At 35.3% G+C, this 63,105-nt stretch overlaps 2 protein-coding genes across 2 annotated transcripts; both read right to left on the bottom strand.

Moving 5' to 3' along the window:
* Positions 1–3,210: 3,210 nt before the first annotated feature.
* PGGT1B (protein geranylgeranyltransferase type I subunit beta) lies at positions 3,211–26,298 on the bottom strand. The gene is made up of 9 exons (XM_070935721.1): positions 26,097–26,298; positions 23,096–23,214; positions 17,605–17,672; positions 15,630–15,781; positions 14,199–14,331; positions 10,455–10,500; positions 9,784–9,968; positions 9,353–9,461; positions 3,211–3,847 (listed from the first exon to the last, which is right to left on the bottom strand). The coding sequence occupies exons 1-9, from the start codon at positions 26,237–26,239 to the stop codon at positions 3,666–3,668; spliced, it is 1,137 nt and encodes a 378-aa protein (XP_070791822.1). The 5' UTR covers positions 26,240–26,298; the 3' UTR covers positions 3,211–3,665.
* A 2,385-nt stretch (positions 26,299–28,683) lies between these two features.
* Positions 28,684–43,096, bottom strand: CCDC112 (coiled-coil domain containing 112). Its single transcript, XM_070935720.1, has 10 exons — positions 43,020–43,096; positions 41,179–41,294; positions 38,121–38,242; positions 37,338–37,427; positions 35,847–35,922; positions 33,893–34,274; positions 31,947–32,360; positions 30,618–30,713; positions 28,859–28,977; positions 28,684–28,726 (listed from the first exon to the last, which is right to left on the bottom strand). Exons 1-10 carry the CDS (start codon positions 43,068–43,070, stop codon positions 28,696–28,698), a joined length of 1,497 nt encoding a protein of 498 aa, XP_070791821.1. The 5' UTR covers positions 43,071–43,096; the 3' UTR covers positions 28,684–28,695.
* Between the last annotated feature and the right edge of the window lie 20,009 nt (positions 43,097–63,105).

Below are 63,105 nucleotides of genomic sequence, written 5' to 3'. Positions count from 1 at the left end.
GCAGGGCTATTAACATAACGTTTTAAATTGGGGTATTTTAAATTTCTGGGATTTTAATTGGAGCCTAATTATTTAATGATTTTAAATTTTAAATTGTTGTCGTGTTTTTTGTGTTTTTAAATAGGCTGTACACCGCCCTGAGTCCTTCGGGAGAAGGGCGGTATAGAAATAAAATTATTATTATTATTATTATTATTAATTGTTCCGTCAGGAAATTTCTCCTTAGTTTTAGGTTGGTTCCCATCTTGATTAGTTTTCATCAATTGCTTCTTAACCTGCCTTATGGTGTTTGAAGAATAGGCTGATTCCCTATTTTATATGGCAACCCCGTAGATATTGGAACACTATCATGTCATGCCTAGCCCTTCTTTTCATTAAATTAGACAAACCCAATTCCTACAACTATTCTTTGTATGTTTTAGCCTCCAGTCCCCAGTGAACCACAAAAAATAAGGAAACCAGAAAGTTCATTTTAAAATGGCTTAACTAGTTTAACCTAGTTAAATACACTGCTCAAAAAAAAAAAGGGAACACAAGCAGAAGACATCCGAGATCTGAATGAATGAAATAACCTTATTAAATACTTTGTTCGTTACATGCAGTAGTTTTGTGTTCCCTTTAGTTGTTTGAGCACTGTATAAACTACTGTATGTAAAGAACAAAGTATTTAATAAGGCTATTTCATTCATTCAGATCTCGGATGTCTTCTGCTTGTGTTCCCTTTATTTTTTTGAGCAGTATATACTTCTGTTGAAAAATCAGTGAATTACAATAAAGTTGAAAGCGCACTTCAGATCAAAGAAAATGGCTAAAGGATACAAGAATCCCCAATTTGCCATTTATCAGCCCCGAGAACAAAACAAAAAAAAATATTTTTCTTCTCCTTCATGCTTGGAAGAAATTACATTTCTGATATCGAGGACCTCTTGATAGGAGCCAGAATTAACAGTTGTCCAGCTGCCACAGAACACTCTCTGGCTTTTCCTTTTCCCTTCTGTATTGTGTAAAATGTACATTTTCACACTGATATAATCTAACAAAGGTAACAACATTAATCACAACACTGGGGAAAAAAGCAAACAAACCTGTATCTACTATAAATGGTTGTGTGTTAAATTGGCATGTTCTGATTATAATAACTTGTCAGATTAGATCAAAACTATAATGATATCACTGTGATTTTTCAATTTTAATTTAAAGGTCTTAGTTCAGAACTGGTGGAAAATAAATTGGTCTGCAAATATTCACAATCACAACCATTCACAATGGACTTGCGAATTTCATTAACCCATGATTTGTTTTACAGTACAGTACATCATTAAATAGGCCATAGATCAATAAACCATAAACTATGATTTATCAATCACTCAATTTAGTTTTCATTTGTTACCACTGTAAAAATGGGATTTCCTAGAAGCAGCTTTTTGAGAAATACAGTCCAAATTTCCCCTATTCAGGCTTTCCACACAGTATCAGTCAGTTTGTGACTGTAGGGTACACTGTTTTATCAGTTTGGCATAGTGGTTAAGGATCTGGGATAGAAACCAAATTTATGAATTCTAGTCCCATCTTAATCACGTAAAATAGCTGGATGATCTTGGGTCAGTCAGTCACTTTCTCAACTAACTAACCGTCTGGGTTGTTATACAGAAAATATGAGAAGAAAGAAATATTAGGTGTTTGCTGCCTTGAGTTATTTATAAAATATAAATAAAAGCTTATGGTTTGCCAGGCAATCCAAGCAAATTGTGAATTGTATCTGTTGTTTAGATACTAATCAAGGTACAAAAGGTAAAAGAGGATGACTTTTCACCCAGTTGCTTTTAAGATAAGTTATCTGTTATTTTATATACCTCATCTTTTCCTTCAGGGACAGAAAAATAATGTGGACTTCACTGTTGTACAATTATGAAGTATAAGTTTACAAAAGCAGGAAGTGGAATGCACTAAGTGAGAAACTGCTAAATGTAATGTAGGTTGGGCCATCTGTGCAACTATCTGGAGCAAGTCACAATATTTGGTGTATTAGAAGGATCCTGAGAATAACGGCATTTTATTTTTTTTTATCAGATTAGCACAACATACCTTAACTATTAAACCTCAATTAAAACTGTAGAACTTCTGTCATCTAAAATTCAACTTGTAAAAGCAAATGTATAAAGAATGAGGCCAAATATGAACTCACAATGGAGTTCAATGATATAGTTTATTGTAAAGGGAGAATCTTTAATGAATCTACCGTTTAAATCAAGGGATTGGTATGAGTGGTACCTTAAGAAGTGAAAATGAACTGAGAGGGCCTGTAAAGGACCTGCAACTGTTACTAATGTGTATGGCATGGTTGCTTCTCTGCCTGAAGATAGTTTAGAAGATTGTAGCAGAAACGTGAAGAAAAAGAGGATTAGAGTAGTGAGCGGACCCATTCTAGTTCATAAGAGATAATGGTTTATGAAATTAAAGAAACAGCAGGAGGAGCTGCCAGAGGAAGCACTATTCCAACAGGAAGAGAGTCAAGCAAAAAAGCAAGCTCAGCAGACAAGAGTGACAAGCAAAGACAAAATTCATAAGTATAATTTGAACTGCTGAAATTAAACGAAGAACTTCATGGAAGAAACTAGTGCTGAACACCTTGAGAATTACAGGATTAGAGACCTGGAGTGAAAATAACAAGCACAGGTAGTCCTTGACTTACGTCCTTGATTTATGGAGCCCAAAATTTCCACTGTTAAATGAGACATTTGCTAAGTGAGTTTTACAAGCTTTTTTGCCAGTTGTTAAGAGAATCACTGCAATTGATACATTAGTAAAGTGGTTGTTAAGTGAATCTCGTTTCTCCATTGACTTTGCTTGTCAGAAGGTCATAAAAGGTGATCACTGAAGCAGCTGAATTTTGGTCACATGATTATGGGGATGCTGCAGTGGTTGTAACTGTGAAAAACAGTAATAAGTCACTTTTTTCAGTGCTGTTGTAACTTTGACCAATCACTAAATGAACTGTTGCAAGTCGAGGACTACTTGTAATTCAACAAAGACGAAGTGATACATTTGGGAAACAAAAATCAAACACATAAATACTGTCTAAGGAAGGGGAAACATGGATAGTTTAATTTAGGCTGCTGTACTTAATGTGTGACTGGAATTGAGAGCCCAAATAACCTCTTCAAACTGTATAATTCTAAATTAATGTGATCCCCAAATAAATACAGTACATGATGAATAAAATAATTTTATTTTTTTTACAAAGATTATATAATTGTTGTCTACCTTAAAGAACACCTTTTAGCAATTAAGACTTAATTTATAAGATACCATATGAAGTCCTTATTACATAAGTATCACTAATTTCAAGATATTTAGTATGAAAATATGTAAGGTCATTTTGAAGTTTCTTTATATCATAGTTGCCATTGCACTGTTTAAAATAATAAAGTAGAATTCATTAACTCATCTCGCTTTGAAGATCTTTTTCTGAAACCAATCTTCTATCTTTGCATTTGTAAAGGCAAGCATTTTTTTTAAAAAAAAGTCCAATCCAGAAGCTGTCAAGTTGATGCCAATATATGAATTTGATTCTATGATACCAGTACTTTAAAAGAGCACATCGGTTATACATGGCTTTGAATCTTGGGCTACAATTATGCTACCAAGCTCAAATGGAGTCTCAGTCATGTGGCACTGTGCATTTCCTCTGAAGACTGTTTAGTGTCCTGGGTTGCCCAGATCTGATGAAGGTGTTGAAGGCGTTCTGAAGTTCTTGTGCTTACATTCAGGGCAGGATGAACTTTTCGAATGCCAGACTCGCCCATTAAAGACAGGCCACAAATCCCAAAATAGGCATGAAGAGCATCTAGAAAGGCAAATCAGAAATGAGTGTGTATGTGTGAGAGATACATATACTATTCACATATAGGCACACACAATACAATAACCTATTATTTTCTAAATGAAGATCTTTTCACTGAAAGTAAGTAACAAAGAAAGCTTCATTCTGACACACAACTACATATTTTGAAAAAAAAAAATTAATAGGTCAAACTTAGAGAACATTGCATGAAGGCTTTTTTGTTTATATTCCACCTTTTGTTCAGCTCAAGATAGCATATATAGGATTCTCTCCTTCCATTTTTCTTATAAAAACCAAGCATATGAGGTAGGTTGGGCTGACTGACAGTGAATGGCCCAAAATCACTCAGTGGTTTTAGAAGAAAAGAGAACTCTAATAGGCTGAGAAATTCAATGCTAGGTATTATATCTCTCAAATGCCAACATGTAGATCCCATTATTAAAAGTTTGCAGAATGTCACAGAAAAATAGTTTCTGTTTGACTACTGTTTTGGCTTCACTACTGCAACATATGCTCTACTGTTCTTGAAGATACCTGGAAGCTTCAGTTGGTCAGAATGCACCTGCACAGGTAGTCATAGGTATGTCTCGGTATGCCTGTGTAGTATCTGCTTCATGAGCTGCACTGTTGCTGTCTTGCTTCCAGCTGCAATTCAAGGTGTTTGTCATTCCTATAAAGCCCTACAAAGTACAGGGCCTAGTATTTGAGGGATAACCTGTCTCTCATAACATCTGTTGGGCCTATTTAATCTGTCAGAATTGGCTTGCTTTGGATTCCTTTGATTAAACAATGCCATCTATCAGGACCCAGGAAGTTCACCTTTTAAGTACTAGTAGTGTTGGTGAACCTTTTCGGCACTAAGTGCCGAAACAGGAGCGTGCGCACGCATGCCGGAAATTCAGCAGAGCAGCCACCTGGTGCACATTTGCGGGCCGGGAAGATGATCTTCCGGTTTCTGATGAACACATGCACACTGGCCACCTGGTCTCCCGGTTTCTGGCACGTATGAGCAAGCGAAGACCAGCTGGCCGGTGCGCATGCACGCACTGGAAACCGGAAGATCATCTTCCTGGTGCGTGCATGCGCACCGGGTGGCTGCTCTTCCAATTTCCAGTGCTCCTGAGTGTGTGAAGACTAGCTGGCTGGCGCACCGGAACCCGGAAGAGCAACAGGCGACAGCTCTGCATGCCACTTCCAGCACGCGTGCCATAGGTTCGCCATCACGGTACTAGCATCTGCCCTCCAGAATTAAGTTCCCGCTGAGATTCTGATAGTAGCCATGCTGGTGTTTGAAAGGGCCTTGAAGACCTGACTTTTCACCAAGGCTTCAGCAAGAATCAAAAATCAAGGTGAAATGTCTAATAATTGCAAGAAGCAAAGTTTATATTGATAATAAAAGCTGAATTCAGCATAATGAGTGCCAGCATATGAATCCAATTAGAAATCTTCATGAAAGGAACGTCTGATCTTCCTAATAAGATCCCTGTACAGCTTAAATATTTATTCATGCATCTATCAATGGTATGGTTAACTCACACAATCTTGCAGAAGAACTTGTAAATATACTTTCAAACTTTCTAAGAAATAAAAAAGCAGAGAGACAATTGTCCAAGATAGTCAACATTTAACATTCTAAGGTTGATTCTCAACTATATGGACAAATGTCAAACAATTTGATTTAAAGCCTCAAAACAATATTAAATCATCGAAAGGTTTAGCAAACATTTTAGCATGGGTTTTTTTCCAGATTCTGCTCATAGTTCCATAGTTTTTCTTCAAAGCCAGGATGCAAAATGACATGATTCCAAGCAAATTCTATATCTGTACAGATACACCATGTCTTCCAAGCCAAGTTTGATTTCTGGTGACTTTATGAATATATCCCTTTAGTTTTCTTGGCAACAATATAGAAGTGGTTTACCACTGCTTTCTTCTAGGATGTTAATTTTAACTTTCCAGTCTAGCCTAACTAGGTCCAACCCTGCTTAGCTTTCTAAGATTAGCCAATACATCACAGATCTTTACAGAGCCTTCAGTTAGTACTAGAAAACTGCTGAATGCTGGCATAGAGAATCAAAGAAGGTATGAGTTGGAAGGGATCTTGTAGACCTTTTCCTGTTTCCTGTGGAAAACTATTAACCTTTCCAGAATATTGGCCATAGAACTGCCATTTGAAAATTTCTAACAAGACCAGACTTCTATTGCTTAACAGCCCTTATGGGAAATTTCTGTTAATATGTACTCTAAATTTCATTTATTTTAATTTAGTTAATTGATCTGTCATACTCTGAGTTTCAACACAAAATATCTCTGATGTTTCTTGCATGTGACAACCTTTAAGATGAAGGTAGTCCTTGATTTATGATGAGTTTAGTGCCCATTCAAAGTTACAACAGCATTGAAAAAAGTGACTTACAATTGGTTCTTGCAGTTAAAACTGTCATAGCATCCTCACAGTCACATAATTAAAATTTGGAAAATTTGCAAAACTGGCATGTATTTATGATAGTTGCAGCTATCCCAGGGTCATTTGATTGCCACGTAACCCTCCCAGCCAAGCTTTTGACAAGCAAAGTCAATGGGAGAAGCTGGATTCGTGTAATGGCCTGCATGATTCACTTAACAATTGCAATGATTTGCTTAACAAATGTGGCAAAAAGGTCTTAAAATCAGATGTGACTCAGTTACTAACTGCCTTGCTTAGCAACAGAAACTCTGGTCCCAATTGTGGTCGTAAGTCGAAGATTGCCTATACCTGTAGACTGCGATCATATCTCCATTTCATTTTTTTTTCTGTTACAAGTTAAACATACCCAGCTCATTAAGATATTCCTTAGAGGCACTGGTTTCTGTAGCTCTTCCCTGAACCTGTTCCAGCTGCTCCATGTCCCTTTTGAAATGCATTGGACAAAGTAGTTCAACTGCAGCTTGATCAGTGCAGATTAATCCTACATTGCATGGGGGCCGGTTGTTACACTGCTGCCTCATTTTTAACTAGTAGGTGTACTAGTACTTTTACATCCTTCTTACATCCACTGCCATCACACAAAGTCTCTGCATTTCTATACTTATAAGCTGATTTATTTTTACCCTCAAGAGGAAAACCTTTTATTTGTCCCAACTGAACAGCTCCCCCCAAAAATCTCCAAAGAGGACACAACAACAAAAGCTCCATTTGTTATTTGATTCACAGGATGTGGAATTCAAAGCTTCAGTACCTTGGATTTCATAATATAAAAGCACTTTAAACTTTAAATTTTGGAAAGGTCATCCAATCTTTTTTCTTGCATCTTGTTCCAGATAAATGTTAACATTTGTTTGCACATTCATTTCTAATTAATCGGCCAGTACTGTACTGTAATCTCATCTGGGAAAAAGCTAACTTACTCTAAAATCTATTGAGAATGAAATTATAATATTACAATAGTTTTTTCCCCCCTGGATGAGATTTCAGATATTCAGAAGTTGAGGACAGAAGTCTAAAAATTCAGGCTTTAAGGACCGCGTGAAACTCAGAAATATCTGAGTTTGTTATCAAACATTATTACCACAGGAGAAGCGGGAAATTATTGAATACATGAGAATGTAATTCCCTATACTTAAATTTAATTAAATATAAATGGAATCATATCACATTTGGTCTTTGTCCTAGCACTGCTTATTACAAGTAGTCCTTGATTTACAACAATTCATTTTGTGACTGTTCTAAGTTTTATCAATGGCACTGATAAAAAGTGACTTTCTGTCACTCACGTGTCACCTCACAGTTAGATTATTGCAACACGCTCTACATGGGGCTACCCTTGAAAAGTGTTTGGAGACTACAGCTGGTCCAGAACGCAGCCGCACGAGCTGTCGTGGGTGCACCTAGGTACACCCACATTACACCAATTCTCTGCGAGCTGCACTGGCTCCCTATTGGTCTCCGGTCAAAATTCAAGGTGTTGGTTATTACGTTTAAAGCCCTACATGGCTCAGGGCCAGGTTATCTTCAAGACTGCCTTCTGCCACATAGCTCCCAGTGACCGGTAAAATCCCACAGAGTTGGTGTCCTCCAGGTCCCGTCAGCTAAACAATGTCGGCTGGCAGGCCCGCGGGGGAGGGCCTTCTCTGTAGCTGCCCCAGCTCTCTGGAACCAGTTACCTCCTGAGGTCCGGACCATCCCCACCCTATTGGCCTTCCGAAAAGTGGTGAAGACCTGGCTTTTCCGGCAGGCCTGGGGCCGTTGATCTTGCTCTTGTGATCTGGCGAGATCCGGCCATGAATGGTGTGAATGAGTTTTTAATGTTTTTAATGTTTTTTAATTTTTCAATGTCTTTTTATAATGATTTTTTAAATGTATTGTGAGCCGCCCTAAGTCTTCGGAGAGGGGCGGCATATAAATTAAATTAAATTAAATTAAACTTATGACCATTTTTCACACTTATGACTGTTGCAGCATCCCTATACTCACGAGATTTACATTCAGATGCTTGACAACTGACCTACATTTATGACGGTTGCAGTACCAGAGTGTGACCTTCTGACAAGCAAAGTCAATAGGGAAGCCAGATTAACAACCGTGTTACTAATTTAACAACAGCAGTAATACACTTAACAAATGTGTTAAGAAAAGTTGTAAAATAGGGCAAACACACTTAACAAATTTCTCACTTAGCAACATAATTTTTGAGCTCAATTGTGGTCATAAGTTGAGGACTACCTGTAGTTTCAGAGTATGGTTCTTACTGTAGATAATTCAAGGTCTGGTAATACCAATATTGTAGAATGTTCTGATATTTTTGAGATGAAGTGATTAGATTGGAAAATCGTATGGTATTCTAAATGCTACCACACAATAACAGGTTTTAAAACTTTAATAGTTCTATCTTTATTCTACTATCCAAAACCCCAAACAAGAACCTTGTGTTTTTTGGTACACTACAAAATGTCCTAAGCCTTAGCACAAATGTGTATCTTTCCTAAATAATACCTACCAGTGCATATATTCTTTTCTTCTGCCACCATATATATCATTTTGCATTTTCTAAATTAACTCATTTGCTCTTTTATTCAATTTTCAAAGACTTTGAAAAAACAAAGTCCATTTGAGGACTTTTGAGGACTCCATTTGAGTTTCCTTAGTCATCTGGAACTGCTTCTTAATTTGACTATATCATTGATGATCCAATTCCAGATTATCCTGTATTGTACAAATACCTGAGACTTATTTCCTTCCATTTTGACAATTATTCATTTATTCTTACACTACTTTCCCTTTTATAATTGACTATTAATCCATATGATAAGCACTTATTCTATGAATACATATGCAGAATCTTGCCTGAGAGATTCTACAAAATATTTTATTAGATTACTTTTATCTGTAGATCTGTTTTATCTTTTGAAAAATTGGAGACAAAAATTTATTTCATTCCAGAAAACATTCCTATTTCCTTTTGTTTTGTTTTAAGACAATCTTTTCTTTGTCATAAATGATCACGTACGTAAGCAAAAAACTGAAAATACCTGGATGACTATCTGGCCACTTAGCAAATCCACCAACAAGGCGATCTTGGGTTGATAAAATGTAATTTCTATTTTTTTCATAGTTTGTGTACTGAAATATTTTCAGAAGCTGAAAGAAAAAATTATGATGTTCAAAACACCTCAGAAACATCACAATAAAGCAATTTCTCATGAGGAACATTCAAAGCTAGATGATGATGCAATGTTTATATTAAACGCTAAATTGACAGCCTCAAAGTAATATATATTACTCAAAAATCAACTACAAGTTTTCTCCTTTCTTCCTGCTCATTCATACATTTTAATCAGAAATTTTAGCCGTCCAGCTTGATGAAAAAGTCAGAAGCTTGTATGCTGTTGGCACAGTAAAACTACTAATATAGAATAAGCAGACTATAGATTCTAAAGCCTTATTTATACTTTCAAATTACCTTAAGGGTTGCTCCTACCCAAAATGAATAACAGGTATCTACAGGCTTGTTGGGTCTTCCTTGATAACCATTCTGTTGCCTCATAATACACCATCTCCTTATTCTCTTCAGTTCCTTTTCAGAGAAGACTTCCTCAAGTTTACCCATCAGGCACAATGATGCAATACCACAAAAAGTAGAGCCACCTATAACATGGGGGACAGTCTCTTCAATATGTTTACAGGCTTTATGGAATTACTAATAAGATTTATTACATGAACTATCAACTACTATTAATGTTCTCAAGCAACTACTGACACCCATAGCTTTTTCCTCCATGAATTCATTTAATCTTTTAAAGTAACCTCTTACGTGGTGTACCTATTAATAGCCTCCAGCTGAGTTTAATTGGTTCTAATTTATCCAACTTTGAAAACATACTGTAGTTGTTATTTCACAGTGCATGTGGGAGCAAAAACTGAACATAGTTGTAGCAAGCATGACACTTAAAGAAACAGCAATCCCAATAAGGGAGGAGCTAGCTTTTGTCAATAAAAAATTAGAGGATTTTTTCCCTTTTCTCACAAGAATTCTCAAAATAGAATTCACAGCGTTCACATTTTGCCAGCACTGGGGTAGAAGTGAAACTCAATCAGATTTCCACAACCATTTAGACCAAAAAATTACCTTACCATGTGATTCAAGTTCTGCTCCTTGGGCAAGACCATTATCATAGGACTGAAAAACAAAAATAAATTGACAATGTAATATTTTTAACAGACAGATTTTTTTTAACGTTGCCTAAGGTGAATTGAACTTGGTCAGGACCATGATCAGTATGTTAGAAAGTAGAACAAAAAGTAGAACGAAAAACTAGAATCACCTCCCTCAATTGCATTCGTCTAACTGGAAATCAGAGCGCCATTAAATGGTAGCACTTTTAATTCTAAATGAAAAACAAAGATCTAACTTTTCAATCACTAAAGGAGCAATAGAAATATTAACTTTCACAGATTGGATTTTGTTTTAAAATCTAGGAGTTAAAATAACTCTTCTGCTTGGATTTAAATATCTGCAAGCATAACTCAAAGAAAAATGCTTTCTTGCCCCATCTTCCCAATGTATTCATATAGTTATCTGAGGGTTCAGGATTCCTCCAATGGAATCCTCCACTCTGGCGCAGGTACAGGAGCAGCAGTAGTAGCATACTAGCATGTGAGTGTATACTAGAATGCACTGAGTAAATGCAGAAACCTGAAGGAAAGAGATTCCACACAAGTAGAATCACACAATATATGACTTTCTTTTGTAAGTCAATAAAAATATTACCTTAAAATAACATTTGTCTGGTCAAAATAACAATTGATTTCCCAGCTCTATGAATTTCAGCAGCAGGCCAATTTGTATTGCCTACACAAGTTGATATTAAATACTAACAGCCTTATTCTTTTGCACAGTAACATAAGATATGGTAAAACAAACAAACATCTTTGTGTAGTAGTTCTCTAACAATGACATCTATTTTGCCTTGTATAAAGAGCCATTATTCAAATAAATAAAGAGTCAGTGTGGGTGGTTAAAGTGCCAGACTAGAAACCAGGAGATCATGAATACTAGTCCTCCCTTAGAGAGCCTGCTCACTCTCAGCCAATACAAATCTCAGGGTTATTTTTGTGGAGAATAAGAGGAGGGGACATTATGTACATCAAATAAAGATGCAATATAAGTTTGATAAATACAGTATCCATAACCTAGAAATCAACATCAGTGATAGTAATTTGCATCAGTGATATATTTGGTTTACAATATAATAAATACATACAAACTATATGTTATATCTTATGCCTTTTTATACTCTATAAATCTTAAAATCCAAATTGGGATTCAAATAGAGCTTGTATGGAAAGACAAATATTTTAAATTCAAACTAAGATCAATATCTTCATTTAATAAGAACTTCATATTAAATTGAAGTAAATAATTTCAAGCATTTATTTCTGCCTATCAGTTAAAATGCTGCCTCCTTTATCCTGTGTCTTAATCTTAATTCAGAAAAAACAGAGAAATCCTATGGTATCAGATTTGTTGTTCAACATCATTATTTTGAAGCATACTTCATTTTCCAAGTACAAAATCAAATGTACAATTTTTTCATTCTCTGGGCTCAATCTACTAATATTTTAGTCATTCCAAGTTTTCCCCACATCAGATCAGAATTAAAAATAAGCAAGTAATCACTTTGTGAAGAATACATTATCTCTTTTCTTAAAGGAATTCATGAAAAAACTAGAGTTGGCAACTTGAGAAGTAAGGAGCCTGGGATCGAATCATTAGATAAACACAGTACCAATGCTATCAATTACCCCAATCTGAGAAAAAGACTGCATACAATCTATTACAACAAAAGGACAGAAAATAGAAGAAAAAGAATTTAAACTTGAAGTGACACATATACAGTGAGATTTTTGTAAACTCTGTATCTTCATTATTATAGCTATTTTGTATCTGCAATAAATCTTACTTATGTATCAGAGTCCTGTCCTTCCGTGAAAGCTCCTGAGTGCAGACTGAAACATCTAGAGAGATTAATTACAATGATGTGGATATAAGACTGAACATTCGTGGCATTATTACAATCCAAGGGCTATTGAGCTCTAAAAGCAGCCAGTCTGATGCAGTGGTTAAGGTATCAGGTAGAAATTGGGAGACATGAGTTCAAGTCCCATATTAAAGAAAAAAAAAACAGCTGGGTGACTTTGGGCCAGTCACAGTCTCTCAGCCCTAGGAAGGGGGCAATGGCAAATCACTTCTGAAAAACCTTGCCAAGAAAACTGCAGGGAACTGTCTAGTCAGTCTCTGAGAATCAGACATAACTGAATGGAAATAAAAAGGGGAAAAAAAACAGCTTAGAGAATGTCTAAGAAATGGCAAGTTGACATGCTTGGGATCATGCAATTTCAACTCTTGAAGGTTCCAGACTTTCATAGAAATTGAATATTTGCAGTAATCAGATAAGGAGGAGAAAGAAATTTATGTAATTCAGAATTTTGCTCATTTACCACCACCTCACTTTAGAAGCTTGTAACAGGAAATTGTGTATTTTGTTCATATTGGAATTCTTTGTTTCTTAGCAATGATTTAAGACAATGGTATTAAGTGTAGACTAGACAATTATAACTTAAGGCAACACTCTGATTTTTAAATTAAAATTTAACCTACATTTTTACATCTAATGCAGTTATACTGAAGTAACCAACACATTCCTATTTTCACTGTATTAGGGAGTAGAATTTATCACTGTAATCACACTTAAATGGTATGCATTAGCTTAAATTTGAGCTGATAGTCTTGGTATTCCTTATTTTGTAAACCAGACATTTAAAAATATTACAACCTCAATTTCCACAAAAGCTAAACATCACAAGCTTAGCATAGTACACAATAGTATCTATGCCATGAATATGGAATACACTACCCAAAACAGAATTTAAATTTTTGAATTTAAAAACCACTTCAGTTAATCAGGCTTCAAATACCAGATGCTATTTTTTAACATCTTCATTTTTTCTAAAAACATTTTTCATCTTAAACAAGAAAAAAAATAAATATACAACTAAAAAGGAAAACTATCAGTAGTTATTAAAGATCAGATGCTAGTTTGTCCAACAGAAGTTAATATGGTTTGAGATAAAAAGGATAGGAAGTCTGTATATTTAGCTAATACTCTAAGAACACACATTTTAGCATCCCTATGAATCCTATATCACCATATATAGTTGTTGGGTGATATATATATTATCATTACGGTTGGTCGCAAAGTCAGCCAGATGTTTAGTCTTGGATTTGGCATTTTTGTCCACCTATTAAGTCTTTCTCAAAGATTTGGGATAGGCACATGTTGTTTAATAATATTAAAAGTATTGTTGCAGATTGTAAACTGCCTTTTGCAATTGACTGATAGTGATTTTGTCAATGCCAATGGTATTCAAGTGGTGCTCCAGGTGTTTTGGAATTGTACCCAAGACACTTTTTAACTATTGGTAGTATCTTTGCTGTCTTTTGCTACAATCATTTTACTTCTATTTGCAGGTTTTATATTTTGTGATTTTTCTCCTTTTCTTTCTCTTCTATTTTGCTATCTTCAGATATTTTAATGTCCACATCCAGATTTTTTTGCCTTTCTTATCAACAATTATTAAGTGTGGGATGTTGTGTGGCAGTTGCTATCTTTGTTATTTATGGTTAAACTAAAGACTACTTATTCAACTCAAGAAATAGCTAAATATTATCTCTATGACATAACTTGTCAGCAAAGTTGGAAAAAAAGGCATTATCCCAATCTCATGAGCAGGAATGCTCATGAGAAGGAATATAATGGCTTTCTAAGTACACGAAACAAAAAACATTTTAATCAAGAGACACTTGGCAAAACTTACCATGCTTCTTCTAATATAGTCAATGGCTTTCTTTGTATCCATCCCTGACCAACTATTGAGCATGTAGCATATACAAGCAGCACAGTATATAAATCTCATGTCATTTTCACTTCCTTCAAGGACTGCACAAAAACTAGAAAAAACATTTCAGTTATGTAACAGTTATTACATTATTTAACTCTGTATTTTTGTTTCCAAGGTAAAACACAATGGTATGGTTTTCTTCAATGATCACGTTTGTTAATAATATCAAGTATCAATCAATCAATCTATCTATCTATCTATCTATCTATCTATCTATCTATCTATCTATCTATCTATCATCTTGAAATTTTCTTTGAGTCAAGGTCAATTATAAATCCAATTTAAGCAGATTAAGGTCTTCAGAAAATAGAGAATATTTCTTGTTATGGAAATACAATAATTCAAGCACTCATTTAGAGATCCAAAGCTACACTTTTATTTTTTAGTATGTATGCCTACGTGACTACTTTTTGCTTTTGCTTTCACATCCTTATTTTTACAGTGTTCATGTGCAAGTTGATACAGGAATACTGTATAAAGGAAGACATATCACTCTAAAGAGCTCAATTGCCAATTACAATAGCAAGAGAAATAATTGATATTAGAGATACACAATGAAGAGTTTCCAACTCTTCTCTACATGAAATATTGTGAAGCATCTCTTTTCAAGTGAGAACCAGGCATTTTAAAGACATGCTGGGCCACTCTGAATAGTTTCAAAGTGTTCCAAAAGTGTCAAAGGGTTCAAAGCATAGAGCACAGCACTTCCTGTTCTTGTGTTTCAAGGTTAAAGCGTTTCTAAAATGTTTGATGCAGCCACACAGCAGTTGCAGGCCCAAAATAAGATTTTCCCCCCACACATTCATATTTAATCATCGTATTGCAAAGCTGTAGAGTGGAATTGTTTCTTAAGACACAGTTGTAATTAGACTGTGGGTCATAGAAGAAGATATAAGATATCACTCCTCCTATATACATCTACAAATATTTCAGTTTCTTGACTCAGCATTTTATATTCTATTTCTGTAAATGCAATTTTTGTTAGCCTAGATTGAGCATGTCCAATTTGTCATTCACCAGCTACTTGATTATCATTATCAAGTAAGGGAGGAAGGCCCTGAAACACCCTGCCAATTTTATCATTTAAAGGCGAGAGCATAGGTTTCCCGTTCCTGAGCTGTGCTTTGTAAAATGAGGAAGGGCCTAATAAAGACTATTCTAACCGGAAGGCCATGGTCTCCAGTTGCCTTGTCTAAAAAAATAACAATAAAGGCATGGAACAGGAAGATACTTTTTCTTTATATGCTTAGCTGCCCAATCAAGATTCAGCCTGACCAATTGCTATACTATAGTAGTGTGCATGATTTTGACATTTTTTTTCCCTTTTCTAAATATGTTTTACTGTACCTCCCATCTTCCAGCTGTAGAGCTCTGAGTCCTGCCAAGCAGGCTTCTTTATTTACTCGACTTAAATCATCACCAAGAATAATTAAGCAGCAAAGGCCAGTGTAAGTCATTGCTATGTGCCCACTATCATATGGATGAGAAATACCAGGCCCCTGAAACAAGAGAAAATGCAAGCTTGTTTACCAAACAAAATTATAATCACATAAATACAAGCATTTATTTTACAGAGAATTGCCCCGAGCTTTTTATTGTAATTCAGGAGGGATCTAGTCAGGAATACTGCTTGAAAAGCTATATATAAATGTCCACCTCTACATGACCCACACATACTGTATCAGCAACTGTGCGAGCATAGGAAGAAGCTATTTTAAGGCTACATAGATTTATGATACCAAAGAATTTTTGCAGAGACTTTTTGTCAATTGGTGATTGTTTTTAATCTCAGCTTACCTCTGTCAGTACACATCTCCAACAAATTAACCATTTGATAATAAATAACATATTGACACTAGGAAAATACTATATTTATCATTTCAGGAAATCTTCCTAGCAAGTAGTTAAATAAGCAGAAATTCACTTTTCAAATAGAAGGTTATAAACATGGTACCAATAACGTCCGTTCTACAATCTTTGTTTATTAAATTATTCATAAATGAATTATTATTAGGATGAACCATGACATGGCAAATCTATTCAAACAGGGAGGACAGCAATTAAACAGCAAATGTAACAAAGAATTATAGTGAAAATGGAGAATTCTACTTCAAGAGATTCAGAAATTGAAAAGATTATTGCACAGTTGGCAAGTCTGTTGTCATGTGATAAATTAGGACAACCGAAGCCTAGGAAAGTTAACCATCAAAGAGGAGGGCTTTACTCTCCTGTATTGGTTTTCAGAAAGGAGTATCCAGGCTGCCTTCATTTAAGCTCACAGAGCAGAGAGATGCAGGTATTATATTATGTCATATCCTCATGTATTCTATATGACTTCCAACCCTCTTGGTAGGAGGGGGGAGAAAACATTTCTTTATTTGGAAATGTTATCAGTTTCTATTTGAGAAATGTTATCAGATCAGCATCTGATGATTCCCAGTAAAGATGAAAACAGTAATGGGGTGATTCTTAATACCGTGTTTCCCTGAAAATAAGACCCTGTCTTATATTTTTTTGAACCCTGAAATAAGCGCTTGGCCTTATTGCCATGCCCGATTGGGCTTATTATCAGGGGATGTCTTATTTTGGGGAAACAGGGTAGTTAATGTAACTGAAAAACTCACCCACATTGCATCTTGCAGTTTGTCTTTATCCAAGATTGACCAATAGCTAATAAAAAGAAAAACACTCTGAAAGTTTGGATTTCAGAGTAAGCACAACCCAAAATTTCTTTGAACTATGGTGTGCTTGCTAAATACCTAAAATGTATTAAATAACCATATCAGAAAGAAAAAGACGTACATTCCAAGGTGCTTTTTGTTTTTTCTTTTGAAGATGTTTCATTCCTCATCCAAGAAGCTTCTTGGATGAAAAACAAAATGTCTTCAAAAGAAAAAATAAGAAAGTCCAGTTGCCTCCTGAAAAAGCACCTTTCGGATAACTATGACCTGGATGACTGAGGATCTCCATAGACTTTTAGAGAAGTACATTCATTTTTCTGTATAGCCAAGGTATGATCTGAATCATTCTATGGTAGACTGGATAAGAATGGCTCATTATTTAAGATGTAAAAAATATCTGCATTAACTTAAAGCTTTTATAAGAATACCATATCTGTATTATTATTTATATCTATACCAATTTACTATATTTAATCATGTCTGTAAATAAAAATATTTCCCCTACATTTTCAGAAAACATTGCAGCATTTTTGCAACATTTAATCTTTTTAATTTCTACCCATAAAGCACTATGTTTAGATGTTACACCTCATATTCATTTTAACTTCTAAAGTGTCAGTTAAAATACATTATTCACTAACCTTAGATGGATTGAAAGGTATTCCTAGATATGAAGAACCACGGAAGCCACAGTGATGCATGTTTGTTCCTTAGGAGAAAAAAAAACTTGTTATTTTCCATACACATTAGAAAATAGGAGGTCTCTTAAAAACTGCTAGCACCTGGTAGTAAAAAAAAACCAGCTGAAATTTAAAGTTGTATGTAGCATATCACTATAGATACTTTTCAGCTGATGATCACAATTGGAACCAGAATCTGTTGCTAAGTAAGATGGTTGTTAAGCGAGTTGTATCAATTATATGATCTTTTTTTGCATGGTTGTTAAGTAAACTTTGAATGGTCACTAAGTGAATGAATATAAGTTGAGGACTACCTCTAATATAATCATATATACTTATTCATTCATACATACATACACTTAGAAATTCCAGTAAATTCAAAATGTTTACTTTTGAGTAGGTATGCAGAAAATCCTGCCAGTCTTACAAATTCTAGACAACATATAAACAAAAAAAGTCCCCCAGAACTAAGCATCACTACAAAGTATTAAAAAAATACAAATGGTAGATAGTTGATAGTCCACAATAGGAGGATGAACTGGCCTACCAAAATCTAAGAAAGATTAGATCTTGTTAATGCTTGAATGGGAGATCATTTAAAAAAAAAATCCAGGTTTGACTAGAAAACAAAACAAAACAAAAAAACATTCTCGAAAAAGTCAGTGGCAAACTACTACTACATTGTTGGCAAAAAAAAAAAAAGTCTCCAGGGAGTCACTGGAACTAAATGCGAGAAAAATCTTCCCCTTTTTAATAGTTAAGGTGAGCACACAATCATCTGCTCATCTACATATTTTCACGGGATACAATGTATAAAACTAGACAATAAACATTCAGTGAAAAATCACCAAAAGCTTTAAACAAATATTTACATCAAAACATCAATTTCTAGATATTAAGCACTACTGAAGTTTATCAGAAACAATGGGAAAAACTCCTGAAAAAATCGAAAGTTTAATTTTTCTTTTGTATTCCATTCAGCTCTTCACAATTACTATTCTTTCCAATTTTTTTTTTGGCATAGATATGTCCAGATTTGCAGCCTTCCGACAGAGGAATTGTTTTACGTTATAATACCAGCCAGCAATATTTTCAAGCACTATAGTTCTTTCAGTGCAGTCCTTGTGCAATTTTAATTTTTAATCACCTTTACATAAAATACAATGTGCCAATGATGATTTCTAACTATTGTGTTGAGACAATGTTCATGCCTGGACTAGTCTCTGCAGTCTTCTTGGCAAGTGGTTTGCCATTGCCTTCTTCGAAGGACCAAGAGAGCATGAAACTGACCCAACTGTCTTTGAGCCTAAAGTGGGACTAGAATTCAGTCTTTTGGTTTCTAGTCTGCTGCCTTAACTATACCAAATTGGTGCTCTCATACAAGTTATAAACAATCTGAAAATGCAACATACATTTATTTACAATTTAAATAAAATGTTTATTGTATAAAATGCTAGAATAATAAATATTAACATTGGTATAAATCAAACAGAATTGTAGAATGTCTTCAGAGAACTTCAAAAATATGCTATACTTTGTACAGATAGTCCTTGGTTAACAACAGCAATTGGGATTGCAATTGCCAACATTGGGGCAATTTTTTGAACAATGGATCCAAAATGTAATCTTAATAGTATCTGTCTGTGTATACAGACTCTGTCCAAATGATGTTATGGAAGAGGAAATTCTACCTTGAAAGTGGATTTTAAAATGACATAGAATGTCATGATTAAAAACATTACATTGGACGTACAAAAGGAACTGGCTAATGTCTTAAATAAAAGGGATATGCTAACAACAAATTGAGAGAATGACCTGAATAATTGTCCTATATTTGATTTATAAAACCATATTCTCAAAATTTTGTGATAATGGACAAAGAAAAATGAAAAGAAATAAAATTGTAGCATGTTATTTGAAGGGACTAAAGATCAAGTTAAAAGTAAAAATAAAAATAAAAAATACCTCTGAGGAATTTTTGGAATATAAATACAACTCTAGGATTTTCATTTCATTATTTGCACAGTTATTTTTAAAGGGAAGAAAGCTATTTGTGAATTTTAAACCAAGATACAAAGGTAAAAGCCCATAAGAACACCAACCACAAGCAAGTTTTCTGTTTGTTTGTTTTAAATTCTAGGAGTGTGCAAATACTTACAAAGAGATGTTTTGATACATGCAGACACGTCTTTTTCCAAGCTCATGCAGTAGCACTGGAAGTGTTTCTGACTGCCTGGGCAGACCCAGCCAGGAGCACATTCCAAAGCAGCTGCACAAGCCTGGAGAAAGATGTATCTACTTTAGCATTTCAAGGAGATGGGTCTCATATACTCCATTGTGTGTCCCAAAGTATTTTTTCTGAAGCACTTGCACAATCCTACAAAACACACTCACTTAACTTGTTGCTTTTAAATTATCTGTACACAATCAAACTCCCTATAAATCTTGGTTTCAATCTTCTTTAACCTGGTTCCATAACTACCATTGCAGCCAATGATGATTAGAAATGATTCAACACATTTCGAGGGCACCGATTTGGGAAAAGCTGGTATAATTTTTAATTTAAGTATTCTTGAAATTAATTACCAAAGGGGATACCACAATAAATGTATAAGAAATCACAATAAGAGTCATCCAGCAATTTGAATATGAAACGAACTGTAGCCAAATGTGAGCTTTTATAATAAAGATTCCAGAAGACTGCCAAAGTCTAATGCTAAAGTTTGGCACTTTTTGAAATTATAAATGGAGTATTTTAGTTTCACATTGCAGTATCAATGAGTGTTAGAATGTATAATTTTAGTTGCATAATTTAATATTACATTAATAACTAGATATAATTTGGTCAACTAGATTTAAAGGAAGTAGTCTGAAAAGATCAGACCAAAGTTACAGTCAACAAAATTAAAATCTTGAGGTGCTTTAAAGACTACAACACATTATACTTAAATCTGTAATAGATTTGTTTCTCTAAGGCACTGCCATTGATCTTTCCTTTTATTTGGAACCAAATATAAAATCTCCCTTTTGAAATTATAATCTGAAAGTTTTCAATTAAATTAAATTATGGGAGTGTTCCTCACCAGTAGTATACAGATGTGGAAGTAACTCCCTTTCTCAAATTTAAAATCTTATGCTCATAATTTACCATAATTGATACATACAGTATAATAACAAAATAGCTCTGTATATGTATGCATGTATATGTTTGTATATATCAAGTCACTGGTAAATCTTAAACTTTGAAATGTCAAAAACTCCTAGATTATAGTATGGTGCCATCTAGTGTTTACAAAAATTGTATTATTACTTCTTAAAAAAAATTAAAGCTTTTTTTTAATATGCTGCTTCAAGATAAACTAGATTTTAAGTATTGTAATTTCTCGGTCTTTGGCCCTATTCATTAGAACATTATGCACTATGGGAAGGGTAAATTCCCAAATAAATTAGGATGGATTGAAAGCATTTGCAAAAGTATATAAAATATTCCATTTATTTAACTCCACAACTATTCTATGAAATTTACACTAAAATCTGATGACATCACACTGAAGTGTAATATAGCTTGTTTAATTTGATGGCTTTGCTTTAGCAATTGGATAAACCCAGAAAAAGTATGGTTTAGGGAGCTGTTGTGGCGCAGTGGTTAGAATGCAGTATTTCAGGTTGATTCTGCTCACTGCCAAAAGTTTGTTTCTGACCAGCTCAAGGGTGGATTTAGCCTTCCACCCTTCTGTAAAATGAGGACCCACATTGTTGGAGGCAATATGCTGACTCTGTAAACCATTTAGAGAGTGCTGTAAAGCAGAGGTCCCCAACCCCCAGTCCGTGGCATGCCAGAAACTGGGCCGCTCAAACAAGTGAAGCTCCATCTGCGGGATGCAGGCAGCATGTGAAACTACACCCCCTCTGGTCTGTGGAAATCTCTCTCTCCACCGGTCCCTGGTGCCAAAGGGTTGGGGAGCGTTGCTGTAAAGCACTATGAAGCAATAATATAAATCTAAGTGCTACTGCTGCTATTGCTCTTAAACACTTAAACTAAGGTTAAAAATCATAGCAGTGACAACCCAACTTTATAAAATTATTGTATCTGTCTTAAAAGTGCAATAAAACTGAGTTCTCCTTTTGCTATTGAGCCAATATTTCTCTGACATTAATGTAAGAATCTCTGAAAAAAAATCTTGGTTATTTTTGGTGGGAAAGGCTGTATTTAAAAAGATATTACTAGCCGCAATAAAAAGGATGCATGAAATACCTTCTAAATCACTCTGAGCTTCATATTTCAAGAACATACAGTTCATAATGAAGTTGATTATTGGTACATTTTACTCTCTGTGTTCAGTATTTGAAATGAATCCAATGTTTTCATCTCATATTTTAGACTTCTAGTTTAGAGAATAAAAGTGGCTTTGTAAACTTGCTAAAACTTTTTATGTATTCTTGCTATGGTTCCACAGAAGATGATAATAGTGAGATTTTATATTTGAGCCAATTTTCACTTCTATCTACAGAATTTTTACTTTAAACATACTTTAACCTCTACCACCAGAACACGAGGTAGATACAATATCTGAAGGAAAACCTCTTCCAGCATCCCTCTGCTTAAATCATGATGAATTTTGCAGGCCCAGATTAAAGCGCCCTCTCATGCTAAAGTATGGCGAAATACTACAACTCTAGAATGCATTGTGAGTTTACCTGACAACCAACATTAGTGTCTTGTTAACAAACACATTTTATTACTGGGAAAGACTGGTTTTGAAGGGCAGCATTTAAATAAAAATGAAAACCAATCACCATTTGTCTACATTCACTGTATCAGAAAATCTACCTCAGACTTGGAGCAAACAGCACATAGAATGTAGGCCACTGATATCCAACAAGCAAATTGTATTCCAGGCATCCTGTTGGTTAACTTTCTAACAAGTAATGTGACTTCTTTCACTCTATTTTCTTACAGCAATGAAAAATTAGCCTTGCATTTATTAAAATAACTGCAGATTGGGAGAGTTACCAATCTGTACATTGGTTACAGTACATCGTTATTCATACCTAATAATTCTTTAAAGAAATTCTAGCAAAATAATGAAAAGAAAAAAATCTGATAGTTTGTCGGAATTTTTTTTTTTAATATCACAGCATGCAAAAACCATCTTTTTAAAGTTATCAGCAGGTGCTCATAGGAATCTCATTCAACTTTCATTCCTTACTTACTTTGGCAAAAGTTATTATCAGCAATGTACAGGCTTTTGCCAAGCTTCACTGCACTGTTCATTGACTTAGGTAAGAACAAAGATATTTTAGGACTGACAAGCTTTTTATGCAGTTCAAATAAAATAGTTTCCACAACTGATATTCAGATGAACAAGAGAATGGTCTCTTATTTTTAAAAGATAGACACTATTCATATGTAATGAAATGTTAATAAAAGAAAAGCTAAAAACTCACTCACTGTCTTCTGTGGGAAGGACTTGCAGAGAATAAATCCATTCTATTATATCCTCTTTGTTCACAACATCTAAGGAATCCAACATATCCAAACCAGAAAGTGCAAAAAAAGCAACTGTCAACCTGAAAGGGGGGGGGGGGGACAAAAATAGCAATTTACTATTTACCATTAATATTAAATTCCAACCCAAATGATAGTTATTTGCAAGGAGGATAACTGCAGAATTAACTGAAACAACATGGGTGTTATAACAAGAAAATAAACTTAATGAAACATACAGGACCACAAGCAAGTAGTTATTCGACCATCAAATATATTCATTGTAGTTTGATGAATGAGTAGATGCATTACCCTCATTTCTTACCCTGACTCCAGCATTACACGGTCAATTTTCCCCTATGTTTCTGATATTTTCATTTCCCTGAATTTTCCCTTTCCCTTAACATTAAATCCAATTTAGCTGATTCTCTTACTCAGGCCTGCATAACATACCCCATCAAGCAGCCTTGTGCAGCCTGCTGACATTTTAAAGAAGTTTTACTGGTATTAATTCACCTCTGCACCAAAAAACACTGCTGAGCACCTGCAAGTGTTGCTGCTCATGCAAGCTGCACTGCTACTACTTCACTAGCTGATGAATATCTGATCAGTATAACAACTATTCCTTTGTGGTGAGCAAATATTTTTATTTATAAATGTGGCCTTTTCCTCTCTACAAGCTGTGCAGGCTTGTTCTTATTCTTTTCTTACTCTTATGCAAATCACACATTTCCATGGTGTATCTGAGTTAATACCAGAAACATGATACTATTTCCAATGATTTTTCACTAAAACATGTTATTTACTTTATAAGCTATCAAGGGGGAGGGAGATACATGGGTCTCTACATTCAGATTCAGAAGTTCTGGAGACTTCTATTCACCCAGGACTAGGGTTGGTCAAATAAATGAGCAGTTGATTGTTACAATCCATCTTTTTTATTGAAAAGCACATGACTATGTTAAAAAATATCAGTAACTATTCAAAGGTTTACTAGATTTGCATATATAATAAATACTTCAGAAAAAGTGGGTGAACATTTCAGAGAATGAGCAAAAAGAGCAATAGCCAAAACATGTTCTAGAAAACATTTATATATATCTGGCTGGTGATGGAATAAATTATTGAGCAGTATTTTTCCAAGTCAGGGTTTTATATATTGAAACTTAAGAAATCTATAAGAATATATGTTATATGCACTTAGGTCATAAAAGTAAACAGCAAAATTGATTGTGTTACTGATTGTATTAAATCATAAGGCACACTATAAATACTTTAGCATTTACATAATGGAACAAAAGATTCAATTTCCACATTGATATAGAAGCCAAAAAAGCTTTATATAGTGCTGGAAATCAGTCAATCTGTACAAAAAACCTTCTGTTTGAGCAAATGTTAAGACTTTTGACACAATTATAGTTTTGCTTAAATAAAAAGTGAAAATAATTTTAAGAAATAAATGCATATTTATTATTTTTAACAAAATAAACTCATGCATTTCATTGCTTATTTGGTTGTCCAAATTTAGGATGAAATAGGACTTCAGATTCTAGGGGAGTCTTACTAGCTATGTTCAAGTCTATGCAGGAAAGCCACAGGGAAGTTAATAATAAGCTATTTTCATGGCCTCAAAAACCAAACCCAGAAATTACAGATATAAGTTGCAGCTACCTACATTTCATTTAACTATTGGGAATCTTGCCAGGGAAAACATAGCATCAACTTTAGCTACAAAATGATAACTAAACACTAGCTCTAGGAAGAAGTGTAGAATGCTATTGAATTCTTACACCATAATTTTTTGGAAAAATCTGAGATGCAGTGAATGCACATTGCAACAACATGCTTCTTATTCACTTTGGAGCATGCAACATTTAATCTTAGAATCAGTGAATGTTTTTGACAGAAAGATACAGTTTAACATATATCAAGGTTTCACAATGCAATAAACAAAACACCATCAAGCATATTCATACCTGCTACACCCACTTTTAATTGCAATGTGTGTTCAAATTTTAACATTTAGCTTCACTAATTGTATTTCTTGCATACTCGCCTTTAATAGAATAAGTTCTAAGTAAGTATCCTAGATCACGCAGAGTACATTCAGAGTAAATAATGCAGTACAAGTCCCAAGGCCAGAATTAAGATTCCAATCCAATGTGGGAAGCACAGAAAATAAAAACTCCTTTGCCTTTGATGTGTTTACCGAAACTGCAACACCTAGCTTAATAGTAGGATAATGTACAAAGGGCTAGAGTTAAAGCCTTTGCCTCTAATGGACATACTTTTAAATTAGTGAAGACTGCTCTCAAACCTGTATCCATCTCAATCAGGGTTAGAGTAAGCATTCAAAAGTTTTGAAAATGGTACAAAACATCTGGATTCTGATCAAGGGTAAGCTGCAAAATGTTAACAGTTTAATGAAACGAAACAGAAAGTATCTTAACTGTTTTGAGTCTGCAATAATTGATAACAAGTTCGATCTGTTCTCCTCAATTTGACCTAAAACGCACGGGGTCTTAATTTTGTTTTAGTACCAGTGAGATAGTCATTGTTAGATCAGCGCACCCCAACATTAAAGCTAACATTCGAAGTGTGTGAATAAACGGAGATCTCTCTCAGCAAAACATCTGCTTTCAATTTCAAGCCGCCCCAGACAATCGTCAAGCAGGACTTTTGGCGCCCAGTCAAGTTTAAATAGGAATTAAGACTAACGCCATTCCACAAATATTGACTCCAGGGAAGCCTCCCGGAGCGCCACTCCGGCCCCCCGTCTCGACACCCCTGAGTGGCCAGAAGAGAACAAATCCTGGCGGGTTATTCCCGCTTTCCGAGAGGAACCCGCCCACCGCCCAGCTGTCCCAAGCACTTTGAGCGCAGGGGCTGCTTGTGGGGTGTCAACTCCTCGTTGACTTCCCCACCCGAAGCATCCCGAACGTCTCTCCCGCTTCCCCGAGGGTACCTGCTGGTCTCCAGGGACGAATAGCGTTCGGGCAAAATCTGAAGGCTGCGTTGGAAGAAGCGCACGTGGCGTTCCTTGAGGAAATCCAACCTTTCCCCGTCCCCAAAGCCTCCCTCGTCTTCCACCAGCACCGTGCTCGCCATGTTGGTCTTCCGCTTCCTACTCTCGCACGCAGCTCCGTCACCGGCGGCACCGTCATGTGACGCAGCCCCAACGCCGGGCCTTTTTTCCCCCTTCTTTTAGCGGCCGCGACGGCAACAACCGGCAGCTGACAGGGCTTCGTTCCGCCTCTTGCGCCTGAAGAAGTGGGGTTAAGCGGCTTTGGCGCCAAGCGAGAGCAGCTTTAAAAATGCTCCGATCGTTCGTGCCTGACAGCCACCGCGGCATTGGGTAGCAATGGGCAACTTTTTGATAGATGGTAGGTTAGGTAGGTAGGTAGGTAGGTAGATAGATAGATAGATAGATAGATAGATAGATAGATAGATAGATAGATAGATAGATAGATAGATAGATAGATAGATAGATAGATAGATAGATAGATAGATAGATAGATAGATAGATAGATAGATAGATAGATAGATAGATAGATAGATAGATAGAAAGTTGCCCATTGCTATCCAATGCTGAGGTGGCTGTCAGTTGCCCATTGCTATCCAATGCTGAGGTGGCTGTCAGGCACAAAGTATCGAAGCATTTTTAAAGCTGTTCTCACTTGGTGCCAAAGCCAAGCTATATATATATATATATTTGTCATGGGATCAGGCATACACTGTTGCCAATAAAGGAAAATATTTGTAGGTCACGGTTGAAATGAGGGTGCTCTCTGAACTTGCTTGTTTTCTTCCAGATGTTTCATTACCCTAACTAGGTAACATTAGTGCTAGTAAGGAGTATTGTTTGCTGTCAGTGTATAGTCATAATAGTACTCACTAGCACTGATGATGTTACCTAGTTAGGGTAATGAAAGGTCTGCAAGAAAACAAGCAAGCTCAGCGAGCACTAAGGATCCCTCACACACACTTGCACAATTACAGATTATTCTATTTACATGGCTTGATCCAGAAAAAATAAGATTTGACAACTTTGGTAGCTTCAGTGTGCAGAAATATAAGGAATGTAGTGTCTGTCCAAGAGCCTTCTGAAATTATGTATTTCTCATTGATAAAACATAATCCGAAGACCATATGCTACAAAGGCTGACATAGGTTATTAAAATTGAGGAATCGCGTGGCAAAACATGGATCTATACTATATTTTATGCAGGTCCTCTAGATTTTTATAGGGGAACTTCCAAAATTATCATAAATCCTAAAATATATCTGAGATTGTACAATTAAAATCAACATTTTGTTCAGTAGCATTACAATGACAGTGAAACAAGGAATTATGTTACAGTATTTTGTGTGCTGGAGAATTTTTTACAGGGAGTTTCCATGCCACAATATTCATTCTTTACAGCATCAGCACTGCATTTAAGAGTGATGTGCAAGATCCCAAACCCAATCTTTTTTTGGAGCTCAGGGATAAACAACTGAAAAAAAAAAGTTATGGAACTTTGTTTTCATGTATGATAACTAGGGCAAGATTACAATGTGCTCCAAAGTTTGATAAAGCCACAATGGACAAATGGCTGGTGAAGGTGATGACATTTCCATAGATGGCTAAATTAACTTCTTCGCTTAGAGTGAAAAAAATATCTACACATATGGGTGACTGGAAACCCTTTATTAGATGTTGTATATAATGAAAACAATGCACTTACAATGTATGGTTTTGATAATTAGAAAAATAACTGGATAATAGAGTGAGATTTCTTTTGTCATAGAGTAAGAGATAATTTTGTAATTGTAGTGACAGTATATTTGCTGCAAAAGAAATCAGAAGTTTCTATTTCTTTCTCTTTTGGCACGACTGGCTTTTTCCCCTTTTCTTTCTCTTTTCTGCTTTTTCATTAGTCTGCCTTAGTTTTTATGTTTTTTTTAAAATTTAAAAATAAAGTTTAAGTTGTACAACTTAATCATAGAGCTTACTTTGAAACATTTTCAATTTTTTGGAAGACTGCAGAAAGAAAATAATACTCTGCCTCTTTCTAGGGTTTTTAAATCTGTAATTTTGTTTGTAAAAATTATTAGTTTTGAAGGATAGTGATTAATAACTCATTTCTCTATAACAAGACCTTATTATTTTCTGTCCCATTTTAGGAATATTGAAGATATTATCTGCTTACCCTCTTAAATTAATGTGAGATACATTATGTAATCAATCTACTAAGTAAAGCAAAGAAAAAACACTTGTTAATTTTCTCTGTTTATTTTTGGGCTGAAAATAACCATGAAAGTATGGAGAAAGCAATGCATTCACTTTTTTCTGAGCTTTACAGAAAGAGGTCACTTGCTAAATCCAGGTTCTAGAGAAAAAAAATTCAAACCAAAAAAAAAGCTTTTGCAAGTACTTTACACAATGAAACAATATATACTTGACTTTTATTTAACATAACATTTATATGTATATGTACAACATTTCTCATATATAATACAAACTAACAACAATACATTATGTTGTTATATTATCTTCAAATAAATTATTTGCAGATGTCCAATTATAATCCCTGTCGCCAACTTGGGACAGCCCTATCAATGTAAAAATAGATTAGTATTTTGCAAATACACGAATCATATAAAAGTACATTAATCATATAAATATTTAAATGTAATTTAATTTAAGATTTACATTAATCATATAAAATATTTCAATTTTCTCACCTATGAGGAATGTACAACACTGGCCCTGTACCTATAGGTCCAATCTCTTTTGTTCGTTCTTCCCAAACTTTTGTAGGTCTGAATAACCTGCATGGATCCCGAGTTACATTAATGTGAACCTGTTAATAGTGAAAATACAGAAAAAGTAATTGAAGGAATTGCAAATACAAATGAATCAAACAATAAAGAGTAAGAAGTAAACTTGCATAGCACTGTATTTTTATTTTATTTTTTTTATTGAAAAGTTTTACAGAAAAAAAGATTTTCCCCCCAATATTCCCCCCACCCTTTTTCCCTCCCCTCCACCACCCCCACACCCCTTCCCCTCATCCCACCCTCCCCCCCAGACTTCCCAGAGCAAAATACAGGTATTTCAGTTAACAATCATAAGCACTGTATTTTTATTATTGCAGAGCCCAAAATACTATTTGTTTGAATTACAGATCTAGCAATTTATTATGCATCTGATTCTTGCTGGATACTTAGAACAAAGATGCAAATCGAAAGAGTGGTGACTACTAACAGAAAATAAGTCAAATGGGACCAGACAGTAATTGCAGAGTGGTACCAAACTGGATGGAACCAAGACGACTAGAAATGCAAAATTTAAATTTCAGTCCACTTAGATTATTACTCCAACATTTCAGCCTATGGATCGTGATTAGATGCTATGTTTACATCGCTATTACTAATAATTAAAATTTAATAAAAATAATATACATTTCACATATTGTTTAATATTTAAAGTTCAATTGAAAACAATTTTGCACAGAGTAGTTTTACTGAATTCCAAAGGGCTTACTAATTACTGTATTTTTCAGAGTATAAAACGCACCTTTTTCCCCCCTAAAAGGGGGTGAAAATTTAGGTACGTCTTATACATCGAATGTAGCCCCGCCCATCCACTGGCCCCACTCTTTGGCCTCTGCCTCACAGCAGTTACCTCCTTGCAAGCAAACAGCAAGAAAAAAACAGCTCCTTTCAGCTTCAGCACAGTCTAATTAGCACAAGTTGATTGGATTGGCCTCCCGACTCTCAGCTGATTTGCTCTCAGCTGTTTTGTGCAGCGCTCTGCTGCTTGCTGCAAAGAGGTAAATTGCTGGAGCAGGTTTTTTTCCCCCTTGTGCTAATCAAGCTATGCTGAAAACGAAAATGAAAGTAAAGAAGGCTGTTTGCTGCAACGAGGCAAAATTGCTCAGAGGCAGAGGGAGATTTCTTTTTCTTCTTTTCCTCACCAAAAAAGGTAGGTGTTTCTTATACTCCGGTGCGTCTTATACTCCGAAAAATATGGTATATACGAGGCATTAAACTAAAGTCTGGGTCAACAATCCTAAAACGCTTAGAAGAAACACCAAATAAATCCATTAGGAAGTACTGTTGATTCATCATCTCTACAGTTTTAATTTAAATTTAATTTCTAGAGAAGGCAGATAAGATCCCATTTTATTTTTAAAATGACATGCAGTTTGCACACCTAATTGCATTACTCTCAACTCAATTTCTTTTCCATTTTCTTTCATTCTAACCTATTTACAACTTTTCCCCTTGCTTCCATATGGGTGACTAAATTCCAGCTTCAGGATATTATATAATGATATTTCAATAAGAGACTAATATCATATGTGATAATTTTTAAATGCCAGAGTTATTTGAAGTCAGTGGTACACTTCTGAGAAATGTACATGGGACTGAGATATATAACATATTAAATTCTTACCTTCTTTCTGGGACTGAGATATATAACATATTAAATTCTTACCTTCTTTCTCAGCTTAGACAATCTTTTTTCTTTTTCAATCTTTTCATCTTCCTTTGCCTGCTTTTCTAGAAACTTCAGCTCAAGTTTATGCAGATCCTGAATAAAATAAATGAAATATTGCTCCCTCTCTCTCTCTCTCTCTCACTCTTGTTTGAGATAGACTACCATATAAATTGAATAAATAAACAAATAAGAAAACTTATATATAAAAATAGTTTGTTGTTTTAACAGCTAAATGGTCACTAAACAGGACTACCTATGACTGCCCTGCATTCTCATAGAACACAGGGATATCCGAGTGTTGCAAAAACCTGCTTTGGAGACCTTTTTGCAGGCAGAGAGATATAAAGATCAAATATTGGTTAATGGGTTTTTAAATTGGATTTTTTTCAAGTCCACATGAAACATGAACAATAACCTCATTATAGTCTTTGCTAATGCTAATACTGGGATGTGATATTAATGAACAGACTATAGCTAATCTCTTTTTAAAAGTACAAGTCAAACACGGTCAATGAATAAGAAATTTCAGATGTAGGCAAGGCATTTGATTAAAAACACAAGGAGGTCTAAATATGAAATTCAACTAGAAAGTGAAGCAAATAAAGGATTACATTTTTCATATAAGGACTTGAGAAACATGTTTCTAATCCCCTTGAAGATAATAAAACAAAGGTAATCGGTAAAGGTAATATATCCTTTGATATAGTTTGTTCCCTGAAGGAAGGTTCGCTGCTCTCCTTATGGCCTTCTGAAGAAGAATGAAGAATTATTCTTTCAGAACACCTTTAGAAATTACTTGTATATTGTTCTCAGTAGTGAGATTATTAGTTTTTATTGTTATATCATCATGATATTACGATATATATGCTATTTTGTTATTCTGTGATATTTTGCATTTTACCCAGAGTACTTCAGAATTGGCAAAGACCATTCTTATGGATAAATAAACTGCAGTCTATTCTGACATTTTCAAACTTAATATAGTATATCCTTTGATAACATAGAAGATCCTTCTTTTGCTTTAAGGAAATACTGGGGAGACAACTGCTCCATGCATTTGTTTTTCATAATTACTGTCTCATCACTTCAATTCTTGATTACCCCAATCAGATAATTATGTTAGGCCTAGATGAATAATTCTTTTAGAAATAATTCTTAAGATTTGCCATTTTTAATGGAAACAATTGTATCCAGATGAGACAAATCAATTGAATTTCAATGTTCATCACAAAGAAGCTTCATACACTGATAAGAGAATTGTCCTTCTCATATGAAAACACAGGGAAACCAGAAAAAAATATGGAAGAGATAAACAAGACTACTCACTCGTTCTTGGAATTTAACAATTTCTTCTGCTGCAGATCTTTTCTTCTCTTCCCTTTCAGCTTCCTCTCTTTTTTCTTTTTCAAGTCTCAGCAGCTCTTCTTGTTCCTTTTTCTCTCTACTATAATCTTCCAACAGTAACTTCATTTGAAGTTGCCGCTGACGTTCCCTCTGCTTTTTTTTCTCCTTCTCTTCTTCCTCTTTTAACTGAGCTTCCTGTTTTGCTGCAGTTGCAAGTGCTTTGTCTTTCTTCCATGCTTCAAGCTCTGCTAATCGTTTTTTCCTTTCCTCTTCAGTTTTCTGCTTCTGAGCTTCTTCACGCTCACGTTGAATATCAGAGGGCTCTTCCTCAGGATTCTCTTTCTGGACTAAGATTTTACCTTTTTCTTGTTTCTTCATCTTCCATTTTTGAATGGCCTAGAGGATTACGATAAAGTGAATAAAATAGTTCATAAATTTATCATGCCATTTCTAATCCTCTGAAAGAAAACAGGACCTAAGATATACAATTAGGTCCATAGGTGACTTCATGCTTCTGAAGAGATATTAAAAATCTGTTTGACAACTGTGAGAAACAAATTACTATACTAGGATATACTAGGATAGTAATTTTGGGGTGATCTACCACGGCTTTTCTGGTCTTATAACTATTAGTCATAAGTCGAGGACTACCTTATTATGATTAGGAAATAACTAAACTACGGTAATACTTTGTTAGACTATTGAATGCTTTCACTTTTCAATGGAACAGATTTCCATAGCCTTGTTAGATATGAGTCTTAAATGCAGAATTATACATTCTGATCAAAGTTGAATAAATTCCAGTCTGTATGACTATCACCAAACCCGGAGAATAGAGTAACAATGAACAACTAGGTGAATGTTTGTTGGTGGAGGAATTATAGGCTGTAAGAATTTTTTTAAAAAAGGGATATAGAACCTGCAATTACTGCAGGTTCGAATCTCGCCAAGGCTCAAGGTTGACTCAGCCTTCCATCCTTTCTAAGGTAGGTAAATTGAGGACCCAGCTGTGGGGGCAATAAGCTGACTTTGTATAAATATACAAAAGAATGAAGGCTATTGCTTAGCGCATTGTAAGCCGCCCTGAGTCTCTGGAGAAGGGCGGCATATAAATCAAATTAAAAAAAAAAATAATAAAAAGAGACAGACAGAGAACAAAGGGGTGTAGTCCCATATATAACTCCCCAAAAAAACAATCTATAACAATCTATAGGTAGTCCTTGAGTTACAACCACAATTCAGCCCAAACTTTCTGTTGCTAAGTGAAACAATTATTAAGTGACTTTTGCCCTATTTTATGACCATTCTTGCCACAGTTGTTTAGTAAATCATTGCAGTTGTTAAATTACTAATACAGTTGCTAAGTGAATCTGGCTTCCCCATTGACTTTGCTTGTCAGAAGGTCACAAAAGATGATCACATAATCCCAAAATACTGCAACCATCATAAATATGAACCAGTTGCTGAGCATTCAAAATTTGATCACGTGACCATGAGGGTGCTACAATGGTCATAAATGTGAAAAACAATCATAAATTACTTTTTTCAGTGGTGTTGTAACTTTGAAAAGTCACTAAACGAATTGCTGTAAGTTGAGAACTACCTGTACAATATTCTTGGTTATCACAACAATACTTCAACATGTTCTCATGTTCCAAAGCACTGAACATTATCACCTATATTTACTACATCATGTAAACATTCTTCCTAAATCCAATTCCTAGCATAACAATTGGAAGTATGGAATTTATCACTCTACCACATCTAGAGGGTACCAGGTAAGGAAGTATTGATGAAAATGGAAGACGTTTACATGCTAGCATAAATAAACAACTAGTGGTTAAGAAAAAAATAATTGCATAGATCAGTTCTAATATACACTCGCACTATTAAATTTATAGACAAATGAATTGGCAAAATTATCTCACCTCCTTTTTCTGTGACTCTAAAATTAGAAATTCTTTATGCCATTTCTCATGTGATTGAATGTCTTCCTTCGTTCTATCAGGGAGGTATTCTAGGGTTTCAGTGATGTACGATGGTTTCCCTTTATGTTTTCTCCAAATTTTTCGGAAGATTTGATGATCACATTCATCCCAACCTCCTTGCCTTCCTCCAGTTTGCTGAAGAAATCTTTCAAGCTCAAGGACCTCTTTAGGAAACTGATTTTGGACTTCCTTATGTAAAGGAAATACACATTGCTTGAAAATTCTTGCAGCTGAAGTTCCTACAGCCCACATCTCGATTTTTCTTTCTAAGGCACTGATCTCATTAGTAGCAGCATTCTCATCTCTTAGAAGTTCATCATAACTAAAAAAAAAAATAAAAAAAAAATAAATCATTTAACATAGAATAAAAAAATGTGACTAATTCTGTGCCTAAGTTTCATCAACATACATCTTGTAAAAAGATGTATAAACTGAACAAATATACAAAAGCTGTGTGATGTGATATCATTTTGCTGCTCATACGCTCATCATGGCACTCAGAAAATCCAAGTGGGGTTTTGAATGTATGTATTTAGAACAAATCTTTAAATCCTGACACTGGTAGTAAACCACAGAAATTTTCTTCAGAGAACTTTAAATAATAAAGATATAATAAAATGTAAGTATTATTCTTACCAAGGCCAAATACTGTATTGTCTTAATTAAACACAAAGTAAAATACATATCTAAAATTAAGACATTTGGATTAACTTTTAAATTCACAATTTTTTTATACAGTAGAAATATAAATCAAAGATAAAAATAAGATAGCACACTTCAGCACACATTAAAGGCTTTTCTTTTACATCCCTACACACACACACAATTTTTATAGCAATAGCACAAATTGGTCAAAATTATTGTCCCTTCCTTATTATAGATAAGTATAGAAAAGAAAAGTAGTTTGGTCATGGCCGCCAGACAAGCTCATAACAAAAATAATTAATGTTAACCAAACATTTCTGGATGAACTGCTCAATCAGCTAAAAAGCAGTTCATAACCCCATTTGAATGGTTTGAATAGTAGAGATGAGTTTGCCAACAAGGGGATCCTCTTTCCCAGGTGCTCAGCAATGACAGTTGTAAGGAAAGATCCATATGTGAATTGCAACTATAATTATGTGGCAAAGAGAATGCCTCCTACAGGCATTGTTAGCCTTGATTTCTCTCTTCCTACTTGGCTCGAGAATTTTCTTTCCTGAAATTAAAACAAAAAACGGAAGAGGAAGAAAAAAGAATATCATCTTCCAGTGCTCCCTATATCTGATGTGGACTTCTGGAAATAGCCAAGAAGATGCTGCTTTATTCTGCAATCCAGCCATATATTTTAATTTTATTCTTTAATTTATGTCCTGAATTTCAATTAAATGGAACGCTTACGATTTGAAACATTAAAAAAAACAACAGTGGCCAACAGGGAATTTAATCCTTAACTTCCATAAAGATGGTAAAAGAAGAAAATATTTCATATCTTTAAAATGCACTTTACTGTTTTATGGGTTATAATATATACAATATTACTAAATATATTTTTATTACATAAACAAATTTAGTTTTTGAGAATAAACTGAACATTTAAAGTATTTATATCAAATACCAAGAATGATGTCTGCAAACTTAGAATTTACTTTCTACATACCATTTGTAGTACTTACTTCAATGGCTTTCTATAACACTATTAGAGGGCCTTTGAGTTATTTATGCAGAAATGCTAATTTACTGGAAAACTGTTTTAATAAAGTTAGATTTGTATCTTTTTGTATTCTTTAATTTTTATTAACTTTTTAAATATTATATGAATGTTTCCTGGTTAACATTTTAAATTTTCCTATTAATTAACTTATGGTAAGAAAACCCAATATATACATATTTTAATTTAAAAAAACATGAATACATTTGTCGCTGCTCTTCTTTAAAAGAACTTATTGCTGTTTCAGCTTCTTCCATCATTTCTCTAAGCTTGTCAACAACTACAAAAGAGAGAGAATGTTTGCATATCAAAACCGAGAAGTTCAAACATATCACAAAGTATAGAAAGGTAGTATATCTTAAATAATCCAGTTTAAAAGTAAAAATATAATAAAAAAGAAAGGAGATTTGATATATGCAAATATGCTATTCAGTTCCCAAAATGTCCATGTCAAGAACAGAAGCATAATCAGAAAATAAATTAACAAAATCAAGTTACAATTAAATTATCTTGATCTAGAATAATAAGATTTTAAAATTTAATAAACTTTTTGTATCTTTAACAGTGAGACAGAAAAGAGAACTTTATCAGCAGAAGCATCCCATAAAACCTTCCTTTGCAAAAATTATTCCCTCTTTTATGCAACAATTCAAGCTGAAGGAGTCTTGTTCCATTTTGTATGTAGTCACTTTGATTTGATCACAGGTAAAGGGATAATTGCACTATTCTGATATTAATATACAGTCACAATACTCACTACAGAAATGTCTAAAGTGACAACAACATCCTTTAGAATTTTTTTCTAAGAGGTTCTTCGCATTTTATAAGTTTAAGAAAGCAAGTTTGGTGTGGTTAGGGTGCTGGCTTAGAAACCAGGAAACTAAGTTCTAAGTATCCCTTGGACATGAAAACTGGCTGACTGACTTTGGGGCAGTTCCCCTCTCTCAGCCCAGTTCACCCCCATTTGGTTGTTGTGGAGAAAATAGGAGGCAAGAGATATATACACTGCCTTGAGTTGAGCAATTTAAAAAATAAATAAAAGTGAGATAAAAATAATACTTATGCATATGAAAGCCAATACCAATTAAAAAAACTGGCACATATTATTTTACACTGTTGTGTATACAAAGATGGATAAAAATGCCAAATCCAGTCTGAACATCTGGCTGACTATGTGATGAACTATAATAATGAAAATCAAAGTTGGAAGATTATGGCATAAACTAGCAATAATTGTCCCAGTAGTTATCAGCACACAGGGTGCCACACCAAAAAATCTTGGGCAGCATTTATAAAATCTGCATATTGCCAAAATTTCCATTAGTCAATTGCAAAAGGTCACACTGCTTGGATCCACACACATACTACACTGATACCTTACCATATCCTAAATTCTTGGGAAGCACTCAATGTGTATGAAGACCAAAAAAGTGGCAGCTGTGACTTCACATTTTTGTGAACAGATAATAATAATTTCAACATGATCCTTAGCAAGTGAACAGAAAACTATTCAGTCTGAAAGTTACCTTGCAACTCTGTTCAATTTAGCCAAAATGTGAAATAAAAAAACTTTTCAACTTTATAATTAGGAAATTGCAAAGTACTATTGCTAAAATACAGATAATTTATAGCACAATTATTCAAACTACTTTTAGCGATTTTGCTTGTATAACTAAAACATTATTAGCTGCTTACATTCTGGAGTTGGTTTCACATCTTTTAGCTGTCGCTGAAGTCCCTTAACAGCACTATGGATTCTAGTCAGTTTTTGCTGTATTTTTGCTTCTATGAAAAAAACAAGCTCACATAGCATCTTATTAGTATTTTTCCACTAGAAAATTATGTTGCTTTAATATCTTGCCCTCTTATACCTTTAAATTCCTTCATGTTCAAGTATCATAAAAATGCACAAATGCCTAAAACACTGCTCTCTACAATTCTTAAAATAAACGTTAAGAAATGAAGCAAGAAATTTTGAGATATTAAGAATTTCTTAACAATGTTTGTAAGTCAGAACAGGAATGCATTATCTTATATTCAGTGAGTCAACTTTTCTTTATTCAAATGTCACTCCAACAACCCCTGCCCCTGCTGTCTCTTTCTACATGAAGGTCCTTGATCTGGCAATGAATGAAAAAGTAAGATATCTTCTAAAACTGCTATTTTCTCTGCAGAGGCAATGGGTAATCTGGCCATGGCAAAGTAAAACTCTTATTCCACTATTAGATAATTACTTTGAGGTATTCTGGCTCTATCCGCTAATATTATATAACTCCGAACAGGAAATCCATTGTTTCAATCAATGACGGTTTCCTAATCTGAAATAATGAGATACTATTCTGAAAGTCCGTTAATCATCATATAAACCGCAGAGAAGCACACTATGAAAACCTCAAAACTGATCTGTTGTTTACAATATTTTCAGTATTTTTCAAAATAGTTAATGAATGAATACAAATATATAAAATAACATTTTACTTTCTGTTTTCCGGTTTTTAGTCAATTTGTGTTCAAGTTCTTCCAGTATGCAATATTCCATCCTAAAATCACTCTTCTTATTGAAAAGAAGAACATTCTTATCCTTTTCAAGTTTCACAAGTCTAGGAAAAGGGACAAGATTTTTTGAAGTACATATATGACAAGGGACAGGATACATGCTACTATCAGATTGATTTGATGCCACAACTTGATCTTGTGAGCTGAGAGACTGATTGGCTCAGTCACCCAACTGGCTTTCATGTCTGATTGGAACGCCTGGGGAAAAAAATTGAAAAATTGAAAAAATTGGGGAAAAAACAGTTTTCTGTTTTTTTCCAAAGCCATTTAGAAAAAAACGGGGGGGGACTGTTTTCCCCCCAATTTTTCCGGGTTTTTTCCAGGCCTTCTAGCCTGGTGTCTTAACCATTAGACCACACCAGGCTCTCTTTCACACAAAGCATTCAAACAAAGCACATTAAATAAGTATTTTAATGGTCAGTAAATCCAATTTGTATATTAATAATATACTAGTAAGTAAATTTTAAAATAGTCTGCAACCACATCATTTTTATATGATATAAAACACCCCTTCATTTACAGGCAAATTAGATGTAGTTTAAAAAAAGTAGTTGAAAGAAAACCTTTTATCCCCAAAGTATAGCACATAAAGAAGGTGCCTGTGACATAAGCATCATAAATCCAATAATCCACAGAATAATCCTAATAAAAATATTTGAGAATGTAATTTCAAAATAAATAAAATGTAAATTAAAACAGCCATGTAAACAAGCAATAGCCATGAGGATATCATTTTCCAGAAAGGAGAGAATTATTCAAAATTAAATTTAGAATGAAAAATATTGTTCCTTAAAAGCAGTGGTGGAATTCTACCGGTTCGCACCAGTTCGGTAGAACCAGTTGTTAAGTAGTTAAGCAATTCGGAGAACCGGTTGTTAGAAGAAATCTCCTTTGGTTTTTTTCAACTTTACAGGGTTAATCCTGTAAGGAATTGTTGCCTAACATAATCTTTATTGCCCTGTTTACAGAAACTGCCTCTCCATTAACCCTTATTACATTCTTGACAGTACGCCTAAGCTTCCGGTTCCGGAGCTTCTCGGAGGTGGGGTTTTTTTTTTTTGCTTGACTTTCTTAAAAGGGAAGGGTTTTTTTAAGCTTTTTACACAGCTGTTGGGAGGAAATACTCCCGTGTTGGAGTTCTTCCAGCCAGGGTGCAATGATCAGCACTTTGAAGAAATAACTGAATAACGAAGCAGAAGCTTTTAATGACAAGGAACCAAGATGAATGACATTCAGCAAGGCTTATTGGCTAGCTAGAAAGATTGACATTCAACCTGAGTTCACATACCCTTTCTGACATTTGGTCTAAAACTGGTTTTTGGTGATGTTTAATCCTGTGTTTAGTGATGAGATAATTTTCCCTATTCAGCTTTGTTTGGAAGGAAAAATGTTAATCTCTGTTCCTGAAAAGAAGCAGCTTCAGAAATCTGACTAGTTCCTGTGTCTGTTTGTTCTGGTAATTGGTTTAACAAGCAACAGATACTCTGTTTGTTCCTTTGCTTCATTCTGGAGAGCTTAAATGACCTCTCTGCTAAAGGGTTTCACTTTATGAGCAAGAGTTGGCTGCTGATACTTATTATTGTATTTTAACTATTTTAATTCCTCAAGGTGCTCTGCCACCCTGCGTGATTTGTAACTCCAGTTTGCAGATATTTCTAATCTAATGGTTGGTATTTAGGGCAGCTTTTTGCAAGCAAAGAAGCTTTTGTATTTTTATACAGGTAATCCTTGACTTACAACAGTTACAATGGCATGCAAAAAGTGACTTATGACCATTTTTCACACTTACGACCATTGCAGCAAACTGTCATTAGGGCAAAGAAGCGATGCCACATGACCACCTGGCCACGCCCATCTGGTCACATAAAGCACCGCAGTTGTGAAATGAGTGACATGGTTGTTAAGAATGCTGCAACGGGTATAAATAATGAGCGGTCATAAGTGCGAGGACCGGTCAAAAGTGCAAGGATCTGTCAGAAATCATTTTTTCCCGCCCTCTGGGTAGTCCCTATGTGCATATGTGCATAGAGACTACTCAGAGGGCTGAAAAAGTTATTTTTGACTGGTCCTTGCACTTTTGACTGGTCCTCGCGCTTACGACTGTCCTCACATTTTACATTTTATGCCCTATCTTGTCACCATGGTGAAGAGAAGCAGTTGTGAAATGACGGTTGTTAAGAATGCTGCAACGGGTATAAATAATGAGCGGTCATAAGTGCGAGGACCGGTCATAAGTGCGAGGACCTGTCAGAAATCACTGTTTTCAGCCCTTTGGGTAGCCCTATACACATAGCCACGTCCACCCAGTCACATGATCACCAAGCCATGCCCCCACAGAACCAGTTGTTAAAAAAATTGAATCCCACCACTGCTTAAAAGTATAATTAATTATTAATTTATTATTGGATTTATCCCTGCCACAATCAAAGGCAGTTTACAAACATCTTTGAAAATGATAAAGTGTCCAAGGCTTCATAGATCAAACCAAAAATAAAATGTAATAAATTCAATCAACTCATACCTCTCCTCAAAACATACAGACTGAAGACTTCCATACCCCAACAATTTGTTGCTATGAGATGGGTGGTCAAATACATTATTTAAATATATAAGCAAATTAGCAGTTTTTAATAGCATATAAAACTGATCACATTTCCAAGGGAAGACTATTTCAGTTCATAGGTACATCAATGGAAAACTCTGCATGTCTATACTCCACTCTCTTTGCAGATATATGGACTCTTTAGTAGATACCGTTCTCCTTATTCTCCATAAGAACAAATTACGAAAATAAATGTTTGTGAAACTATAGAAGCTACCTTAAAGGTTGCTATAGCGACTTACATTGAATAAAAATATCAACAAAATTTCAAACATTTTCTCCTTCTTACAATACGTGACCATTTTAAAAATATTTTATTTTTGCTTTATTCCTATGTCTTGTTTTAGAGAAGTTATACATTACAGAATTTAAACTTACTGATTTTTTAGTTTATTGCCTGTTCTTATAAATTCAATTTTCTTCACTTGATCAGTTTTGATCTTCCAGCTCTGAAAATGTTGAAGAGCATCTGAAGCACTAAAACAGCTGCTATTCTATGCAAAACACAATTTTAAAAATCATTATAATCAAATACAGCAGTACATTTTCATTAAAGAGTGTTTAAAACATAAAGACAGGAAAGCACAATTTAGATCTAAAACTACTTCAAACCTCATCTTAATGTTATTCATTTTAATAACATGGTAAATGCAATTCTGCAGGGAACTTCCAAAGCTAAATTCTTTTGATATTTTACTACCTTAACAAGCTTCAAAATTCTATGGCAAAGGATATTGAATACTTGAATGTTGAATTTGACAATAAAGCAGCAGAAAATTGAGAAAACTTTTTTTCCAGAAACAGGGAATACACTGGGAGGGAGTTCCACCCAGTTGCACAACAGGAAGATAGGAATAATATTTTCTCTACAATTAAACAGTACGAAGAGTTCCATGATTTATCTAAAAGACAGATGCATCATACATCCAATTACTCTTCCCGTGTGTCTGGGTTTCCTTGGATATGCATTTTGCCTAGCTGGAAAGCAATATTTCCCAAAATGTCTGGAATTGGAGCAACAGCAAATGACAGAGGGCCCTGGCAGTTGAGAGCAGGAGGCAAATGCAGCCTTCAGAAGAAAATCTGACACAGCATCCCAGTTTTACTGTCTGGAAAAAAAAAGTTGCTTCTGCTATCTGACTGTTGCAAGGGGGTGGGGACGAGAAAGCATCTATCACACACATAAAAATGAAATATAGACAAACACAAGATACCAAAAGCATCTGATAATGCTGGACAGAACTTTAAATTTAATATTTAGAGGCAAAACTTTCAGCTTCAGATCACTGGTTGAAGGGATAACAAGAAGAGAAGAGAAGAGAAGAGAAGAGAAGAGAAGAGAAGAGAAGAGAAGAGAAGAGAAATTAGAATAGAATAGAATAGAATAGAATAGAATAGAATAGAATAGAATAGAATAGAATAGAATAGAATAGAATAGAATAGAATAGAATAGAATTCTTTATTGGCCAACTGTGATTGGACACACAAGGAATTTGTCTTTGGTGTATATGCTCTCAGTGTATGAACAGAGAATAAAATACATTCATCAAGAATAAAAAAAGATACACTTAGTGATATTCAAGGTTACTAATAAGCTATCAAATCGTCCTAGGAAACAAAAACAATATAATTGAAAGATACAAGCAACGTGGTTATAGTAATAAGTGGAAAGAGATGGATACTGGTAAGGAAGAGGAGAATAATAAAAATACATATTTTCATAACAAACCATGGTTTTCATCACTGCAGAGATTTGTATAAAGATTTTTGATTCTGCAAGCTCAAATGCCTGGGGCTTCTTCCGCTCCCTTTTCTCCTATACAGGACTTCAACTACTGATCCGATTCAGTTAGGAATCCTCCGCTCCCTTTAAAAGGACGAGGTTTCTTTGTCCATGCCATGCCGTGTCTCGGAAGAAATTGGCCATAGCCTGTGACACCGGACATTTCTGCTAACTGCCCAGGTGAATCAAACTATAGAGCTTCTAGCATAAGACTTCTCCTATTTGGAGCCTTCCAGAGGCGGCAAAAGATAACTGCCAGCATTCCAGGAATTGTAGCTCAGCTAACGTCCAGGTCGCGTAATTTACTGGGAAGACGAGGTAGGGTGGAGAGTTTGATTTCAGCTCGATATATCCAGCTAAGTCACAATCCCCCGGCCTCCCGTTGTTCAACCGGGGAGGAAGGCTTTAGTACCGAAGCAGAGGTGGGCGAAATTACCTGTTGGTACCTGGTCCATTCCTCAAGCGCCGGCGTTGCTAGGGCGGCCATGTTCCAAGCCGAGAAATGAGGCGGGACGGCGCCGCGTCGCAGGGAGGTCCTTTCATTTCTATGGTTGACGTCATGCCAGTACGACTAAGAGCGGGGCGAGTGGGCAACGGTTCGAGGAGTAGCCGTTTTTATCTTTCTTATACGGTTTTTTTTATATAGGAGCTGCTCCTGGGAATCAGTAGAGGAATTCAGATCATTAATCTAGCTGTAAAATTAACAACATTCTAAATTTCTTATACTTCATCTAAAAAAAAAAAGTTTGTCCTGCTCCGTTTGTATTCTGTGTGGATGGGCGGGTGGAGTATGTTTTTAATGTTCATTTTGAGTCAGATCAAACTTCATAAACCCATTTATTAAAACTGGTCAAAACCCACTTCCCTAAAATGAAAGCAAATTGAAGGCAATAAAAGCAATTAAATAAGATTATTGTAATAAAAATAGGTGGATCAAAAATGCCAAATCTGAACTGTGGATTTCTTGGTGTTCACTGAACTTGTTTAGAGATGTTCCATTACAAGTTGACTTTGAAGATGATGTGGCTTCAAAGACAGACAATTAGTGATAAAAAAAACATTTCATAAACTTTAGCTGCAGAACTACAAGTGGAACAATACAAAATGCTCAGAGATACCTTTGCTGAAAATACTTTATTGTTAAATTTAGTTTTTTAAAATATGCTGGATATGTCCTGGATTTCTTTCTTTTTCATTTTGCACAGCTTCAATTATGTTAGTGATTGTCCATGGTTTTTATTTTGAATTTAATTAATTAGTGGGAAGCAATTGAAAGACTGGAAATAGTCATCCAGGTACATTAAATAAATTTGTTCCTATTGATTCCTTTATGGGTTGGAATGAGAATCACCTGTTTTATTCTCATACAACATTGCTCTTTAATCCTTAATTTCAATTTGGAGTGTTACAATAAAATGTTCAAATGCAAGTAGTCCTTGACTTAGGACCACATTTGAGCCCAAACTTTCTGTTTCTAAATGAGACATTTGTTAAGTGAATTTTGCCCCATTTCATGAACTTTTTTGAAAAGTTGTTAAGTGAATCACTGAAGTTACTAAGTTGCTAATGCAGTTGTTAAGTGAATCTGGCTTCCCCATTGACTGTCGAAAGGTCACAAAACAAGATCACATGACCCAAACAATTGCATTGAATATGAATAAGATAAATATCACTGATAGACTCTTTGGAATAAGATAAACATTTTTAAATTTATATAATTCCAGGATAGTTTTTATTTTTTTTATCTCTCTCCAGAAAATATTTTCAAAAACACTACAATGTTTATAAATGCTGATGAAGTTCTTCAGTTACCCCAAAAATATTTTTGGAAAAGATGTACTTGTCAGTTAAGGTGTGGGGGACAGGGAATCTTAAATTGAAGATTAGTATAATTGTGAGGGAGGAGATCAAAAAAGGGGTAGGATCAGAAATATTGCAACTTAAGTCCACACATCCGTCTTTTCCATATGCTTGGCTTTCCCTTCTTTTTTCCCTTCTTTTTTTCTCTGTCTCTGGTAATCTGTTTTTACCTTTTGCTCTATCATTAGTGTATATACTCCCACAAGTGCAGAAGTTAGAGTTATTTTTAAAAAGTTCAGACTGATGCCAAGAATGAGAACTAGCTATAGGAGAAAAAAAAAAACAGGCCTATATCTTCAAACTTGAAACTAAAACTTCACAACTTTTTGGGCCAGTGAGCATGCCTGAATTTACTATAGCGTTGTAAGATTGTTCACAGATGATGACTGTCATTTTGTACATGGCAGTCACAAAGCACTCACTTACTGGAAGGCAGACAGATGGGGATGCCGCTTACTACACATCAGTTACTTTTGGGGAGCAGTTCTGGTTCTAATACAGTAGACTGCAATTCCTCATTTTGGATTTCTTAGAATACCTATGGGGCAGAGATGGATCCCAGTTCATTATGTGGACATTGTTCCTTTTCTCTATAATTTGCTTCCCACTTAATGTATTAAACGGGAATTTTAAAAAAGCTAAATTGGGCAGGAACCCTAGCAATTCCAATGAAGGTTTGTAAATGCATGTTGATACCTCATGGCAGTGGCCCCCAACCTTTTGGGCACCAGGGACTGGTTCTGTGGAGAGAGGTTTCTCCACAGATCAGAGGGTGCATGGTTTCATATGCTATCTGCATGCCATGAATTTACTTGTTTGCATGGACCAATTTGTGGCATGCCATGGACAGGGACCAATCCACAAACTGGTGGAGTCAGAAACACCAGGCCAAGTCTTAATGTAACACTTTCTATAAACATTTGAAAGCTAAACTCACATACGTAACTATGTAAAGTTGCTAAAATTATCTTACATCTCTGTAACTAGTTTGGTATCTGTCCACACCAGCATAGATCAGGAAAGAGCCGTATATACTTGTTTGGATACTATCTACTATTTCTGACTGTTTCTAAAACCAGTATAATTACACATATGCAGTATAATTTTAGCAATGTCACCATTCACCAGCTGGGTGACTTTGAGCCAGTCACTTTCTCTCAGTCCAATCTACCTCGCAGCGTTATGGGGAAAATAGGAGGGGGTACTGTACATGTTCTCTGCCTTTACTTGCAAGGTAATAAAGGCAGGATAAAAATATAATAAATAAGTTCCTACATAATTGTGATCTTTAAATATTTGATTTTGGACAAGCCCAAGAAAAAGTGCTATGAATTTGCTCTAATAATTTGGATTTAGTCCTATCTCTTGTCACAAGATGAAAGGAAAGCTCCAGAAGATTTATATGTAAATGTCCCATTGTCAGATTGCCCAAATGTGGCAGGAGCAAGTGGCTCCTCTGTCATTTTTAACTGTGATTTGGGAACAGACCTTGTTCATATCATATCCAATTCACATAGCTTTCCTTAAAATTCAAGAGAGAAAATAAGTTTCCTTGTATTTTAAGAAAGGAAACACCCACAATATACTTGATGCATCTATATGGAAGTAAGGACTTCAAACCCACATTCTTAGATTAAAATTCCTGTGACCTGTTCATTGAACTGAAGCTGACAAGAAGGCTGCCTGGCCAGGGTACAAAACACAAAGCAGCAAAATAAACTTGGATAACTCCTAATAACAGATGATGAGCAAAAATGTCAAAACTTCATTCAAGATTATCATTATCAACTTTATTTTACACTAATCAGTGCATGAAGCATAACTATCATAATAGAAGAAACCGTAAAGGAGAACGGCAGTGAAATTTAGAAATAACAACTTTGATTTAGAGGAATGATAAGAAAAAAAATGTATTACAAAATTGCCTTCTCTGGCCAGCAGATGTCATTAAAAAAACAACATGGCAGATTCTACATGAAGATAATATTGTCTCTTAAATTGAATTGCTAGAGATAATGCCAGTGCGATGATACAAAGGAAAAGGGGGGGAGTATTGCTAAGGTACCAATAAAAACCTCATCAGTTGTTATTTATCCAAAAGAGAAACTTCTTTTGTTGCCAGCATCTCATCAAAACATTTTGCAATCACTCAGCTCAGCAGTTTGTAACATCGATGAGAGATTTAGGACAGTTTCTCCTAGTAGTGTTAATGCACATTCCTTCTGTTGCTGAGTTGGCAAAAAAGTATGATGATATAAACTGCACAATCCCCACAGTGGTGCTGTATATACAAATTTAACTCAGGGTACTTTCAGGGCAGCAATTGGGAGCTTTCCTGTGTGACCCAACATTGCTTGTGTGGCAGGACGTGACAAGGGAACTCTGAACACCCCTTCCTCTTCATCCTTCCTCTTCCTCTTATGTCTCGTCTGTCACCAGGTTGCTTAGTTTTGGGGATATTACTTTCTGCAGTACATACCAATCAGCTCCTCAACTTTCTTAATATTAAAAATTATTTCTGCTTCCTTCTTTGTGTAGGAAAATGACAGGAAGTTTTATTTGTCTCTGAAAAGCTGCAAAGCAGATGGGTATATAATCTCCACAGCACTTGCACCCTTTATCTGTACTTCCAATTTACAATTACGCTGATCCTAGGTATATTTACTCTGAAGAAAGTCTTCTCATTGACACAAGGCAACTAGTCATGAGTAAGACTGTATCAGAGTTTGGGACTTTTCACAAATTAAATAAGCATTAATTTAAAAATAATTAAATATCATGTTTACACATTTTGGTGCTTCTAAATTTTAGTAAGACTTGAAGAGATAACATCAAAATCTCAAGATTTCCAGTTAGAATGCTAATACATTGTGTTTTTATTTTGTATAGCTAGAGTCTCTATAATATCCTTAGAAACTACAGATTGGAAATTTACACAGCATAGAGTTTTATGAATGTTGGCACAAAACATACACACTCCTTGAGAAACATCCCTTGCTGCAGATATAATTATCTTGTAGAGGGATAAAATTATTTTCTACTAGGACAAACAGACATTGGAGCACCTACTGCAGGGTGGGATGAGATGCCTAGATGGATGCCATATAGGTAACATAATGGCACTATTATTAGACTAAGACTAATCAGAAAGGTGTTAAAATAATTGTATGGATGCCTTCACCTGGGAGATATATCCTAAATATAGGATACTAAATTTAACACATCTCCCTAGGAAAATTGTTTCTTAATCACACAGCAGGTCTTACAAAATATGTGCTTAATTCCATCTAGTCATTTCCTAAAATGTTCAAATAATACTGTCTTACCATCTGGAGTCTAATATCATTTTATGCCTGCAACCCATTGATTCCTCCATTGTAATCCTTTTACTAGGAATCTAAATAGAATTTGAATGTTCAAAAATAAAAGAGAGTATTTTGAAAAACTTCCATTAGGCATAATGAACACTCTCTTTTTAAAAATGTGTACATTTTAAACCATCTGTTTTTAGCTTCTGAGAACAGAATACTTTAGAAAACATAAAACAAAGGCTGAAAAGAATCTTTCAAAGTTGTTACTCACTGAAGTAGTTTTTATTATACTGTGTGCAGTGAAACTGCATCCAGATGCTCAAATTGGCAGAAGAGCCATTTAGTCCTAGCATTGTTTCAATTGAATGTGGTCCATACAATTTGGAACTTGAATTTCCTGCTTATTATTGATGTGACCATATCTCTGAACATGGATCAGATATAGCAGGGGTGTCAAACCCGTGGCGTCACGTTTTTATCACATGACGTATTGAACTTTTTTCCCCTTTGCTAAACTGGGAGTGGGGGTGGCCAGCGCACAACACATCCGGCCTGCGGGCCACAAGTTTGACACCACTGAGATATAGCAAATGTGTCTCTGTGGAATAGTTGGGCTGCATTTATTTGCATTGATTTTATAACTGTTGCATTTTAATTTGCACAATTTCAAATAGATTGCAGTCAAGCTGGTAAAAGTTTGCTTTCTCCCCTCTAAATTCTGGTAAGATTTATGGGGAGAATATTAAAATTGCACAAGATTTCCAGTTGGAATGCCAATACATCTTGTTTTTATTTTGCATAGTTAGGCTACCTATAGTACCATTGGAAAGCAAAAAGTGGCTCATAAAGGCCTACTAATAGCAGTGACAAATTGTATTCTTCATTCTTTTATATAATTATAGCACTTTCAAAAGAAGCCAAAAGAAGTTAATGTATAACAAGTTATAGATAGATAGATAGATAGATAGATAGATAGATAGATAGATAGATAGATAGGAGGGAGGGGGAGGGAGGGAGGGAGGGAGGGAGGGAGGAAAGAAGAAAGAAAGAAAAGAAAGAAAGAAAGAAAGAAAGAAAGAAAGAAAGAAAGAAAGAAAGAAAGAAAGAAAGAAAGAAAGAAAGAAAGAAAAGAGAAAGCATCAGCTTGGTTTTCAGAGAAGAAAAAGTTACTTAAATATTGGGGAAACAATTCTATTTCCAAAAAAGGGAAGCAAGTAGAGATTGGCTTTGGCACCTAATAGCTATGCCAGAAATAGTTTTAGCTGTCTTTTCAGGATTGCTCATGCTGGTCCTTTGAATCTGAATTTCAATTCATTTCTTTTTTCCTGTTTTTAAAAACTCCTACACTTTAAGTATTTTCAACAAAATGCTACTGCTAAGGTTTTTTCCCCCCTATAACTATGTCTAACATCTATTGAATACATCCTATAGAAAAACTGCTTCAATTTTATCTAGCTGCAAGTGAAGGTTCCTTGATCACAGAATGTAAATGAGCAGGCAGGTGTAGCTATTCAAAAACTGATGGGAAAACTATCATTCTACAATAGGTCTTTTTTCATGCCTTGGTTGCAATGGGGTAGAATAGGGATTGCAGATTATGCTAAAATAATCCTGGTGTCTTTGTCAATGATTACATGAATACACCATAGTTTGCTGATTCATGCAGCAAACTTCATAAAACATGTTTAAAAATCATATTATCTAGATTGCTACAACCAGGAAAGGAGTAGCCAAATAACTCTATTTTGATTTGATGGCTGTGTGATCTCTTAATACCTTCCTTTGAACCAAGGGATTTTTTTTTTTAACTAACTTAATTTTCTGAGACTCATATGGTAGAAGGCTGGAGGTCCCAAACCTTTTCTTCAGAACCCTTTACACTCTGGTCCTGCCTCCTTTGGGATAGAAACTTGAGAAATCTTGCTTCCACCACTTTTTCCCCAGGGATATTTCAGTTGCCCTTCATTATCCATACCGAATATGCAAGAGCGCTTTGGTTTTCTTTCAGGCAATTAAAAAGCCACCATGCAAAAATTGAAATAATTTTTGGAGTACCATCTCCTGGCTATGTATCATAGAATAGTGGTAACTCAACGGCGGTGGGTTGCCCCGGGTTCACACCGGTTCTATAGAACCAGGAGTAAAACCGGTGGGAGGCCCCTCCCACTGGCGTCATGAAAATGCTTCTGCGCATTATTATTATTGGTTAATCTTTAGTGAGATTCACAGCCTTTGAGGCTGGTTAATAGCTCAGCAGCTCGAGTCCTAACCAAGGACTTAGGAACTGTTAAGGTATCGTCAGAGAATGTAAGCTGTTCCGAGTAAGGTGGTTTTTTGTAGAGTCAAAATGTTCAAGTCCGGTAAATTTAGAATTTCTAAATAGCGGGGTAGCCCTTTGGGTATTGCTCCAAGGGCTCCAATTACAATCGGGACAACACATGATTTCTTTTTTCACAGTCGTTCAACTTCAATTTGCAAGTCCCGGTACTTTGTGATTTTTTCTTGCTGCTTATCTTCAATCCATGCATCACCAGGTTTTGCAATGTCGATGATGATGATGATGATGATAATGATGATGATGATGATGATTCATATTTCTATGCCACTCTCTGAGGATTCTGGGCGGCTTACACCAAAGACAGTATACTAAATAGCATATTGCCCCCAACAATCAGGGTCCTCATTTTACCCACCTCGGAAGAATGGAAGGCTGAGTCAACCTTGAGCCAGTGAGTTTTGATCCGCTGATCTGCTGAACTAGCAGTCAGCTGAAATAACTGCAGTACTGAACCTTAACCACTGTGCCACCTCGGCTCTTCTGCATGTGCAGAAAGTGCACACGTGCATGAGTGAAGCAAGTATGCACGTGCGGCCCCGTTGTGAACTGGTAGTAAAGGTAAGTAGAACCCATCCCTGTAACTAAAGGGTTCAGCCCTTCATTCCCCTCTTAAAATAAACCAATCTCTCGAGAAATAAACAGAATAAATTTTTATTTTAAAAAATTCAAATGTGAAAATCCTTTGTAATGTTAAATATTGAAATAGAAATAGTCAACATGAAAAAAAGGTAATTTCAGAGCTGCCAAGATGTGGCAGTAAACCAGCTTGCAAATTAGTTAAGAAAGAAAAATGCAAAAAGCCAGGGAAAGGATAGCTCTATTTCTTGACAGACTCCTTTCATGTTTTGTTTTAAAAAGACCAATTTATTTTTTACATCCAAGCTTGGCATACACCGTATAGGTCCAAGAATCATCTCCCACTTGTGGGATGTACATTTTTGATGCACATACATTCATAACAACTTGGTGTAATGAATCATAAATCAACCACCTAGTGTGCTAAAATTAGCACACTAATTTAATGTAATGATGCTTAGAAGGACAAACAAGTGCTTGAGTAATTGTATAGCCACTATTATTTTCTTCTCAACACTTTAATGCATTGTTGTCTTCTCAAAGCCTTACTTCCATACCATTAAAAGAATGTTCTTATTTTTTTGTTCTTTAAAATAAAAAAGTGTTCTAGGATACTATCGTGTGCATTTTCTCTTTCCATATTACAATACAACCTCTGGAGTCTATCCTTATCCTTATACTCTGTAGTCTATCCTTATCCTTATAGGCACCCATAGGCATTTCCAGTAAATATCATCGCAATGTAATATGCTATTACAGAATGTTCACATAGTGTTTGAATTTATGCATTTGGCATTTAACATTTCTGATCTAATGCATTGGTTCAGTCACACCCTATTATCTTCCAATACCGATATATACAAGGGGAAACAAGTGAAAAAGTAAAAAAAAAAAAAAATGAAATTACATATTTCTATTTAAAATGTTCTCATTGTTCATTCATCTTCAGCTGTACTGACTAAAAGACCTCCAAGGTCCCTTTCAACTCTGTTATTCTGTTATCCTTCAGATAAGGGACTGTCTTTTGATTGCCTTTCAAACAGGCTCTCCTTTGTAAAGTAACTTAGCCAGACACAAGCAACTTAGCCTTAGTGGTCAAACTTCTTGAAAACTGTTTCTATACCAAGTAAGGCAAGTAAATTCTCTCCTCATTTGCATTCCAATTACAAGGAGGTAGATAAGTAGATTTATTGCAGAGAATTTGGAAGCCAGACATACAAAAACATTTTCTGTCTAACACCATCTATTGGAATTCTATCTAAGTATATGTTACTTCCTAGGTTTAAATTATGTTCCTCTTCCTCCCATGACTATTCATTTCCAGCTTTGAATACTTATGCCATCTGTCTCTTATGAGAATGAAAGATTCCTGCCTCATCAGCTTCTATCCTGATAGTTCCTAGATGCAGCTAGCTATAATATTACATTCTTGGAGACTTCCCCCCTCCCAGACCTCTGACTCACCTGGGCCTCAGTGATCAATAAAACTGATTGCTTTAGAAGAATAGCTTTTAATATTATGAAAGCTATTCTTAAGCAATAGCAAGTAATGTCCATTAAAGAAGTAGAGTTGCATTTAGGACATCTACAGGAGAATTGTGAAAGTTGGACCATAAGGAAGGCCGAGTGTCAAAGAATTGAGGTCTTTGAACTATGGTGCTGGAGAAGACTCCTGCGAGTCCCTTGGACAGCAAGGTGATCAAACTGGTCAGTCCTAGAGATCAACCCTGACTGCTCTTTAGAAGGCCAGATCCTGAAGATGAAACTAAAATACTTTGACTACTTAATGAGAAGGAAGGATTCACTGGAAAAGAGCCTAATGCTGGGAATGAGGGCAAAAGAAGAAAGGGATAGCAGAGAATGAGGTGGTGGGATAGAGTCACTGAAGCAGCCGGCATGAGCTTAAATGGTCTCTGGGGGATGGTAGAGGACAGGAAGGCCTGGAGGAAAGTTGTCCATGGGGTTGCAATGGGTCGGACACAAACTGCAACTAACAACAACACAGGAGAATTAGGTGCAAGTAAAATAAAGTGAAAGGAATTAGTCACAAATACATGCCACAAAATACATATATATTTCAAAAACAACAATCATCTAATAAAAGAATAGGGCTGTACAATAGGGCTCTATTGTAGTCTGCCCATTTTTTAATTGTGTGCAGGACTTCAGTTTGGACTTTGTGATTTTGAAGTGATTACAATCAGGAATACATGTGGATATGTGTCTATTGGTAGGAAAACAGACTAGGATAATTATTTGGGTATGTATGTTCAACTATTTCTAGGTCTATCAGACATTAGCTCAGGTTTTATTTATTATGCATTATACTTCTCTCCTATCTGCTAATTGCATATTATAACTCATCCTTTTCCCCATTCATTCTCTGCTTAATGGGTCCCGAGGAACTCAGTGATATAGAGAAACCAGACTAAAAACAAGAACCACAAGGGGTGAACAACCTCCACTCTGGAACATATACTTGTTCATTTTTATTATAACATTAGAGCCCAGCTTAGGTGAGTTAGCACTGGGGGAAAAAACTACGCCAATTCTAGCAACTCAATGCTTGTTTATAGCTGTAACCTAAGAACACTGATAGATGGCACAATATTTTTAGAGTTCAAGTGATTGATTACGGCAACTCAAAAAGGAAAGCTGACCTATACATTTTTTTGTAATTTTATATAACATTTAGATGCTCTTGAACTTTGCAATGAAGCTTGAGAGCCCCCAAGCACATAGAAATATGATTCCTTATTCAATAAGGATTATTGGAGGGGGTGTTAATTTTTAGATATACTTTATATTTTCCCCCCAAACAAGGTCTGCTATGGTTTGGTTATTTTCCAAGTCAGACATGGGAAGAATTCCAAATCTGAATTAATATGACAATTTCTCCTTTTCACTGTCTTCTTTTCATACCACCCCTAGAAATACATAACAAAGTATATTAATGATTACATTTTTTATCATTATACAAGGTTACTTCCTCATAAATTTAATTGTAAGAGGATTGTACAGATGTAATTTTGTAGGAATTAGAAGCAAAACAATATTGTGGATCACCTATTATGTTAACCGTAATCCAGAGCAGCTTCAGATGATGCATTCTGGGGGTTGGAGAAAACTGAAATTCCAACATATGTGGATGATACCAGGCTGTAGAAAGCTAGTCAATATTTCTCTGGCAAGGCACAGGAAGCAACAAGCAGTTAGAAAGCAGTATCAGAAAAATAATTAGCTGATGGCTTTGAAATAAAGGCACAGAAAAGGTCTTTCTTTGCTTTCTTTGCATAATGGCATAAATGTACTCTGAAAGCATTTTTTTCCTGTCCTTTTCCCCATGGTAATGTCTTCATCTCAACCCCAACCCATGAATAAGAGAGCCTTAACTCATGTACTGACATTAAAGTACTGTCTCCACCCTACTGCATTCCAACGTTGTCCAAGGGCAGCATCAAGACTTATACAATCCTTCAGCCTTTGTCACCTGTTACCTTGGAAAGAAATCAGGGTATATATGCTATATGATCAATGGAAATTAAACAGTGCCTTGCAAATCAATATTATTCTATTATAAATAAAATAAAATCCTACTTGTAGAAATTTCAAACTCAGCTGTGGGAGATGGTTGAAAATAGTCCTTAATTAATTGATATTGAATTGTGTTACAGCAGACTGGTACACTTCCAAAGTATTAGAATTTAGTCCCCATAGTGCTCAGGCAACTTGACCAATCTAAAGGACATTAGTTTCAGGAACAATGTAGTTAGCATACAAATTCATACAATCATGTTCAAAACACTTGGAGAACTCTGTTGATAGAAGATAGATATGTTATAGGTGATTAGATAGAAGATCCAAAAAAGATAGATTAAAAAGAGTGATTTAAGGGTTTGAGATGAAAATGCACTGACCTTAACTGAAAAGTTCCATAATAAAAGATTAACAACACTCTAATAGGTTATTTTATTATTATCACAATTTGGATCAAGTCTAGAGTCACTGTGAAATAAGCTCTTTTTTCAGTTTTTCTTTTTTCAATTCATTTTTCAGGCATCGCTATTAGAAGGAAGTTTGGCAAACTATCTAGCTCATTCTACTTAGCAAAGGAAGTTCTTGTATGTGTAACAATAAAGAATAAAATCAATATGACTTACTTAGCTGGAGCACTGAGAGATTCTAAGTCACTAATAGCCTGTGAAGGAAAAAGCAGATTCCTAGCGGGCACAGGCATTTTTGATTGATTTTGCAAGAGTTCTTCAAATGCATTGCACAAACACTGTATTTTTTTAGCAAGCATAGTCTCAGACTCCTGGTTAGATTGCAATTACATAAAAACTTCAGCCTGTAATTTTAAAAAGGGTCAAGGTAAGAGGCACCTATTTTCTTGAATGTATCATTAATTTGTCAGTATATTCTCATTATTACCTCTAAACACGGACAGAACACCATACAACAGAATATTCACATCAATAGTACACCAGATATCCATTCTCCATGCCAATTAATTTTTTCTTTGAAATGATCCTCTAGCAAGAATTCCATTTCCATGTAGCGATGCTGAAGCAACAGGTATTTCTTAATTTCTCTTCTCCCCATCCTGTTTGCACTTCTTTGGGTTGGAGCTCTAGAAGAGGTACAATACTACTACTGATTTAACAGTCTTTGAGTTGATGTTGCTAAAGATCTAGGGAATATTTCTGGATTTATAATTCATAAGGAATATTAGTCAAGAACAGCAGTGGTCCAACTTATTTTGCAGCCTCACGTGAAAAGATAATTCACCATCTCATTATATAGGTAGAACTGGTTATTGAGTTGAGTTCAACACTGGTCACAGGTAATGTCTTCCATTGTGCCAGAAGGAAATTAATTACAGTAGTTTAGGGTATATAGGGCTAGCCATGCAGCCTACACAACTGCCTTTCAGTACTTTGCAGCCAGTTGACTGTGGCTTTGTCAAACACTACCTGGATCTGCAGAGTTCAGAAAAATATGAAAAATGATTTTAAAGGAAAATATGAGTCACAAGTAATCCTCCCACTCCTTTGCTCAATTTAATGGAAGTTATCAAATTCTTTACAGAGAATTTTTGTCTGGATGTTTAATAATAATTTGATCTTCAATAAAGTGTGGGATTTAAAATGTCTTCATATATTCCATAAAGTAGGGCACATTCAATTACCCATACTCAATAGTAAAAACAATGTGCTAGTAGTATGCAATAACAGAAGTATAGAAACTAATTATGATGCTATCTTTTTACAGATATGACAGAATTTCATCAAAATTATTTTCTTCTCTTTCTTTCTTTTTTATTTATGCTAATCTTCTTTCAGTCATGTATAAAGTCCAGACTATACTATGCAAAATTAAAACAAGATTTTGTGAAAAAAATGAAGTTTGGAAGACTCCAACTGATTTTGTGGTCAATAGAAAAACCTTGCTGTTTTCTACTAATGCTGTTACATATTGAGAACTCTGCAATACTAACATAGATTCTCTAGGGATAATTCAGTACAAGTTAAATTAAAATTATTACAAATCAAATGTTTACTAGGCTCATTCAGAGCCTTTTTAAGGCTTAAGAGCCAAGGAGCAGAATATTCCTTTGACATACAATATATGTGCTTCTTATTGCATTGTATGGCGATATACATTTTTCCCTATTACATTTTTGTTTTGTCAATAAATAGGAAATTGTGGAAAAATGGACTCATTCATGCTGCTGTGGTCTGGCTCTATCTACAACACTGAGAAAGATGTTGCTCAAGCCAATTGGGTGTTGATTAACCCTCTGCCTACTTTGGACAATAGTGATGGCACTGATATGTACCTTAAGAGAACAAATATCAGTTCCATAAAAGAAAGAAGATAAATTAGATCTGATGCATCAAGCAATCGTCTGAAATTTAATTGTTTAGACATTCTCAGAGATGTCCAGCCAATTTTTTTTTAATCATTCCTCTTTCATAAGGCTAATATTTTAAGGCCTACTACTTGAGAACTCTTCTATATCTTTAAAGATGGAATATGTCCGTAATTTTTCCCTGATACAATTCTGCTGAGGAAAAAAAATCAACTGGAACTTTCCTATCTGTGAAATCTTAGGGATAAAGTTATTTTGTTGAGAGCAGACACACTCAATATTCCATTTTTAAAATACTCTAGTTCTAATTAGTTTGCCATTCTTCTACTGAAGGAATTGTATTTACTTTCCAGTGAGAAGCACAGAGTATCCTAGCAGCTGTTAATATTATAAAGCTAGTTGAGTATTCTTTGTAGGAATTTGAGGTTTATTGGAGCGATGGCATTCAAAATGATCTCCTATTTATTTTCTACCTCTTACTAGATTCCAAATTCATGTCTTAAATACATTTTCATCTCAGAAGAACACAGGGATCCCTTCTTTTTCAATACAGGTTTCCACTACTTTTGAAGATGTTCCTGCATGTCATGCCCCAAAATAAAACAGCCTTCATGTATCTATTTGTGAGACAGTCTAAAACTGGAAATGTCCCTAGAGCATGCTCTGGCATTTTGGATACAAAATACAGCCAGAGTCATACAGAAGGTTTTAAGCAAAATCATAGGCTGTTGTATAACAAAACTCCTTTGTATGCCCCATCCTCATATTGAGTCCAACAAAAATATGGAATCGTAATTTGATTCAGACCTTGGTGCTCTGTTGCAAGCTTCTTGGACTTTAACTATGTCTGTTTTCTGCACAGATCCAAATTCCGATACAATTCAACTGTGGTAATGCTGTTTGATTATAGAAAAGAAATAGCATGTTTTTAAAGCATAAGAGAGGTGAAGGAAGTCTTTTTCTAGTTTCTTTCCATACAGCTTCTCCCAGTCTTTTTTTTTTTCCATTTATCAAGCTGCAGTTGAATGAGAAGTAAGAAAAATAGTTGAGACAGTAGCTACAGAAAGTTATATGACATAATCACACAGAAAGTTCAATTTTCCGCACACATACAGAATGTATTTTTTCCTCTGCAAAACCTCCCTTTCAATGGAAGTGTGGTCAATGAGACACTGAATCACAAAACAGTCCATTTTAGCATAGCTCTTATGGTAAATACATTGTTTTTTATATGATATGGGTTCAGGAAACTGGGTGAATTCTATAAATAATGTTCATTTAACCACAGGTAAACATGTGATATTTTACCTTCCCTGTATGGGCCACAGACTCAGATTTAAACAGATTTCTGCTGTCACATTAGTTTGAAAGCATCTTTTTTCAGATTTGAAATTTTGGTTGGTGCTTAAAGGTGGCAAAATTATCAACATACAAGTAGTCCTTGAATTACAACCATTCATTTAGTGACCATTTGAAATTACAACAGCACTGAAAATAGTGACTTATTTACAGCCATTGCAGTATCCCCATGGTTACATGATCAAAATTCGGGTGCTTGGCAACTGGCATGTTTTTATGACAATTGCATTGTCCCAGGGTCATGTGGTCACCATTTGTAACCTTCCCAGCTGGTATTAAGCAGGAAGGTATGTAAAAAAAAAAAAAAAAAAGACAAGCAGGCATAGAAATGGAACAATGCTAAGCAGCACTTAACAGGATAACTTCTAGAGCAGATCAAGCATGAATGTGATTGTCTTTCCAGGGAACACTTTGAGTTTAAGCATTTTTTAAAAAATGTAATCATGTGTTAATCCAGTTTTTTTAAACAGTTGGTTTGGTCATTGGATACATGGGGGGGGTTGCATGTTTATTTATATGTGCTCATGTGTACATTTAAGGAGCAGTCACCGTAGTTGGGCAGCTTACAAAATATTGTTACCAAGCTTTAGGAGTATCAGTAGTGCAGGATTAGTGGTTAAATATGAACAATACAAAAATTATCCCTAGGCTCAGTGTGTACATTGAAATTTGAAAGCACATTGCATATAATAGTATTCCCTATGATAGAAAGCCAAATAATCATCATAGTTGTTAATATCATAATTACTCAACACTTTACATGTCAGATAGCTTTTTGATGCCATTTGTCTTAGATGGCCTTTCTCAGACTGGTATTTTACAGATGTTTGTACAACTCCCAAAATTCATGTCTGCTATGGTTAGCATAACCAATCACAAAACACTTGTTTTATCAGAAGACAAACCAGTGAGTAAGGCCCATTTGGTCACTCAGGAAAAAAGATACAATATTTATAAAAATTAAGCAATTCTCCATTTGAGTAATTGTCTTTCACATTGCCTGCACACAATAATAGAAATATGTATACAGATACTTTTTCCTTCCTGCTTTAGTGAAAAAGATTGTATACCAATGTATGGGAAAGAAACAAGGAGAATTTGAAATCCTAACATAGATAGACCAATACAATGTCATGCACATCACTGAAACTTAATGGGATAACATATGGCTCAAAAATAGCCCTGGATTGCTACAATTTATTCAAAAGGAATAGATTCATTAAAAAGGAAGGTGTTGCAGTGTATACAAAAGAAACACATGCCTAGACAAAAAATCATGAGTGATAGCATGGAAAACCTGATGAAAGGATTTGGATAAATAGAAAATGAGATTGGAACAAAATGATATTGTCAAAAACATTTATTATAAAGTGGACAGGCAAAAGATTTGGATGAGACTTTCTATATCAAATGACCATACTTTCAAGGAGCATGTGATATTATCAATAGGAAACTTCAGCTGTCTACCATCTGCTGAAAGTCTACTCTGTCAAGAATGAGAGGTCCAAAAAATTCTTGTCAGATGAGGAAAGAAGCAACAAGGGACTCTGTTATTCTGGACTTGATTAATACCAGTTGTAAAGATTAAGTCTTTACAACTGGTATTAGTTAAATACATTAGTTGAAGAAGTGAAAGTATGGGAATCTTTGGAGAAAGTGACCAAGTTATTCTTATGATGTCAGTGGAAGGAGGACAATATTAATTCTTTATTTATACTAAATTTCAGAAGAGCAAATGTTAATGAACTTAGAGAGAAAAGTAAATCAGATCCTGTAGCTTGAAATCCTGAAAGAGAAGAGTGTCTGCACACAATCATAACAATTTCTGACCGAACGCGAAATGGGATAATCTTTAAGGAGACTAAAGTGGATACCACAGTGTTTTAAATTGTTGCAAAGAAAAATGGACAGCTATAACAAAGGGAGAGGAGGTATATAAACAAGACAGTTGCCAGAAATTGCAGGAATTGTGTCATAAAGCCTAACATTCAAAACAACCGGGAAAAAATTGGGAAAATTTCCAGAAACAAAAAGCAAGGCAAAGAGGCTGTAGGTTGTTGATTGGAGAGGGAAATGCGGGTGAGAAGGCAAGTGCCTTAACTTGAATTTTAATCTGTCTTCTCTCATGAGGAAATGGAGCTCTAGCTAGTCATCATTGTTCCACTAGAGGCGATTGCAGAACTGCCAGATGTAATTGCTGAGAACTTCTAGAGAACTGGCATGATTGCCCAAGAGACTGGAGGAAAGCAAATCTTGTTATTATCGTCAAAAAAGGAAAGGCGGAGGACTCAGAAAATTAGCCCTTTCAGAGTAATGTCTACGCAGGACAAAGTATTAAACAGCATGTGTGTGAGCATTTAAATAAGAATGCAACAATGAACAAGAACCTGGAAGAGAAGAATACTCTTGTGCGAATGCTGTTTGTTGATTTTAGTTCAGTGTTCAACATAATCATTCTTTAGCATTTGGTGAACAAACTGGACCTATTAGGTTTTAATACTCCTTTATGTTATTGGATAGTGGATTTCTTTATTGATAGGCCCCAATTTGTGCAAGTTGGAAGAAAAGTTTCCAACTCCATCTCCTTCAGTACAGGTTCCCCATAGGGCTATGTCTTGAGTCCGCTACTGTTCACCTTGATGACCCATGACTCCTGTGCCAAATCTGCTATGAATCATATTGTGAAGTATGCAGATGACACAGCAGTGGTAGGTCTTATCTGGGATGACAGTGATGATGCTTATAGGGAAGATGTGAAGGCTCTGGTGCACTGGTGCAATAAAAGTAATCTGGTTCTAAATGTTAATAAAACCTAGGAGATGATTTTAGAAAATGTTGGCATAGTCATACTCCACTCAGTATCAAGGATGCAGCTATAGAGGTGGTCAACAGTATTAAGTACCTGAGGGTACAGATAACTAACAATCTGAATTGGTCTCTCCACACATCATCTTAAGTGAAATGTGCAAACCACTGCCTGCATTTCCTGTGTGGGATGAGGAGAGCACATCTTTCTCCTTCTGTTCTGGTCACTTTTTACAGAGGCACTGAGTTGAGAGTATTTTAACAAACTGCATCACTGTTTGATTTGGTGGCAGCAGTGCCTCAGATAGAAAGTCCATACAGAGAGTGGTAAAGACAGCCGAGAAGATTATAGGAAGCTTGCTTCCTGTCATTCAGGATATTGCTTATAAGCACTAGAGCTCAAAGCTCAAGTGTGAGTGTAGAGTGAGCCTGCCTCCATTGCATTTGAACTTCCCAGAGGCTGCTGGGAGGAGCTGCTGGCTGTAATTGGGGGAGACTGAGACAGAGTTCAGAGGACAAAGGTAGAGGACAGAGGACAAAGGTAGCAGCCTGTGTGCCTAATGGCGTGTGAATCATATAACTATAAACCAAAAATAGCAATAATACATTCAGGGTAAATGTGCTTGAGATTGCAATTTTATTTTATTTCAGAATGACCGGCTCAATTCAGTGCAATACTTGATTTGCAGCTGTCTTTCTTAGTACTCTTTTCAAATTTGGATACTGTCCTCTTTGTAAACAAATTTCTAGTCTACATGGGTAGATTACCTATCTAGAATCTCTAATTTGTGCTCTCCAAGAAGAAATTAGGTGTCCAATTCAGCCACTCCATTCTATTGAACTGCTGCGCTATCAGCCCCCTCTGCCACAAAGATCCTGCAGGAGAAGGGCAGTATGGACCACTGTGGAATCTGGCAGGGTGAGAGCTGTGAACCATAAACACAAAGCTTTTGCTGTGACCCAGCATAACAGATACAGTGCCCTTGCTGACCTTAATAGGGACACTAAAGTGACAGATCAAGGTAGTTGTGATGACGATGATAACTCAAATGAGCAGGAGATCATGGTCCAAGATGAAGAACTTGTTTTGGATGGGGAAAGTGTGAATCAGGTATTATACATCATTCATGCAAGAAGAGCAAGATATCCAAAAAGAGAAGCCACCTTTTGGTTGGTGATTCAATTGTAAGGGATGTAAATTTAGGAAAGGATATGGAGGTTTTGAAAGAGGTCAGGAGTCTGCCAGGTGCTACTGCCAGCAGAGACAAGAGGTGTATTTTTAAGATAGTCAAGAATGCCAGTAAGGTCAGTGATACTGATGCTATTATACATCTTGGCACAAATGATCTGTCCCAAAAAGATATACTTTCTGTGCAGAATGATTTCCAGAGCTTGGGGTATGAATTTAGTAGTATAGGTTGTAGGCTTATCTTTTCAGAGGTTTTACCAGTATATAAGGAACAAAAAGGAAAGGCCAGCATGTAGCAGAGTTTAATGTGTGGCTAAAGGAGTGGTGTAAAACGGAAGGCTTTGGTTTTATTAGTCATGATGTCTGCAGCTGGTCCAATGAAAAACTGTACAAAAGAGATGGTTTGCATCCATCAAAGAAAGGGACTGACTTACTTGGCATTAAATTTACAGATTTTCTGGATAAACATTTTAAACTAAACAGGGGGGGCAGAGAATTAATTGATAGAGAACATTTCTGTCCCCGGCAATCTAAAATTAATAGGGTTATTAGTGCATGTAACATAGATGCTTGTGCGGGTAAGATTATCAACCTTGCTGTCAAGCAAAACCAAGCATTTAACAGTGAGTGCTATACCATGTGCACTAATCAAACAGGTGGCAAGAAAGTAGGGGCAGTCAGGCACAACACAGGTTATGTAGACAATAAACACAGGGTTAAAATGGACTCAAATGTCTATACACCAATGCACAGAGTATGAGAAATAAACAGGGAGAATTAGAATTCTAGTAAATGGGGGCAGATATGATATTATTGCTATTATGGAAACTTGGTGGGATGAAACCCACAAATAGAATATACAGTTAGAGGAATTTAAATTATTTAAAAGAAATAGACCAAATAATAGAGGAGGTGGAATTACAATATATATAAGAAATAACTACATCTCTACAGAAATAGAGCACAACGATGATGAAAATTTTCTTGAATGCATTTGGGTCAATATTAAAGGGGAAAAATGACATTGCCACAGGTGTATACTATAGGCCAACCAACCAAACAGAGGAAATAGATGTACTTTCTGCTAGGCAGCTAACTAAGATATGTAGGAAGCTCATCACAATAGTAATTGGGGATTTTAACTAGCCTGACATCAACTGGGAGACAGTCTCTGTACCAAGTCGAAGATCCAACATGTTCCTAACAACCTAG

The sequence above is a fragment of the Pituophis catenifer genome, unplaced genomic scaffold, assembly GCF_029215685.1.
Source record: "Pituophis catenifer annectens isolate HBS135680 unplaced genomic scaffold, rPitCat1.0.hap2 SCAF_2, whole genome shotgun sequence".
In the NCBI taxonomy this organism is placed as follows: domain Eukaryota; kingdom Metazoa; phylum Chordata; class Lepidosauria; order Squamata; family Colubridae; genus Pituophis; species Pituophis catenifer.
Note: the sequence above shows the minus strand (reverse complement) of the source record. Positions and strands in the feature narration are given on the sequence as shown.

What these genes read in the sequence shown, in the direction of transcription:
- PGGT1B (XM_070935721.1), bottom strand. Translation starts at nt 26,239, where the DNA reads ATGGCGAGCACGGTGCTGGTGGAAGACGAGGGAGGCTTTGGGGACGGG. An exon ending in TCGTCCCTGGAGACCAGCAG is followed by an intron (nt 23,215 to 26,096) that starts GTACCCTCGGGG and finishes CCCCCCTTTCAG; the next exon opens with GTTGACAGTTGCTTTTTTTG. An exon ending in GGGTAGGAGCAACCCTTAAG is followed by an intron (nt 9,462 to 9,783) that starts GTAATTTGAAAG and finishes TTTTTCTTTCAG; the next exon opens with CTTCTGAAAATATTTCAGTA.
- CCDC112 (XM_070935720.1), bottom strand. Translation starts at nt 43,070, where the DNA reads ATGGCCGCCCTAGCAACGCCGGCGCTTGAGGAATGGACCAGGTACCAA. An exon ending in AATGGACCAGGTACCAACAG is followed by an intron (nt 41,295 to 43,019) that starts GTAATTTCGCCC and finishes TGTTTTGCATAG; the next exon opens with AATAGCAGCTGTTTTAGTGC. An exon ending in GTGTTGTACATTCCTCATAG is followed by an intron (nt 28,727 to 28,858) that starts GTGAGAAAATTG and finishes TTACATTGATAG; the next exon opens with GGCTGTCCCAAGTTGGCGAC.